Here is a 72,089-nt window from a genome sequence, read left to right as displayed (position 1 = left end):
AACATCAGTGAATCATCAATTACCCTATCTTGTTGTCTTCTTGCCCAGTCCACTAAGGCCAAATCTGTCCTCAATGTGGATGATGTAATTACCTTTTTGTAACTCCAGGACACCAATATGGGAATCCAGTTTCTTGTCTTTTAACTGAATTTGGAATTCTAGCACGCTATGATCATTCCTCACTAGAGGATCCTTTTATTATGAGATCATTAATTAACCCCACCTCATTACACAATGCCAAATCCAGAATGCCTGTTGTTTAGTTCCACAGCATATTGCTCCAAGAAACAATCTGTAAATTATTCATTGAAATCTCCCTTGGGGCTTTCCTTGCCAATTTGAGTAATCCAGTTTATATGTGTATTAAAATCACTTATAATTATTGTTTTACCTTTGCTGCAAACCCTCAGTAATTTCCTGGTTGATACTGTGCCCCACTGCAATACTACTGTCGGGGGACCTGTAGGCTAGTTCCACTAGGGATTTCTTTCAAATTCCCTACTTTTGTACAATTCCTTAGTGCATTTACACATTCTGCCCCTTCCTTTTATTTTCTAGTAACAATCAGCATCATCACTAACTTGCACTCCAGAATTCTTCTTTAACTTTTAATTTTCTAATTTTCCATGCAACTGAATATACCCTACCCACTTACCCATGAATAAAAAAAAATCTCAAGCAATCAGGACTCACGCCTATTATTTACCCACTCCACCTCACCTTCACACACCCACCAATGTTTTTCAGGTTGTACATGCTTGCAGGTGTTTAGCTTTCGTTTCATATTCTTAAGCTCATGGCAGCAATGATGTTAAATCTTATTGACACATCCATCACTGAGCCTGTGCCAACTGGCATAATAAAAGCCATCTAGAATAACAATATCTTCCCAATATGTGAACCTCCTTAAATCACCTTTGTTCCATTTTCTAATATGGTGTACAAATTCCATATTGTGTGAACCACAGATCTCATTCTTTACACCCAAATTCTCTTATTCGTGTTTGCTGTCAAATCCAAGAATTCCTGCTGGCCATCTGGGGAGAAAATAGAATTTGAATTGGTGCTGAGAGCCACCAGCTCAAATAATGGCATAAAAAACGCTGGAAAATGTTGAGAAACTCAGTGTGTCTAACGTCCTTGCGAAGAGCAGACTGCACTGTCCTTTATTTCCAAAGGTTCTGAAGAAATCATATTAAACTAAAAAGTTTATATCTGTTTCTCTGTTCACAGATGCCACCAGACCTGCTGAGTTTTCCCAGAACATTCTGTTTTCATTGCACATCCACAGTGCTTTGTTTTCATTTCAGACAATGACATCTTCTGTAACTTAGAATTCATTGTGGAGGTGGAATTTTTCATGGCTTCAGTCAAGCAAGGAATAAGAATGGTGCCAACTCCACTGGAGGGGAAAGATGTAGATGAGTTCTGCAATTGAAAACTCAGATGAGGAATTTCTGGTGGTGCACAGAAAGAAGCTGAAGTACTTACAAATTGAAATTCTTTATGCACTGGTAGGCGTGCTAGAAGGCATTAACAAGCAGCATAGGGGAATCCAGTTCTAATTTGGCATAGGATTTCTCACAGAGCTTGGAGTTCAAGCTTTGTGGAGTTAAAATGGTTGCCAACTCCATATAATAGAAGCCACTTGGTATCTGAGTGCTACAATGGTACCTTAGACAAAAGTAATGACATCTCAGCTTGCTGCCTGCAAGCTTAGCTTGTCACGTGGTCTCAGACTGCTTCCATCACAAATGGGGTTAGCGCTGTTCGAAAGAACTTGAATGGTTAACAGATTATGAAATTGTCCTCTAGCGAATTACTAGAATTGGTGAGGCATAGCTGTAAAGACTTTCTGAGTAGGCAGTGAATTCATGGTGCACAAAACTGCTCTCCTCTTTCAGTATTACAATATCACGATTCCATATTGTGGAATATGGAATCCAGCTAGCCTAGATTGCCACTGCCCATGCCTAGGTGGTACAATTCAAAGGCAAGTCCTCAAGACACAGTGTTGCTTGAGGTCCAGAAAGACATCTGCGATCTCCTAGATTGAAAGTCAGCAGCCATCTACCAGTAATTGCTATAGCCATTGGAATATCAATATTTAGGAATACGAGGCCAGTCAAAGCCACCTGCAAAACTGTACTGTGGGAAAATACAGGATGATTAGATGACTGATGTACAAATCTGCTGTAGTGTTGTTGAATAACATTGTTTTAAAAATTGTTATTGTTTTGGACAAAGCGGTCTGGCAGACTGGAACACAGGGATGGTAAGGTGAAAAGTTAAAAGCTGATACAAATTTAGCAGTGAATGAGACTAAGCTTTATTTAACAAAAGCTTTTGGGAGAAACTAGGCACCTAAACACGGTTCCACCAGGCTTCTCATCGGTACAGATTACAGTCGCCTTTTATACCCTTGATTGTATGTTATGTCACATTCGCCTTCCTCTGGAAAGAACACAGAGCATTCCGGACCATTGTCCATCACAAGATGTGTCCGTTGTTGCAGGTGTGTTGTTTCGTTAGGTAGCACACCACGATTATACTTTGCACAATAACACGAATAGCCTTTCTCCAGTTGCTTGCAGAATTTAGTTTTGCACAGTAACAGAAACATCTTTTCTGCAGTAGTTTGCAAAATCTCAAGGTCACTCTACAGTTAGCAAAGCATTTGTCCATTTAACGCTTTAATTTCATGCCTTCAGTCCCCCTTGTGGTCCAAGGTGTCCGTGAGCATGTGGATGAGACCACCTCCATGCAGTAGTCCTCAGTAGGACCACCATGGGGGCCAGCTCCCAGGTCACTGAATGTAGAGGCTAGCTCCCAGCATAATACACGAAGTTAAAGTCTTACAATAGGAATTAAAAACAGCCATTACAACGCAACAGGTGATAACAATCATAATAAAGTACAATCAAAGCGTACAAAAGGAATGAGCTCTAAAACCGCCTTGTAATCATTCAAACCAATTGTCCCCTTTCTTGGGGCCTTGCCTGAAGTCATCAAATTGCTTTCTTATATCAATAATGGCTTGGGTGATGTTATAAGATTCCTCCATAATGTGTGTTATACACTTGTCCCCTACTATTGTGCACACTCCGCCCTGCTAGGCTAACTGGTAATCGATGGTATAGCAGGTTTGCTGTGCATAGAGTCTTAACTCAGCAAGCTCTCAATTTATAGCATCTAACCCTTTTGCCGTGCTATTTCCCAGGATGGTCAGGCCACAGATAAAGTAGATCCTGTTCTTGGCACTAATTACTCCCGCCACTTTCCCCAGGGACAGGGACCCAAAGAACCCGTAGCCAAGTGAGGACCTGAGTATTATCAGATCCTTCTAGTCCTCACTGAATTCTTCGCTAATGGCTCAGACCACTGTCTTCCTACGGGTGTGTCCTTTCTGGGGGCATGGGATGGTAAGCGGCCCTATTGTCCCTACTGCAAAGAGGGCTGGTAGAGTTGGTGTGGCTCTTGTAAAGGTGTCATTAAGGAGGAACACAAAGCCATCTTTGGCTCCATAGCACTTGACTTTCCAGTTATTTTTTGCATGAACTGCTTATATTACCAATTCCTCAGCTGGCTGAAGTTCCTGCCTGACCCCACCTGGTTATTGTTTTGGACAAAGCAGTCTGGCAGACTGGAACACAGGGATGGTAAGGTGAAATGTTTAGAGCTGATACAAATTTAGCGGTGAATCAGACTAAGCTTTATTTACCAAAGGTTTTTGGGAGAAGCTAAGTGCCTAGCTCGTAAATATCAAATGGATATGTCCATTTGGCTGAACTAACATATGCCATTGCATTGTCCACAAACAACCTGTGTACCTGCAGTTACGTGTAGGCATCTTTGCTCATTACCAGTTCACAGATACAGGCTGTTATTCACTTGGCAATGCTGACAGGAGCACTGTGTCTGCACACAGGAGGCATTCTTGGGCACTAGAGAGTGTGTGCATCCCCATCCCTGTCCTGAGAAGCAAAGCAGGTAACTTAGCAAGTTTGAATACGCTGTGCCATTCTTTCCCTGAGTTTCTGTACAGTTGGGGCACTGTATCCTATTTGAGTTTATCAGCTGTACACATCTCTCTTGTATACCTCGTTAGTACGTACTAGTTCAGCCCACACAGCGTGCATCTAAAGTATCCACCATATATTGGTCTAAGGTGTTCCTCCTAGGTTTGGCTACAAACAATGCCTCAACTGACTGGGCAAGTGGGTAGCACATGGTCCAATTACAGCGTAGATGCGTGTGCGTCTTGTAAAACAAGTTATCCTCTAATTCTGACACCCCTGCAACCAAGACAATACACAACACCGTGATCACATACGGCATCTTAAACATGTTTACACTCAAGTGGCAAAAACTGTATCTTATTCTACGTTAGCAATGTTCCAAAGGCTATACTGCCCACTCGCAACTTCCTGCGCTCCTGGTCCACGCACCACAACCTGCGTGTATGCAAATGATGTCAGCAGGTTCCAAGAACAATCAATCTGAAAAGAAAGCAGAGGGTGGGGATCCTCAGTTGGTGCCCATATAATCATTAAGTTGAGACCAGTGTTTCCAGACCCCCTCCCTCGCATGTCAATACAAGCGCACGTGTCACTGCTAATGATAACCTCATCAGGACCTTTCCACTTTGGGGCAAAACCAGATTTACCAGGTAGAATTTTATCCATAACTTTCCTGAAGAAGGGCTTATGCCCGAAACGTCGATTCTCCTGTTCCTTGGATGCTACCTGACCTGCTGCGCTTTTCCAGCAACACATTTTCAGCTCTAACCACTGATGGGACCTGGGGACAATCCTCAACAAAGGTGATAAGCAAAGGATCTCGAGGGCTGACAGAGCAGCCTTGTCAGCAGCTTGGTTCCCCTTAAAAATGTGCCGGTCGGGATTCTGTTTGACTGGTTCCCTCTGGTGGGCCTTGACCTTCAACATCACAGCCTCTAATGGGAGCTCGCTGGCCTCCAGTAAGGTCTCTGTTATATGCCCATGTTTGACAGGGGTGCACCCCATGATGACAAATCCCTATCTTCCCCAAATGGCCATGTAATTGTGGACAATCCCAAAGACATATCAACTATCAGTGTAAATGTTAACCCACTTACCCGTCGCCTCTGTGAAGGCCTGGGTGAGGGCCACTAACTCTGCCATCTATGCCAACAGGCCTCCATCTGTTCAACCTGCTCAGACAATTCGTAGGTCCAGATTCACTACTGCCCATTCTGTTTGTGGCAAGCCATCTACATACTTCCGTAAGCTATCCACAAAAGGTGTCTCATGGAGTGCCTCCAAGGGCACACCCTTTATCCTACCTTCCTCTACCTCATCGTCTACCTTCCCACATTCATGTGGTTCACCATCGCCTAACATCCCTTCAGCTGGGTTTTATCTCATACAATGGTAATGAATTTGGTGGGTGGCAAAAGAACAGCCTTCCATTTTGCCCTTCTCATGTTAGAGAAAAGTGTAATTTCCCCATATTTAACATTTCTACAAGGGTGTGATTGATATGTAAAATAATATTTCATGTCATCACAACAGGCTCACTGACCCTCATAGCCCATGCGGCACAATCTAAGGTAATGCATCTGGGCAAGCCATTCACTATGGACCCCTCCTCAGTGGAGTCATACCCTATAGGTTGGTGTTTGTCATCATGGATCTACTGCTGAGTAGACCCCTCCCTCATTATTGCAGAAAATGTGGAAGTCTTTACTAGCGTCAGGTAGTTCCAGTCCTGTCGCTGACATTAACACCGCCTTTAGTTTTGTATAAGATTCATCTTGTTCTGGCCCCAAATCCATGGCATCGTTGGCTGGTTTCCCCCTTTTACCAATTGTTATATTGGTTCTACCAATTTAGTAAATTCAGGGATAAAATTCCTTCAATAATTAAACAGCCCAAACCTTTCTCACACCATGGACTGTCACGTGGAATTTGTTGTATCGTGATTTTCCTATCTCCTTGCATTTCTTTTGTTTTTTTGAGCGATCAGATGTCCCAGGTACAGGACCTTAGTATTCCCTATCTGGGGTTTCTTTGGACCCCCTTTCAGACTTCTGTCCTGCAGGTGTTTCAGGACTAGGTACAGTGCCTCTTGGTGGCCAGGTTTGAACTGCGAGGACAGTAAGATATCACGGTATATTGAAGTATCGTACTGTCATGGAGAAGATCGATTTCCCTGAGTATATCGCTCATTGCCCGGTGAAAGATGGCTGGGCTGTTTTGGAATCCTTGGAAGTGTCTAGACCATATATACTGTCTATCCCCAACGGTAAATGCAAACTTATCTTGGGAATCACAATGGAGTGGGACGGACCAGAATCCATTGGCAATATGCAACAAAGTAAAACTTTTGTGGGTCGGGTAGAGCCCATTTAAGATTGTGGATGGACTGGCTACAATGAGGTGTAGTTTAGAAGTGATCTTTATCAGGGCCATTTAATCAATCGTGAGACGGTAATTCTCATCAGGTTTACCGACTGACCAGGTCGGGGAATTAGAGGTACTCGTAGTCTCTTGGAAAATTTCCCTCTCCACCAGTCCTTCCACAATTTCCATAACCGCCCTTCTGGCTTCAGGTTTTATGGGGTATTGGCAGCACGGTTTGTGTTCCGGACCCTCTACGTCTATGGGGTTGATTTTAATTAGGCCTGTATCTAATTTTGTTTCTGCCCATACCCCCAGGATGGAGGCACAAGTGACACCGAAGCCATTGTCGTCTAGTTGCCAAATGCATCCTGTGGCAGATGCGACTTGGACAATGCCCAAGTGGTTCGCATACGTTCCCATTTTTTCTTTCCTCCCATCGGGATGGGGACAGACTAATTCACCCTTCCCACAATCTGTAAGGACTTCATATTCTTTCATTAAATCATTCCCCATAATAGTTCCTTCATCACTTTTACGCACACAAAATCGCATCGGTATATACAGATTATTGATTTCTACGAGAGTGATCTTGTTCAAGTATGCAGGTGTTCATTGTCCGATAATCCCCTTCATTTAGATCATTTTGTTGGTTGTGGGCAGGGGTAGGTCAGTAATGGATTTGGAGGCTCCTGTGTCCACTAGCATATCACGCTGTCTACACCCAACCAGTGCAGACATGTAATCCTACTCTCCTTATTACCTATATCCATGGGGGCTATCAACGTCAGTCCGACTTGTTCTAGGCTATTCTTGGTTTGCTGTGTTTCTCCCACACGTGTCTTCAGAGTGGCCTTTCTTGCCACGGTGTTGGCAAACCCACCCAGACCTCCCTTTGTTCTGTTTTGGGCACCTGGCAAAGTGAGCTGTCTTGCCACAGTTGTGACAAGTAGATTTTGGTTTTGGTTTTGTTACGGCACCTAAGTTTTCTTGTTTTATTTGGACAGAAATTTCTCTCCCATGCCCTCTTTCATTCCAGACTCCCATTCTCCCAAGGCATCATAATCTTGGGTGGCGATTACTCCCATTTTGAGGAGCGCCTGATGGGCAGGTGACATAATCTTTTAAAGGCTTGTATAAATGCCCTATCCAATCTTTTGTCATAGGCGTACCTGAAATTCCTGGTATATCTTAAACAGTCTTTCTTCGTATTCGATTCCCCTTCACTGTTTTGTTGTTTTGTGTTCGTGATATTTAACCAATTTGTAGGGATGTTTCACAGGACCCGTTGGACCTTGGCCATAAAGTGACCTGTTGGTTCTTGCTGGCCATCTATTTTGGTTCTCACACCAACACCTTGGGTCCACTGACCACCCCTGCAGTCATGCTTTGCCTGACTGCCAGGACCATCCTCATGAGAACTATTACCCATCCCCCACCACTTTTCTTGTGGGCAGGCTGCCTGGACAAGTTGGTGTATATCGGCCACAGAGGTGGCCCACCCAGACAGTGTCTAATTCTGCTCAAAATTTTGCATTCGAACTTTGGGTCGCCCCAGTGATGCCACAATTTGGTGGCGCTCACCCAGGGTAAAGGGTTTGTGATGGGCCATTGGGTTTTCCTAAGATCCCCTTCTTATTGGGGCGGCACTTACTTCCTCTGGGGAATTGTCTGGCGGTGGCGGAGGGGCCTTGGGGCCCTCCCTTGGATTATATGAGAGCAGCGGACCCCACTGAGAATCTTCTAATTCACTTAACTTTGTTCGGTATCCTCTCCCAGCGTCCATGCCATGGCCATGTTCCTGGACCCGTGGACAGGACCCTCTTCGCTACGCCAATTTGTTGGAGGTAAAAAAAACCAAAATATGAATTTGGCAGTAAATCAGACTAAGCTTTATTTAACAAAAGCTTTTGGGAGAAGCTAGGCACCTAAACATGGTTCCACCAGGCTTCTCGTTCGGTAGATTACAGTCGCCTTTTATACCCTTCATTGCATGTCGTGTCACGTTCGTCTTCCTCTGAAAGGACCACAGTGCATTCCAGGCTATTGTCCGTCGCAAGATGTTTCTGCTATTGCTGGCTGTATTGTTTTGTTAGGTAGCACATTATGATGATACTTTGCACAATAATAGGAACAGCCTTTACCATAACAGGAATAGCCTCTCTGCAGTTGCTTGCAGAATCTAGTTTTGCACAGAAACAAAAACAGCCCTTCTCCAGTCATTTGCAAAATCTAAAGGTCACTCTACAGTTAGCCCAGCATTTGTCCATTTAACCTTTTAATTTCACGCCTTCAAGAGCAATGGCTTGGAACTATGAGTCAAACTTCAAACAGCTGCTTTCTGTAAAAGAGAAGCAAACAAAAGAGGATATTATCTGTTGGGAACTGGCCTGGAATAATACAAGTTAGATAGAACATAAAAAAGTACAGCAGAGGATCGAGCCCTTTGGCCCATCATGTCTGTGCTAACCATGATGCCATTTTAAACTAATGCCATCTGCCTGCACAAGGTCCATATCCCTGTATCACTGCCTGTTCATGTGCCTGTCTAAATGCCTCTTTAACATTGCCATTGTCTCTGCTTCTACCACCTCCCTGCTCTTCCAGCTCTCAAATACCTATCTTCCCCTGGACCATGACCCGACCACAGGATACCAGGCCATTGTGTCCACAACGATCACTGGTCTTGTTTCATCCAGTGGTCTCCCCCCATTGCCTCCAAGTTCACAGTCCCCCAACCCAGCACAGCCTGCTTCTACCTCCTTCCCAAAATCCACAAACAGGACTGCTGGGCAGACCCATCGTCTTTGCCTACTCCTGTGCCTCAGTACTCATCGCTTCCTACCTTACCTCTACTTTCTCTCCTCCTGTCCAGTCCCTTCCCATTATATTCACGATTCTTCTGACGCTTTAAATCAGTTTCAGAATGTTCAGGTATAGACATGTACAGCACGGAAACAGACCCTTTGATCCAACTCATCCATGCCAACCAGATATCCTAACCTACTGTAGGCCTATTTGCCAGCACTTGACCCACATCCCTCTAAACCTTCCTATTCATATACCCATCCAGATACCTTTTAAAAGCTGTAATTCTACTAGTCTGCACCACTTCCTCTGGCAACTCATTCCATACATGCACCACCTTCTGCATAAAAATGTTGCCCCTCTCACCCTAAACCTATGCCCTCTAGTTCTGGATTCATCCTTTATAAATCCATTCCCCCATTAGGATGGTCTCAGGACTCTGTTCCTTCCTGGAAAATAGGCCTGAATCAGCCCCATCCACCACCATCCTTGTCCGCCTGGCCAAACTCATTCTCACTGAATAAATTCTCCTTCAAATCTTCTCACTATCTTCAGGTCAAAGGAGTTGTCATGGTAACCAGCATAGGCTCCAGTTATGCCTGTCCCTTTGAGGGATATGTGGAACATGTCTTGTTCCAGTCCTACTCTGGCCCATTTCCACAACTCCTTCTCCAGTACATCGATGACGCTGTCAATGCTGCTTCCCTCTCAGAGTCAAAATTGGAAAAATTCATCAGTTTTGCTTCCAATTTCCACCACACACTCACCTTTACTTGGTCCATCTCTGTCTCCTCCCTTCCCTACCTCAACATCTGTTTCCACTTCAGAGAATAGACTGGCCACCAATATCCACTTCCAACCCACTGACTCCCACAGTTATCTTGACTCTAAATCCTCACAGTGTACTTCCTGTAAAGGCTCTCCTCCATTCTCCCAGTTCCTCCATCTCTGTTGCATCTGTGCCAATGATGCCAGCTTCAACAAAGGGGCCTCTGAAAACTCCACCTTCTTCCTCAGCCAAAGATTCACCACCACCGTGGTTGACAGGGCCCTCAGACGTGTCCAACTATCTCTTGCACTTCAGCCCTCATCCCCTCCCTTTCCTCCAACAACTACATTAGGGTGCCCCTCATCCTCGCCTACCATCCCATTAGAAGCAACATCCAAAGGATCATTAGCTGCCATTTCTGTCACCTCCACCAATGCCACCACCAGAAACATAGTCTCCTCCCCTCCTTTGTCAGTCATAGCTAGGATGATTCCCTCTGGGACACCCTGGTCCACACCTCCTCCACTACACACCCTCTTGGCACTTGCTTACTCAATCACAGAAGGTATGATAGCTGCCGTTTATTTCCTCCCCCTTCACTATCCAAGGCTCCTGACACCTTCCAGTGAAGCAGCAACTTACCTGAACTTGGAATAAAAGACTATCAGAATAAAACCATTTTGCCAGTTCTGTGGTTTTTCTGCCTACATGAAAATTAAGAAAAGCAGATCTTTATGATAGGACATATCAGGATATTAGAACATGATATTTAGCTATCCCATGTGTTTCCCTCAGTCATTGTAATCTACCTAAACTACACATTGTACAGTCCAAGCATTGAATACTGTTTAGAAAGAGAAGTTACTTACACATGTCAGTGTAATTTTCAGATTCATAGGGAAGCAGCTTAATGTTTTGTATCAGACCAGAAAACATCCATGCGAAGTATGATTGTCCAGAATGGAAATAATGTCATTTACCATGGATTCCCATGAACAGTGATATGGAGGAGAGTTATTCCCCACTAAAAGATCCACCTTTTGTTTTAAGCCAAGCTTGATCTTCTGAATAGCAAGTCATCTTTTGTTCCTGCACCAATTCATAGGGCGGCATGGTGGCTCAGTGGTGAATACTGCTGCCTCACAGTGCTAGGGACCTGGGATCAATCCCAACCTTGAGCGACTGTCTGTGTGGAGTTTGCACATTTTCCCCATGTCTGTATGCAATTCCTTTGGGTGCTCCAGTTTCCTCCCATAGGCCAGGTGATTTGGTCATGCTAAATCACCCACGGTGGCACAGTGGTTAGCACTGCTGCCTCACAGCGCCAGGGACCCGGGTTCAATTCCCACCTCGGCCGATTGACTGTGTGGAGTTTGCACATTCTCCCCGTGTCTGCGTGGGTTTCCTCCGGGTGCTCTGGTTTCCTCCCACAGTCCAAAGATGTGCAGGTCAGGTGAATTGGCTATGCTAAATTGCCCGTAGTGTTAGGTGTAGGGGTCTGGGTGAGTTGCACTTCGTTGGGTCGGTGTGGACTTGTTGGGCCGAAGGGCCTGTTTCCACACTGTAGGTAATCTAATCTAATGTATAGTATTCAAGGATGTATAGACTAGGTGCATTAGTTGGGGGAAATGTAGAGTAAGAAGGTAGGAGAATGGGTCTGATTAGGGTACTCACCGGAGGATTGGTGTGGATTTGTTGGGCCAAGTGGCCTGTTTCCGCTCTGTGGCGATTCTATTATATCATTGAGTTAAGGGTCAACTTTTTAATAGTGGACAAGGTGCTTAAAGCAATGGAAGAGTTTGGATACCCTACACCTTCTTTAGAAATTAAGTCTGAAATCTGCAGGAGTGTCTGTGATGACCTCCCAACAGCACTTCATCAAAATGAATCAGGATTATGAGCAAAGAGACAATAGGATAAGGAATTAGGGGCAAAATGACACCAGGCAGTAGGTGTCTTGATCGGTAAATTGAATAAACAAGTTAATAACTCAAAACTTTCATTAATCAATAGAAATTATTAATTATTGAGTGATCAGTAAATGTACTTCACCCTTAAAGTCGAGAACCTTGTGGAAAAATCCTATCTTGCACTTTGTAGAGTTTGCTGTATTAGCACAGTAGGGAGTTCCCTAAGAATTCTGGGTGACTTTTAAAAGTGAGTCGTTAACACCAATTGCACTGACAAATCCACATGTTTAACTTAGAATTCCAAGAACCCAAACTCACAGTAAATAGTATTAAAATAGGTATACATACACATACATAAATCTCAGTTTCATCACACATCCTCCACCCCCCCCCCCTCCCAAAACATAATGAAATGTATCTGAAAGAGGACTGCAATGGTTCAAGAAACTAGCTCACTGTCACCTTCTCAGCGAAGGCAATAAATACTGGTCCAGCTCATTCCATTAGTGAACTAAAAAAAAATTATGTATCAAAATTATTTGTCATACTTACAATAATAATATATTAGCATTAAATATACAATGACTGGTGCAGCAAACATTTTCACGTGCACTCTCAACAATGCAATAACATTCTGTATTGCAGGAAAAATTTTCAAATTATATGGTTAGAGAATTAAACACTGATGAATAGCTTTAAGCTTCTGTCCTGAAATCTTTTCAAGAAAAGAGTGGCACGGTGGCTCAGTGGTTAGCACTGCGGCCTCATAGCACTAAGGACTCTGGTTTGATCCCAGCCTCGGGTGTGTGGAGTTTGCACATTCTCTCCATTTCTGTGTGGGTTTCCTCTCACAGTCCAAAGATATGCAGATTAGGTGAATTGGCCATGCTAAGTTGCGCATAGTATTCAGGGATGTGTAGGTTAGGTGCATTACTGGGGGTAAATTTCAGGGAATGGGTCTAGAGGAGTTATTCTTTAGAGGGTTGGTGTAGACTTGTTGGGCCGAAGGGCCTGTTTCCACACAGTAGGAATTCTGTGAAAATCAAAGGATTTTGTTCCTTATAAATGATAGTTCCTTCCATGTTATTACAGGTTATTCTGCTATAATGTGCATTTTGTTAATGCAAATTCGCTGTAACATGTTTGACAAATTGGAGACACTGCTTCCAAAGCACAAACGTTTAAAATGTGTGTTGGCTGTAATGCACTTATATCTCCAACACCTCAAGCACTATATAGAAAAATCATGCTTTGGAAAATGTGGGGTTGCACAAGAACGCAACCATCGCATTATATAAGAACTACCTGTACATGAAAATGTGAATATAAAAATGATGTGGAGTCAACACAAGTCCCAAAGTCTCTTTTTTTTTAAGTTGAATATTTCTTTTGGCAGTGTTGTTCCTTTGAAAAGTAACTGACAAGTCATTCCATTCTCAACTCATCATCTTGTGTAAAACAGTTTCCACACCAAGGTCATTGGTATCAAAAGTCAGTTTGAAAGGTTTTGCATCATTTGAAACATCTATGTCTGGTGTTAATATCAGTCTAGCTTTCTAATTCTTAAAGCCAATTCTTGTGTCCATTTAAATCTTTTACTTATTTTCAACATGTTTGTTAACTGTGCAACAACAGTACTTAAGTTTGAAACAAACTTTTGATAGAACATAAATTTTGGTCTTCAATATTGGATTGTCCAAAGTATCATGCATCATAACCCACAGAGTCTGTACCAACCCTCCAAAGAGCATCCCACCCTAACCCCATAACCCTACATTTACCATAGTTAACCCACCTAGCCTGCAAACTTCGGGACAATCTAGCCTGACCAATCTGCCTAACCTGCACATCTTTAGACTTTGGGAGGAAACTGGAGCACCTAGAGGAAATTCACACAGGTATGGGAAGAACGTGCAAATTCCACACAGACAGTCACCCGAGCTGGAATCAAATCCCGGACTCTGGCACTGTGAGGCAACAATGTTTGCCACTGTGCCACCCTAAAATTTTGTTTAACTTGATGCTACTTGGTCTTGTGCCACAGTATTGGCCAACTAAATCCTTTTGATGTTGGCAAATGTTACGAAACTTGGAAAGATTGTCCTCATCACGGTTTACAATGTGGAATTCCAAGAAAAGTTTGACAACTTGTTGGGGGTGGGGAGATAGGTGTCAGAGTAGGTTCAATGCAGTAAAGTATGAAGTGTAGGAGGAACATTGAAAGGTAACATAAATAGGGGTTTAATTCTAAAATGGCTGCAGGAGCAAAAGGACCTGAATGTATATGTGTACAGATCATTGAAAGTGGCAAGATAGATGGAAGGAGCAGTTAATAAAGTAAACAGTGTCCTTGGTGTAATTAATTGAATGCAAGAACAAGGAAGATGTTTGAATTTGGAAAAGACACAGTTTAGACCTCAATTGGTGTCTTGTGTACTGTTGATGGCATCAGATTATAGGAAAGATGTAAATGCAGTAGAGTGCAGAAGCAATTTACAAGAATGCTTCCAGTAATGGACAACTTATAGACTGAAGAAGTTGGCACTGTTTTCCTCGGAGAGAAGAAGGCTGAGAGGAGATTTTTCAAAATTGAGTGGCTGGATAGAGTAGATAGTGAGAAACAATTCCTAATTATATAAGGAACAAGAGTGAGAGTGCGTAGATTTAAAGTGATCTGCAAAAGAAGCAAGTGTGATCTGTGGAAAAAACTTTTTCATACAGGGAGTAGTCAGGGTGTAGAATATACTGCCTGGAAATATGGTGGACGCAGTTTCAGTTGAAGCATTCAAGAGAGAATTTGGTGATTATGTGGATAGAAATTGAGTCCAAGGCTAGGGTTAAAAAGCAGAAGATTGATGCTAGGTAATGATGCTCATTTCGAGAGTGGTGCTGGAAAAACACAGCACGTCAGGCAGCATCAGAGGAACAGAAGAATCATCGTTTTGGGCATAAGCCTTTCATCAGGAATGCGGCTGTGGACTAGTGGGGCTGAGATAAATGGGAGGATGGTGGGGCTGGGGGGGAAGGTAGCTGTGAATGTGATAGGTAGATGTGAAAGTGATAGGTCGGCAAGGAGGGTGGAATGGATAGGTGGGAAGGAAGATGGACAGGTCAAGAGGGCGGTGCCAAATTGGAGGCTTGGGACTGGGATAATGTGGGGTAGGGGAAATGAAATTGGTGCTCATTTGAAGAGTTGGTACTGTTGATGTCCTCCCTCTGTGCCATAACAATTCTATGATTTAGTGAGTTAATCTTTTGCAACATTAAGTGATTTGAATTGGTAATTCATAAATGACTATCTTAAGATAGGTTCAAGCTATCAGTGCCTGCCTGCTGAATCTTCGACTTATGTGCAGGGTCTCAGCTGACATGAAGAATAGTTACAGCAAGTTAGCAAAAGACTACTAGCCCAGAAGAATTAAACTTTAAGAAGACACAGCGATACTTGGTGTAGAGAAAAAGGGAAGAGAAATAGGATGACATAGTAAACACCTTTTGTGAAACTGGGGTCATATCAACTCTTCAGGAAATATGGAACCACAAATGATCTGGTCTTTGTCTACAGAGTAACAAAAATACACAGCTGACTCAGGACTAAGCTTTACATTAATGTGTATTAATAGAGAATTTGTCATAACTTTGGCTTTTTCCACATGAGCAAGTATAGCCTGTCCACCTGTTCCAATGCTCATCTATACTAATCTTTCATAGAAGATTAAGACTTTTATCATACAGAAACACAGAAATTAAGAGCAAGAGTAGGCCAGTCAGCCCATTAAACCCATTAATTATGAACAGGGCACTGATAATCAAGCCTATCTATTCCACAAGCCACTACTGATGTGTACTAATCTAACGAAACCACAAAAATCAGTTTATCTGACTGACTGACTGTAATTCGTAACCAGATGTAAAGGCACAATGGGTTTCATGATGATCAGGAAAAGTAACTATTATAAAGACTTTATGCTTTAACAGAAATGAAAAAAGAATCACTAGTTACTTCTGTCAAGATGTACCTTCGAACTCTGTGGGAAGCTAAGGGAAGTGATTGCTGGGCCTCTTACTGAGATATTTGTATAATCAATTGTCACAGGTGAGGTGCTGGAAGACTGGAGGTTGGCTTACATGGTGCCACTGTTTAAGAAAGGTGGTAAGGACAAGCCAGGGAACTATAGATCAGTGAGCCTGACGTCGGTGGTGGGCAAGTTGTTGGAGGGAATCCTGAGGGACAGGATGTGCGTGTATATGGAAAGGCAAGGACTGATTAGGGATAGTCAACATGGTTTTATGTGTGGGAAATCATGTCTCTCAAACTTCGAGTTTTTTGAAAAAGCAACAAAGAGGATCGATGAGGGCGGAGTGGGACTCAGTAAGGTGTTTGACAAGGTTCCCCATAGGAGACTGGTTAGCAAAGTTAGATTTCATGGAATACAGGGAGAATCTCCATTTGGATACAGAACTAGCTCAAAGGTAGGAGACAGAGGGTGGTGGTGGAGGGATGTTTTTCAGACTGAAGGCCTGTGACCAGTGGAGTGCCATGAGGATCGGTGCTGGGTCCACTACTCTTCATCATTGATATGAATGATTCGGATGTGAACATAAGAGGTACAGTTAGTAAGTTTGCAGATGACACCAAAATTGGAGGTGTAGTGGACAGCGAAGAAGGTTTCCTTCGATTAGAAAGGGATCTTGATCACATGAGCCACTGGGCTGAGAAGTGGCAGATGGAGTATAATTTAGATAAATTTGAGGTGCTACATTTTGGGAAAGTAAATCTTAGCAGGACATATACACTTAATTGTAAGGTCCTTCGGAGTGTTACTGAACAAAGAGACTTTGGAGTGCAGGTTCATAATTCCTTGAAAGTGGAGTTGCAGGTAAATAGAATAGTGAAGAAGGCATTTGGTATGCTTTCCTTTATTGGTCAGAGTATTGAGTACAGGAGTTGAGAGGTCATGTTGCAGCTGTACAGGACATTGGTTAGGCCACTGCTGGAATATTGCATGCAATTCTGGTCTCCTTCCTATCGGAAAGATGCTGCGAAACCTGAAAGGATTGAGAAAAGATTGACAAGGATGTTGCCAGCATTGGAGGATTTGAGCTATAGGGAGAGGTTGAATAGGCTAGGGCTGTTTCCCCCAGAGTGTTGACGGTTGAGGGGTGACCTTATAGAGGTTTATAAAATCGTGAGGGACATGGATAGGATAAATAGACAAAGTCTTTTCGGTGGGGTGGGGGAGTCCAGAACTAGAGGGCATATGTTTAGGGTGAGAGGGGAAAGATATAAGAGACCTAAGGGGCAACATTTTCACGCAGAAGGTGGTACGTATATGGAATGTGCTGCCAGAGGAAGCGGTGGAGGCTAGTACAATTAGCATTTAAAAGGCATCTGGATGGTTATATGAATAGAAAGGGTTTGGAGGGATATGGGCCAAGTTGGACTAGATTGTGTTGGGATATCTGGTCAGCATTGATGAGTTGAACCGAAGGGTCTTTTTCCATGCTGTACATCTCTATGACTCAATAACTTAAGCCATATCTACTTTACCCAAAATACTCACTCATTCATGAATGTCATAAAAAAAAAACCGCTTGATACAAATATTAAAAATAGAGACAACATAAAGTTATGGAAAACAATTCTATATCACATGTCCTGACCGCATATATAGGATCAGTTGTTTTCAAAGTCTTCATAATTTTTATTTATGATAACATAATATTTTCTTTTGTTTTTCATCATTCACAAAATGTGGGCATCACTAGCTAAGCCAGCATTTATTGCCCATCTCTATTTGCCTGGTAGGCAGTTAAGAGTCAACTACATTGCTGTGAATCAGGAGTCACATCTAGGCCAGACGAGATAAGGAAGGCAGATTTCCTTTCCTGAAGGACATTAGTGAACCTGATGGGTTTTTCCTGACAATCAGCACCAGTTTCATGGTCGTCACTGGACTCTTAATTCCAGGTTGTGAATTGAGTCCAAATTTCATCATATGCCATGATGGGATTCGAAACATGATGGTCAGTCTTTAATTTACTGATTGCTTGGTTGGACCCAGGGCCTTTCCTTTTCCTTTACTCTTTAGAATTCTTTCAGTGTTGCTGAATGTAGATTTTCCTACTCTTTGGACAGGGAGAGGGAGGCCCATGCAGCCAGAAAGAAAATTAGATGGCTATCTGGTTATGAGTTAGTTTTTAGTACTGCATTGACTTTTCTATCATCTATACAGAATTTAGTTGAACCATGTGGATTAGGAAATAATGCCAAGGATGAAGTTCGCCTGCTCGATTAAGTCAGGTATTCTTTATTGCATCTGTTTCCACTTGAATTTGATTTTATGGCTTAACTACGAAGGATGTTTTATTGACACCACTTCTCTTACTAGGCAAAAGTGAGGACTGCAGATGCTGGAGGTCAGAGTCGAGATTAGAGTGGTGCTGCCTGACCTGCTGTGATTTTCCAGCATCTACACACCAATTCTCTTATGTCCAAATCATGTCTAGCTAACATAGAGATGTACATCTGGATGTACTATGACTCTACACATAGAACATAGAATAATACAGCGCAGAACAGGCCCTTCGGCCCTTGATGTTGTGCCGACCTGTGAACTATTCTCAGCTCGTCACCCTACACTATCCCAAAATCATCCATGTGCTTATCTAAGGATTGTTTAAATCTCCCTAATGTGGCTGAGTTGACTACCTTCGCAGGTAGGGTTTTCCTGCCCTGACGACTCTTTGCGTAAAAAAACTTGCCTCTGAAATCTGTCTTAAATCTATCACCCCTCAATTTGTAGTTGTGCCCTCTCGTACAAGCTGACGTCATCATCCTAGGAAAAAGTCTTTCTCTGACTACCCTATCTAATACCCTATCTAATCCTCTGATCATCTTGTATGTCTCTATCAAATCCCCCTTAGCCTTCTTCTTCCCAGTGAGAACAGACCCAAGTCTCTCAGCCTTTCCTCATAAGACCTTCCCTCCAGACCAGGCAACATCCTGGTAAATCTCCTCTGCACCTTTTCCAATGTTTCCATATCCTTTCTGTAATGGGGTGACCAGAACTTACATAATATTCCAAGTGTGGCCGCACCAGTGTTTTGTATAGTTACAGTATAATATTGCAGTTCCGAACTCAATCCCTCTACCAATGAAACCTAACACACCGTATGCCTTCTTAACAGCACTATCCACCTGGGTGGCAACTTTCAGGGATCTATGCACATGGACTCCAAGATCCCTCTGCACCTCCACACTACCAAGAACCTTTCCATTGACCCAGTACTCTGCCATCCTGTTATTCTTCCCAAAGTACATCAGCTTACATTTAGCTGCATTGAACTCCATTTGCCACCTCTCAGCCCAATTCTGCAGTTTCTCCAAGTCCCCCTGCAACCTGTAACATTCTTCCAAACTGTCCGCTACTCCACCGACTTTAGTGTCGTCTGCAAATTTACTAATCCATCCACCTATGTCTGTGTCTAAGTCATTTATAAAAATGACAAACAGCAGTGGTCCCAAACAGATCCCTGTGGCACACTAGTAACTGGAGTCTAGGCTAAGTATTTTCCATCAACCACCACTCGCTGCCTTCTTCCAGAAAGCCAGTTTCTAATCCAAACTACTAAATCACCCTCAATTCCATGCCTCTGCATTTTCTCCATCAGCCTACACATGGAACCTTATCAAAGGCTTTACTGAAGTCCAAGTATACCACGTCAACTGCCCTACCCTCATCTACATGCTTGGTCACCTTCTCAAAAAATTCAATGAGGTTTATGAGACACGACCTGCCCTTGGCGAAACCATGTTGACTATCTGAAGTCAAATTGTTGCTTGCTAGATGATTATAAATGTTATCTCTCACAATCCCTTCCAAAACCTTTCCTACAACAGAAGTAACACTCACTGGTCTATAATTACCTGAGTCATCACTGCTGCCCTTTTTGAACAAGGGCACAATATTTGCAATTCTCCAGTCCTCAGGTACTCAACCTCAGTCCTCAGGTAGACAATGACGACTCAAATATCAAAGTCAAAGGCTCTGCTATCTCCTCCCTAGCTTCCTAGAGAATCCTCAGATAAATCCCATCCGGCCCAGAGGACTTGTCTACATTCCTTCCAGAATTGATAACACCTGTGCGTAACTAAAATCAATTCTCAGACATCTCTGTTGCCTTATTTAATTGTGACTTCTACTACCTGTCGTCTTTCCTCTAAGTATGAAAATACTTGTCTAACTATCCCAGTACATCCATACTGGCTTGTCCAATGGGCCTATGAACTGCCCACCTCTCCCATCTCATTCTTGCTGTCACTGTCATCCTCCATTATCCTACCATGTGATCCACTTTCTTTTCCTTTCTTCCTATGATGAGGGTCACCCTGCTAGAAGAAGGATGTTATTAAAGGAAAGGTTGCAAAAAATATTTTCAAGGATGTTACTGACATTGGAGGGTTTGAGTTATAAGGAAAATTTGAATAGACAAGGACTTTTTCTCCCTGGAGTGTGGGAGGCTGAGGGATGACCTTAGTGAGGTTTATAAAATGATGGGGGGGGGGGGGCATGGATCAGGTAAATAGTCGAGTTTTTGTTCCCCTAGGATAGAGGTTTCAGGTGAGAGGGGAAAGAGTTAAAAGGGACCTGAGGTGCATCTGTGGAGTTTGGGGCATTTCCTGCTATCTGTTGTTTATTCTGGCCACTTACCTCCTTTTACTCATTCACATCCTTTAAGAGTCATAGAGTCTTAGAGATGAACAGCATGGAAACAGACCCTTCAGTCCAACCCATCCATGCAGACCAGATATCCCAACCCAATCTAGTCCCACCTGCCAGCACCCGGCTCATATCCCTCCAAACCCTTTCTATTCATATACACATCCAAATGCCTCTTAAACGTTGTAATTGTACCAGCCTCCACCACTTCCTCTGGCAGTTCCTTCCATACACGTACCACCCTGTGTGTGAAAAAGTTGCCCCATAGGTCTCTTTTATATTTTTCCCCTCTCACCCTAAACCTATGCCCTCTACTTCTGGACTCCCCGACCCCAGGGAAAAGACTTTGCCTATTTACCCTATCCATGCCCTCATAATTTTGTAAACCTCTATAAGGTCACCCCTCAGCCTCCACCGCTCCAGGGAAAACAGCCCCAGTCTGTTCAGCCTTTCTCTATGGCTCAAATCCTCCAACCCTGGCAACATCCTTGTAAATCTTTTCTGAACCCTTTCAAGTTTCACAACATCTTTCCGATAGGAAGGAGACCAGAATTGCACATAATATTCCAACAGTGGCCTAACCAATGTCCTGTACAGCCGCAACATGACCTCCCAACTCCTGTACTCAATACTCTGACCAATAAAGGAAAGCGTACTAAACGCCGCCTTCACTATCCTATCTACCTGCGGCTCCACTTTCAAGGACTGCCACAAACGCTACTTAGGACAAACAGGAAGAAAGTTAGCCACCAGGATACACGAACACCAGCGAGCCACAAAAAGACACGACCCTCTCTCCCTCGTAGCCCTGCACACGGATGAAAAAAAAAACACCATTTCGACTGGGACAACACATCTATCCTGGGACAGGCTAAGCAAAGACATGCCAGAGAATTCTTAGAGGCCTGGCACTCCAACCACAATGCCATAAACAAACACATAGCTCCAGATGCCATCTATCAACCCCTCAGAAAGCGAACATGAAATGACATCACCACAAACCCCAGGAACCCCATCCAGGAGAAAGATATAAATAGAAAGCAGGAGACAACAGCTTCGCTTCACTTGGAGGTCGCCACTAATGATGTTACCTAATGAAATGTCTGGATATCAAACCTACAGCTCAACGAGCAAACCTACACCCTAAACCAGGTTATAGTCCAACAAATTTATTTGAAAGTACAATTGTTCACAGCGCTGGTCCTTTATCAGGTAGCTAGTGGGGCAAGATCATAGGACACAGAATTTAAAGATCATTGTGTCATACAACTTAGGTGATACATTGAACAAACCTAAGTTGCTGTTAAGTCTTTCCTCTTTTAGAATGGGTTGCAGGTTACAATTCATTAATATGTAAATCCCAGAACTTTTTTCATGCCACATTCATAGAACATTACAGCGCAGTACAGGCCCTTTGGCCCTCGATGTTGCACTGCCCTGTCATACTAATCTGAAGCCCATCCCACCTACACTATTCCATGTACGGCCATTTGCCTGTCCAATGATGACTTAAATGCCCTTAAACTTGGCAAATCTATTACTGATGCAGGCAAAGCATTCCATACCCTGACTACTCTCTGAGTAAAGAAACTACCTCTGACATCTGTCTGACACCTATCTCCCCTCACTTTAAAGTTGTGTCCCCTCATGTTTGCCATCTCCATACTTGGTGAAAGGCTTTCCCTGTCCACTCTATCTAACCCTCTGATTATCTTATATGTCTCTATTAAGTCACCTCTCAAGCTTCTTCTCTCTAATGAGAACAGCATCAAGGCCCTCAGCCTTTCCTCGTAAGGCATTCCTTCCATACCAGGCAACATCCTAGTACATCTCCTCTGCACCCTTTCCAAAGCTTCCACATCCTTCTGAGAATGCGGTGACCAGAACTATACACAATACTCCAAGTGTGGCCATACCAGAGCTTTGTACAGCTGCAGCATAACCTCCTGGTTCTGGAACTCAATCCCTCTATTAATAAAGGCCAAAACACTGTATGCCTTCTTCACAACCCTGTCAATCTGGGTGGCAACTTTCAGGGATCTGTGTACATGGACACCAGATCTCTCTGCTCATTTGCACTCGCAGGAATCCTACCATTAGCCCAGTACTTTGCATTCCGATTACTCCGGCTAAAGTGTATCACCTCACACTTGTCCACATTAAACTCCATTTGCCACCTCTCGGTCCAGCTCTGCATCCTATCTATGTCTCTCTGCAACCTACTACATCCTTCGTCACTATCCACAACTCCACCGACCTTAGTGTCGTCCGTAAATTTACTAACCCACCCTTCTAAGCCCTCATCCAGGTCACTTATTAAAATGACGAACAGCAGTGGACTCAACACCGACCCTTGTGGTACGCCGCTAGTAACTGGATACCAAGATGAACATGTTCCATCAACTACAACCCTCTTGTTTTCTTTCAGCAAGCCAATTACTGATCCAAACTGCTATGTCTCCCACAATCCCATTCCTCCGGATTTTGTATAATAGCCTACTGTGGGGAACCTTATCGAACGCCTTGCTGAAATCCATATACACCACATCAACTGGTTTACTCTCATCTACTTGTTTGGTCACTTTGTCAAAAAACTCAATAAGATTCGTTAGGCACTACCTACCCTTCACAAAACCGTGCTGACTGTCCCTGATCAGATTATTCTTTTCTAGATGGTTATAAATCCTATCTCTTATAATCTTTTCCAACACTTTTCCAACAACTGAAGTGAGACTCACTGATCTGTAATTACCAGGGTTGTCTCTACTACCCTTTTTGAACAAGGGAACCACATTTGCTATCCTCCAGTCCTCAGGCACTATTCCTGTAGACAATGATGATTTGAAGATCAATGCCAAAGGCTCGGCAATCTCTTCCCTTGCTTCCCAAGATAGATCCCATCTGGCCCAGGGGACCTGTCTATTTTCACACTCTGCAGTATTTCTAATACCTCTTCCTTGTGAATCTCAATCTCTTCTAGTCTAGATGCAAGTATCTCTGTGTCTTCCTCGCCAACATTTTCATTTTCTATAGCGAACACTGTCGAAAAATATTTATTTAGTGCTTCCCCTATCTCCTCTGACTCCACACACAACTTCCCACTATTATCCTTGATCGGCCCTAATTTAACCCTCATCATTCTTTTATTCCTGACATACCTATGGAAAGCCTTAGCGTTAACCCTGATCCTATCCGCCAACAACTTCTCATGTCCCCTCCTGGCTCTTCCGACTTCCTCGTAACCCTCAAGTGCCCTGAGTTTTCACATTTTGTCTTAACATAAGTCTTCTTCTTCTTCTTGACCAGGGATTCCACTTCCTTAGTAAACCACGGCTCACACATTCTATATCTTCCTCCCTGCCTGACAGGTACACACTTATCTAGGACACACAGGAGCTTTTCCTTGAATAAGCTCCACATTTTTAATGTGCTCATCCCCTGCAGTTTCCTTCCCCATTCTACGCTTCCTAAATCTTTCCTAATTGCATCATAATTTCCCTTCCCCCAGCTGTAATAACTCTTGCTTGGTAGAGTACACCTATCCTTTTCCATCACCTAAAGTAAACCTGACAGAATTGTGATCGCTGTCTCCAAAGTGCTCACCTACTTCCAAATCTAATCCCTGGCCAGGCTCGTTACCTAGTACTAAATCTAAAGTGGCTTCGCCCCTTGTAGGCTTGTCTACTTGGTGTGTGTCAGGAAGCCCTCCTGCACACACTGGACAAAAACCAACCCATCTATAGTACTCGTACTATAGTGATCCCAGTCAATATTTGTATAGTTGAAGTCCCCCATGACAACTACCCTGCCTCTCTCACTCCTATCGAGAATTATCTTTGCTATCCTTTCCTCTACATCTCTGGGACTATTCTGAGGCCTATAAAAAGAACTCCCAGCATGGTGACTTCTCCTTTTCCTGTTTCTAACCTCAGCCCATACGACCTCAGTTATCGAGTCCCCAAACATCCTTTCTACAACTGTAATATTGTCCCTGATCAACAATGCCACACCTCCCCCTCTTTTACCATCTTCTTTGTTCTTACTGAAACACCTGAATCCCGGAACCTGCAACAGTCATTCCTGTCCCTGCTCTATCCATGTCTCTGTAATGGCCATAACATCGAAGTCCCAGGTACCAAGCCACGCTGCCAGTTCACCCACTTTATTTCGGATGCTCCTCACGTTGAAGTACACACACTTCAAACCAGGTTCTCGCTTGCCAGTGTACGATACTTGATTTGGGAACTCCCTACTCTCATCCTCTTCCATACCTGTCCTACAATTTTGGTTCCCATCCCCCTGCTGTATTAGTTTAAATCCAGCTTAATAGCTTTAGTGAATTTCCCACCCAGGATATTGGTAGCCCTCTGGTTTAGATGAAGACCATCCTGTTTGTAGAGTTCCCACCTACTCCAGAAAGAGCTCCGAATTATCCAAAAACCCGAAACCCTCCCTCCTGCACCATCCCTGTAGCCACGTGTTCAACTCCTTTCTCTCCCTATTCCTCACCTCACTAGCACGTGGCACGGGCAGCAAATCAGAGAAAACAATTCTGTTTGTCCTAGCTCTAAGCTCCCATCCTAGCTCCCTGAATTTCTGCCTCAAGTCCCCATCTCTCTTCCAACCTATGTCGTTGGTGCCAACGTGGACCACGACTTGGGGCTGCTCTCCCTCCCCGCGAAGGATCCCAAAAACACGATCAGAGACATCACTGACCCTGGCACCCGGGAGGCAACACACCAACCATGAGTCTCTCTCGTCCCCACAGAACCTCCTATCTGTCCCCCTAACTATCGAGTCCCCAATGACGACTGCTCTGCTCCTCTTCCCCCTTCCCTTCTGAGCAGCAGGTGCCCCACTGCTTTCCCCTGGTAAGTCATCCCCCCCAACAGTATCCAAAATGGTATACTTATTGTTGAGGGGAATGGCCACAGGGGATCCCTGCACTGCCTGCTGGTTCCCTTTCTGTCCCCTAACTGTCACCCATCTGTCTTTTTCTTTTATCTGGGGAGTGACTACCTCTCTGTAAATCCTGTCATTAACCCCCTCTGCCTCTCGAATGATCCGTAATTCATCCAACTCCAGTTCCAGTTCCCTAATGCGGTTTTCGAGGAGCTGGTGTTGGGTGCACTTCCCACGGATATAGTCAGCAGGGATACTAGTGGTGACCCTTACTTCCCACATTTTGCAGGAGGAACATTCCACTGCCCTACACTCCATTCCTACTGTTCTAACTCCCGAAGTGACTACTAAGAAAAAAGGATTAGGAAATAAACTATTTACCTTACCTTGTCAATCTGGCTCCCACAACTACTTTTTAGGTTAGAGGAGGAGGATGGGTGGGAGACACTATCCGAGTAGTTATCCTGAGATAACTTAAGTTTTTTTTAAATAAAGGTGACATCTCAGCTCAGACAATGCATTAAAGGAGTGAGGTTAGAGTCTATCTGTATCCTAATCTTGAGTCAGACTGGTTCTGTTTCCAAAGTAGAATTTGTAAAATGTCACTTGGATTGACTGCCTGTAGATTGTGTGCCTTCTAAGCAAAATAGAATGAATCTGCAAATGTAAGTTCACCCCATAAACATTTATGTTTGTGTACATGCATGCGAAGGAGTGAGTGAGTGAGTGTGTGTGTGTGAGAGAAAAGGAGAGAGGGTGTGCGCTGTGTATGCTTGATAGAGTGCGTGAGTGTTACGGAGTATATGCCTGTGAGGGGGTCTGGGTGTGGTTGTGAGTGTGGGGTGGTGTATATGTGTCTGAGAGTGTGTGTATACGAGAGGATTGCGTGAGTGTTTAAGTGTGTGTGTGTGTGTGAGAATGTATAGTGTAGTGCAGTCACTTGTAGTGTGACATAAACTGTGACACTTCAGTGATCAGGGACATTCAGCCTCTGATCTTAAGGTGACCATCCTCCAAGGCAGACTTCAGGATATGCAACAATGCAGAATGACAAGCAGAGGCTGATAGCGGAGTTCGGTATCCATGAGGATGGCCTCAACTGGGACCTTGGGTTCATGTCACTACAGGTGACCCCATTACATTATATACTCTCTCTCACACACATACACACACACACACACACGAGAACACATACTCACACATTCACGCAGACCCTCTCTCAGACACACACGCCTCCCCACACTCTCACTACACTATACACTTACACATCCTCTCACAGGCATGTACTCCGTCACACTCGCGCACACTCTATCAAGCACACACGCACTCTCACATGCGCGCGCGCACACGCACACACACACACACACACACACACAGTCTTTCACTCTTTCCCCCCCTTATGCACAGACACACACAAGTAGGTCTATGGAGTGAATGTGTATTTGCAGATACATTATATTTTGTTCAAAAAGTTTACAATCTGTAGGCAATCTTACACTGACGCATTCAAAATATCCCAGCAAAAAGTACCTAAATGCTCTGATCTTAACGTGACCATGCTTACTGACAATCAAGTCCCACAATTCCACAGGCCGTGCCAGATATATGTATGAATCTAATTAAACCACAGAAATCAATTTACCAAACTGACTGCAATTCAGCATTCAAAAGCAGGACACACCAAAACTCATCATGAACATGAAAAGTAATTCTACTTCTTACAAAAAACATTTATCAACAGTTATGCTTGAACAAAAATGAGTAAAAGATGGATTTTTAATTACTGGCATGAATGTAAGCTATACCACCTTTACCCCCTTTTACATACATTTACAAATAACAAAAGACAGACATTTTGACTCATATACTAAGGACTAAAAAAGTAAAAGAAAACAGTGTGAATCCTCCCAACTCCTGAATGTTGGCATCAGGGGTAAAGTTGGGGAAATTGTATGAGATGGCCAGTGAGAAGCTCCTTGATGTCAAGAACAAAAAGTGTTATATTCCAATCAAGAACTGTGAGATGCGGTTCTCACGAGTGAGTGTCAAGAGGCCTATTTGCATGTATTATCAGATTATTATTATTATTAATGATATCACTAATTAATATACAGTTGCCCATTCTTCTATCTGCTGAATTGACACTGGACAGCAACAATTCCTGACATGAAATTCAGAGTGGTTACCTAGCAACTTTAGCTTACTGCTTGTCTTCTGGACACTGGACACCAAAACATACCAGACTCACCACATCAGGAGGGTACAAGTTACAGTACCCACATCTGACTTGTCATGATTGATGCAGCAGGACGTTCAGATTTATTTGCTATACTTTTACTGCAGAGTTATGCAGTCGCAATTTAAATAATATACTGCTTTGACCCATTTTGATTTAATTGAAAATAAACATTGACAACAAGAAAAATTAGTCTTAGCATCCAATTGAGTCACATCCACGGCCATTTTGAGACAAGGCCATTTGGTTATAGAGATGTACAGTACGGAAACAGACCCTTCGGTCCAACTCGTCCATAACGACCAGATATTCCAACCTAATCTAATTCCATCTGCCAGCACCCGACCCATATCCCTCCAAACCCTTCCTATTCATATATCTATCCAGATGCTTTTTAAAATGCAATTGTACTTGCCTCCACCACTTCCTCTGTCAACTCATTCCATACATGTACCACCCTCAGAGTAAAAAGTTGCCTCTTAGGTCTCTTTTATACCTTTCTCCTGTCACCCTAAAGCAATACTCTCTAGTTCTGGACTCCCCCACCCCAGAGAAAAGACTTTGTCTACTTATCCTATCCATGCCCCTCATGATTTTATAAACCTCTGTAAGGTTACCCCTCAGCCTCCAATGCTTCAGGGAAAACAGCCCTAGCCTATTCAACCTATTCAAATCCTCCAACCCTGGCAACATGCTTGTAAATCTTTTCTGAATCCTTTCAAGTTTCACAACATCTTTCCGATAGGAAGGAGGCCAGAATTGCATGCAATATTCCAACAGTGGCCTAACCAATGTCCTGTACAGCCGCAACATGACATCCCAACTCCTGTACTCAATACTCTGTCCAATAAAGGAAAGCATACCAAACGCCTTCTTCACGACACTCCCTAGGACCTTACCATTAAGTGTATAAGTCCAGCTAAGATTTGCTTTCCCAAAATGCAGCACCTTGCACTTATTTGAATTAAACTCGATCTGCCACTTCTCAGCCCGTTGGCCCATCTGGACCAGATCCTGTTGTAATCTGAGGTAACCCTCTTCGCTGTCCGCTACACCTCCAACTTTGGTGTCATCTGCAAACTTACTAACTGTACCTCTTATGCTCGCATCCAAATCATTTATGTAAATGACAAAAAGTAGAGGACCCAGCACCGATCCTTGTGGCACTCCACTGGTCACAGGCCTCCAGTCTGAAAAACAACCCTCCACCACCACCCTCTGTCTTCGACCTTTGAGCCAGTTCTGTATCCAAATGGCTAGTTCTCCCTGTATTCCATGAGATCTTACCTTGCTCATCAGTCTCCCATGGGGAACCTTGTTGAACGCCTTACTGAAATCCATATAGATCACATCTACTGCTCTGCCCTCATCATTCTTCTTTGTTATTTCTTCAAAAAACTCAACCAAGTTTGTGAGACATGATTTCCCACGCACAAAGCCATGTTGACTATCCCTAATCGGTCCTTGCCTTTCCAAATACATGTACATCCTGTCCCTCAGGATTACCTCCAAAAACTTGCCCACCACTGAGGTCAGGCTCACTGATCTATAGTTCCCTGGCTTGTCTTTACTGCCTTTCTTAAACAGTGGCACCACATTTGCCAACCTCCGGTCTTCTGGCACGTCACCTGTGACTATCGATGGTACAAATATCTCAGCAAGAGGCCCAGCAATCACTTCTCTAGCTTCCCACAGAGTTCTCTGGTACATCTGATCATGTCATGGGGATTTATCCACCTTTAACTGTTTCAAGACATCCAGCACTTCCTCCTCTGTAATCTGGACATTTTGCAAGATGTCACCATCTATTTCCCTACATTCTATATCTTCCATATCCTTTTCCACAGTAAATACTGATGCAAAATATTCATTTACTATCTCCCCCTATTTTCTGTGGCTCCACACAAAGACCACTTTGCTGATCTTTGAGGGGCCCTATTCTCTCCCTAGTTACCCTTTTGTCCTTAATATATTTGTAAAAACCCTTTGGATTCTCCTTAATTCTATTTACCAAAGCTATCTCATGTCCTCTTTTTGCCCTCCTGATTTCCCTCTTAAATATACTCCTACTTCCTTTATACTCTTCTGAGGACTCACTCGATCTTCCTGTCTATACCTGACATATGCTTCCTTTTTCTTAGCTAAACCCTCAATTTCTTTAGTCATCCAGCGTTCCCTATACCTACCAGCTTTCCCTCGCCCTGACAGGAACATACTTTGTCTGGATTCTTGTTATCTCATTTCTGAAGGCTTAGCATTTTCCAGTCGTCCCTTTATCTGCGAACATCTACCTCCAATCAGCTTTCAAAAGTTCTTGCCTAATACCGTCAAAGACAAGTCAATACCATAAAGATAGAATGTGTTGTTCTCGTGTTACAATGTTGACTGTAAATTGTGATCAGTCTTTAATTCATCGTTTAATCAATTGGATTGGGTCTTTCCTTTTCCTTTGTTTTAGATTATTTTCTTTCATCGTCTTTGAATGTAGTTTCACCTGTTCTAGAGAGAGAGAGAGATAGAGAGAGAGAGTGCGCGAGTGAGTGAGCGAGCGAGCGCAAGATATGTCAGTTTCTGGCGGTTTCTCCCATCCTCTCAACATATTTGAAGACTGTCTATTGTAAAGGCAAATCTGGGCAGCGTTCCTCTGAACAAACAAAAGGTGGTGCCAGTTTGTCTGGTCACAGTATTGAATCTGTTTCAAGAGAATACAATATTGTGTTATACACACACCACTCCTTGCCATTTCAAAAGAATAAAAGCAGCGTCCATTTTACCATTTATAGTCCACATTGCAAAGTGAAAAATTGTGATCATTTTCTCATAGCTGATCCTGTCTCAATGGCATGCTTCTGCTGTCATCCTATACACCCCAACAACTTTAGCTTCCAGCAATCTTTGACTTAAGTAAGTAATTGTCCTAGGATATTAGCAGGGGTTTCTGCTAAGAATTGAACATTTGTCTGGAGCTTGCTGATCATCTTGATATGTTTAATTCCAAATTTACCAAGGGTCTTTTTCCATGCTGTACATCTCTATGACACAAGTTCTATGTAAATGAAGCAGCACCTTATAATGTATCTGCAGCACAGCACCTGACTGAAGTGACATTGCAGTGAAAAAATGTCATTAATTTATCCAGATTGAGGGCAGAGGATGTATAAAAGACTGTCAGTCACAACAAGGGGCACAACATAGTAAGATAAAAAGAGGTGTCAAGAGCTTATAGTTTATTATTTATTCTTTATTGGTCTGATTGTTTAACACTTAAGGTTTGTTTCAGCAACATTTTAAAATAAAATTATTTTAAAAGTGTTTTAATACTTTAAGTTGCTTTTGACAGCATTTTAACACATGAAATTGTTAACCTAAAGTTCATTGTGCCTGGTCAAGCATCAGCAGTCCAGATTTGCTTTTCACCTTGCACTCCAAGGCAGCAATCTGATGCTGATAGAACCCACTTCATTTCACGTACAACTGAACATTCACACAGCTATCTATAGAATTCTGTACAGTTTGTTTACTGGGTGAATGGGCATAGAAGCGCTAGGAACTGGTGCGAGGTTCTGATGGGGTCACTGATGGAGGCATGCATAAGTGCTTTTGAAATTACTCAGAACACTGGTTCACAGCTCCTCTGAGGGGAACTATCTGCTCCGATGTTGCTTTGCAGAAGGGAACATTGTTAGGAAATACCGAACCCCACAGGTCAGGAATGTGAACCCGTCCTTTTCTCCCATACTAGTGTAAATTGGAAGGAGTCAGGAACTGGATGGGAATCCCAGAACTGGGTCCTTTCTGCCATTCAGAAAAGTCTGTGGAATCACCATAACTGTAGGCCAAAATGGTAAATCTTCCCAGATAACTGTTGGGGTTCTGAACATAGATTCTTGTCGTCTTCACATGAAGATATTACAGGATATTGTGTTACACCCTTTACATCTATTATATCTTTGCGAATTTGAAAATACTGAAGATTCAGTTAATATTCCTCATTGGCATGAATTTAATGATGTAACAAAACACAGTTTTACCCAAGCAATGCAGGGGGATATAAATACTAATTTAAAATTATGCGATTGCATGAATGCATGTTATCTTGACTGCTTATCATAGCTTTGGAAAGACCAGAGATTCCTAAGAACTCTTAACGTGATTTTTATGCTTAATTATATAGGACAGATAGGGTACCATATGTCATGTTCTGTCTGTATGCTATTGACACTTAAAACTAATTTAGTACTAAATTTGTTGTGCATCCTTTAGAAATCTGTTTATCACACTCTGGGCATTTCAGACAGGTGGACATTATTTCACCTCATCTATTCCCACTACGTCCATAGGCCTAATCACGTTCCATATTCTTGACAGATTTACTAGAACAAATTACCAGACTGATTCTTTGTATGGCCAGTCCTGCCATCTCAAGAAAGACTACACCCATTAGGACTAAATTAATTTAAAAGTTTAGAAGAATGAAGGGGACAGGTCATAGAAACCTTCAAAAATTTTAACGGGACTAACAGGATAAACTCGAGTGTTCCAGATGACCAGGGAGACCAAAACCAAGGTCACAGTCTAATGATATGGAGTAGGTCATTTAGGACTGAAATATAGAATAATTTCTTCACCCATAGATTGGTGAGCCTTTGGAATTCTCTGCCATATGAAGCCGTTAAGGCCAAAACTTTAAATGTTTAAAGGAGATATAGTTCTTGGAGCTAAAGGTGAAAGCAGGAACAGGGTACTGAGTAGAATGATCAGCAATCATATTGAATAGTGGAGCAGGCTTAATGGGCTGAATGGCCTAGTTTTGTACCTATTTTCTACATTTCTATATTCCTTAGCTCTTCTCATTAATGGTTAATCCTGTGTATACTTCCAGCCTGATACTGTATTATCCTTGCAGGAGTGAATACTTTTATGCCAGTATGTTTTTCAAAAGCTTCCCCTTGCTATTCTATTTCCTTTGTATATATACTGGCCTGTGCTGAGCTGCTACTTAATCACTTTGATTGGAAAGTGAAAGTGTTTAAATGTTGCTTAGGATCTAGTTCAGTGACATCTGCAATAGACAATCATAATTAAAAGCTGTGAGTCTCTGAAACTATACTATCATTATTCGTTCCTTTAGTGAAGATGGAGATAATGACTTTAGCAGTGACAGATCGGATATCTGTACTATTTACTTGCCAAGAACTTTGCAGTTATATTTCTTAGTCTTGACTTTGTAGTTAGTCTCCGAAGGCTAGCAAATTTCCTCAGTGCTGACCTAATTAATTATGGTTTCTACTGTATTTGCAGCAACATTCTGCTGGCAGACCTGGAATTCCTTGACCAAAGTGTAGTCATAAGGTAAAATTGAGTTAGAGAATGAGAGCTAATTTGGAATACAGATTCAAAGTGAAGACTTACATTTATATGGCTTTTTCACGACAGCAGGACCTCTCAAAGCACTTTATAGTCAACGGAGTACTTCAGGAAGTGTGGACATGAAACTCAGGAGTCGATACACACTCCATAAACTTCCACAATACATAATGTGATAATACCAGATAATTATTTTTTAAAGCACTGGCCAAGACATCAGGAATAATCTCTTCATCCCACTTCTTTAAAATAGCAGATGGGATCTTTATATGCAACAAAGTACATAGATGGTGCCTCAGCTTAATGTCTGATCTAAAAAATGGTACTTCCAACAGTGTAGCATCCCATTAGTAGTACATGAATGTGTTAGCCTGTTTTCAATTAAAAACTATTAATGTTTTCTTGTATTTGTATTTATCCACTTCTTCCCATTTATTTCTCTTGATGTATGAAATTTTATATTGTAAGCAATCAGTGTTTACTATTTCTGTAAACAAAAACATAGATGACACAAATACATTTTTTATTGAAAATATTAAAATAATGAGGAGAAAATGTGTTAATGTCCATATACTCATGATCTCCACTTAATACAACTAGAGAAATGCTGGCTGATGTGTGGTACACATATGCCAGTTTTCAAGTATAAACACATTCCACACCAAGCCTTTAAAAAAAAAATCAATTGTCTCAATAAAATTTGAAAATATCTCCTCTTGATTTGAAGAATTAATGAGTAAAAAAATGCTAGAAAAAAATATAATAGCAGTAGTGCTGAATAACTGATAACATTCTGGAAACTTAAGTACAGTCGAAACATTCATATTAAACACAATCCAAATTCAGCATGCAGTCACAGCTTTATACAAACTGCAAATAACAATGCAGTCACAGCTTTATACAAACTGCAAATAACAATGTGTGTGTAAAATATGTGTGTGTATATATATACACACACCCCTTTAATAAAGTCCCACAATATGCTTCACAGGAGCAAATGTCAAACATAATTTGACAAGCCACATAAATAGTTGAGTATGATTAATTACTGGGGCAGCATGGTAGCTCACTGGTTAGCACTGCTGCCTCACAGTGGCAGGGACTCTGGTTCAATTCCAGCCTCGGGCAACTGTCTATGTGGGGTTTGCACATTCTCCCCACGTCTGCGTTCCCTCTGGGTAGTCCAGTTTCCTCCCACAGTCCAAAGATGTGCAAGTCAGGTGAATTGGCTATGATAAATTGCCCATACTGTTAGATACAGGGGTAAATGTAGGGGAGTGAGTCGGTGTGGACCTGTTGGGCCGAATGGCCTGTTTCCATACAGTAGGGAATCTAATCTAATCTAATTACTTAATTATTAGTGAGAATAATTGACCAAAGAGATAGATTTTAGTGTCTTAAGTGATGAAAAATAAGATTGTGCAAGGATTGTGGCCAGAAGAGTATTGGAATAGTCGAGTTTCGGGGGTAACAAAAACAGAGACAAATGGTTCAACAACAAATGGTACAGGGAGAATCAAAGTTTCAAACAATTTTCAGACACAATCAGTGGCCAAAGAAAAGTTCATTTACTCACTGCCTGGAGAACAGGCAGGAATCAAAAAGAGAGTGAATGCTATTTTACACAGAGCTTACAAGCACGTGTCATATGACTAATTAGCAGTCTCCGTATACTGAAGGAGTGAAAATATGTAACATTTGGCTGTGAAATAGATACCCGAGTTGGTTGCTGTTTTGACAACAATTCAAAACTTAACCAGTTTAAAATTTCGCTTCAGGATACAAACACCCAGTCAAGCTTGAATTTATTGTTTTGCCAACCTCTAACCAATGAAACGATCTGATGCTAGGGGTATTAAAATAAACAGGCATTTTGAAAGTCAAACAGAGAGAAACTGCTATCAAGAAAGACTGTCATTCAAAACATTCTTTATCAAAAGGTACCTTTCTCATATGAAACATCTTTGCAGTAAAAGACAGATGTTGACCCAGCGAGATCTTCAACTGAAAGGTGGTGGACACCTGTGACAACAGCCACTGTGTGGTTTTAAAATTAAGTTGATATAATTTTAAAATAGGTTCTTATCGAAACAGTATATTGTTAAGAGTTGGAGGCAGATAACAAGCAGTTAAGACAAAGGGGGGCTTAGAGGTGTGAATATTTGTTAATGTTCACTTTTAGAGTTAAGAAATAAATTGATATTATTCTCTTTAAATAGTGGAATTTGGGAGTTCTGTCACTCAATATATTTTAACAGATTACAAGAGGTGAGCTGTGTGTCTGGTTTAGTTAACAGAAGGGTCACTGCCGTGTTGTGACAATCGTTAACAAATGTCTTGGGAGAAACAAAGTTTCTTTGAAAAATAAAATTGAATTTAATTTTTGCATTTATCATTGAGCAAAATAAAAATGTTAATGAATGGGCCACCAGTTATCTCTTTCACCCAATTATGAAAAAGAAAACTGAGCAAAGCATAAAATGGAGGCATTTATTATCCAGAGGGAAAGGAGAAAATTCACCTCAAATTGTTTGTAATTTTAATGTGTTAGCTGTATAGAATTCAAATTCCTTATCTTATGCCAGAAATCTTTTAGGAAATCTAATCACTTGTTAGATGAAGTAAATCTGGTGTCATTATTTCGGCTTCAGACATTGCCTGGTACTTGTGTGAATACAAGTCATTTCCAATGAAAGAATTTTTAGCTTATAGTCAAAAGTCTTACAATTAATGCACCCTCCTTATTAAAATCCTGGATGTCATTATCAACCAAAAAACTCACCTGGAATAGCTAGATAAACACTGTGGCCAAAAGAGCTCAGAAATCAGGAAGTACAATCCAATTGGAATATAGAGTACAGCACAAGAACGGGCCCATCAGTCCATGATGTTGTGCCAAACATGGTCCCAAATTAAGCTAATCACTTCTCCCTGCCTTTGGTCCAAATCCCTCCATTCCTTGTGTATTCATGTGCATATCTAAAAGTCCCTTAAATGCCCTATCATGTCTGCCTCCATCACCATCCCCTGCAGCACATTTCAGACTCTGAAAAACTTGCCCTTCATGTCTCCTTTTAACTTTGCCCCTCTCATCTTAAATACATGTCCCCCAGTATTAGATTTTCAACTCTGGTAAAAAGATTCTGACTGTCAACCCGATCTATGCATCTCGTAATTTTATAAACTTCTATCAAGTCTCTCCTCAGCCTTCACTGCTCTAAAGAAAACAAACTGAATTTTTCTAGCCTCTCCTTTAGCTTATACCCTGTAATCCAGGCAGCATCCTGATAAAACCTCTTTTGCACCCTGTCCAAAGCCTTCCTATCCTTCCTGTGATGTGACGACTAGAATTTAATGTAATACTCTTAAGTCGTGGCCTAACCAAAGCCATATAAAGCTGCAACGTGACATCCTGACTCTTTTACTCAATTCCCCGACCAATAAAGGTAAGCATGCCATACACCTTATTTACCACCGTATGTACTTGCGTTACCACTTCCAGGGATCTATGGACTTGATCCCTGTACATCAATGCTGTTCAGGGCCCTGCTATTGACTTTTGCATTTAATCATCCAAAGTGCAACATCTTACACTTACCCAGATTAAACCCTGTCTGCCATTTCTGCAACTAGAGCTACATCCTTTCAACTATCTACACTATCCACAATTCCACCAAACTTTGTATTGTCTGCAAACTTACTAATTCCCCAAAGCTTTTCTACCAGGAGAGCAAGGATATACTCTCTACTTGTAGCCCTGACAACTCAAGCCTGAACATCCAAGGCAAAACAAGCTTTTTTTAAAATAACTGCTTTTATCACTTATGCAACATGGCTACAATGTGAATTATTTCATACGTGATCTCTACTGGTGAGATAGACAAGGGCATCAAGCAAGGTTCCCTCCACGGTAATGCATTTTAGGTGGAATAACACGGACAGACAGGAGTACAATGCTCAAGAGCATGTAGGAGCTCAGGGAACTAGGTGTGTACATGCACATATGGTTGAACAGAATAGGTGGAGAGAGCAGTTAAAACAGCATACAGTATCCCAGGCTTTATTCTTAAAAGCATACAAGAGCAAGGAGACTTGTTCAACCTTATCTGGAGTATGGAGCGCCAGTGTGGGTGCCACATTATAAGAAGAATTTGAGTGTATTGGGCACAGTGTACAAGTGATTTACAAGAATAGTTCCAGGGAAGAGGATAGATTGGAGAGAAAATAAAGAGATCTGTAAGAAGTTTGCAAAATCATGAGGGGGCTGGACAAAAAGATAAGCTATTCCTGCTCAAAATAAAACATCATTTGACAAAAAAAGGGCACAGATTTGAAATGATTCACAAAAGTTGAAAATGTGATGAGAAAAAAAAATTCACAAGAACTTTATTCCGACTGGAAAGCACTGCATGGAAATATGGTGGAGGCAGGTTCAAGTGAAGCATTAGAGAGGACATTAGATGATTATTTAACTAGAAATGACATGTATGGTATGGAGAGCAAGACAGGATAATGACACTAAATCATTATGCTTATTGAGAGAGCTGGTGCAGATACAGTGGGCTAAATGGCCTCCTGCTATGCCATAATACTTCAGTGAAGTCCCACACCATCCAAACTTCAATCCATATTTAAAAATCACAACACCCACACACCCCCTCACTACTCACACACATCCCCCACCCCAGACAGACAGACACACACAGACAAAGACCCACATGCACACATATTTTGTGTGGTGAATTTGTACTTACAGAGTTACATTGCACTTTTCTACATGAGTGTATGCAGTTTTTGAGCTCAAACACTGCATGAATTTATGTAAAACTCTGTTATCTCACTTTTTAGATTAGAAATCAATCTAAACATCAGGTCATAGACAGAGAACACAGGGCTAACACCTTCAACATATTGTCTAGCTATTGTTAACAGCTGACCAGAGAATGCAACTTTAAAAAAAAGGGTTTTGTGATTTACACATGAGTGAAACTATCACTGTATTCTAACAGATAAAAGGCTTAACAGACAATCAATTTTTCAATGTATACTTTCAGTTACATCGAACTGCAAATTTTTGCTATAAATTCTGTGTTACGATCAAGCCCTCCACAATCACCTGATGAAGGAGCTTCGCTCCGAAAGCTAGAGTGCTTCCAATTAAACATGTTGGACTATAACCTGGTGTTGTGTGATTTTTAACCTTGTACACCCCAGTCCAACACCTGCATCTCCAAATCAATCCATATTGACATTCTTTCACCATTGCTTTTCAAAACTCTTCATCTTCTCCCAACATTATGGGAGGACTATCCAAAATATGAACTGCAGTGGTTTACAACCAGCTTCTTAGGCAATGAGGAATTAACAGTGTTGAACATCTACACAGCATAACTAAAAACAAATAACTTTGAGCACAAGTGAAACACTGTCTCTTTTCGGGAAGGAAAATAAGTTGATGAGCCACATTCTGTGATCTACTATATTATGGATATAATGAGCCAAACAGCTACAAAAGTACTTCAAGACATATGCTTGTAAATTAAAAGACAAACCAGATTCAAGTGTATAAATTGTCGATGTCATTGCTCATGGCAGGTTAGAGAATATTCTGCTTTACAACGTGACAATGGGCCTTCTGTTATATACAATACATATCAGAACTACCAGACTGTTCAGCAATATTATTAGTAGCAATGATGTTACAGTCTTGGCTATATTCATGGATGGACTGACCCAGCATGGATAATAATAAAGGCCAGCACTTGAGTTTGTAAATGCTGAGAGGCATGTGGAATTATTAAAAGTGGAACTTAGAGAGAATTGTAAGGGGTAGGATTTATGAACAGCTGGAGAGGAATAATGTGATCAAGGATAGTCAGCATGGTTTTGTGAAGGGCAGGTCGTGCCTTACAAACCTTATTGAGTTCTTTGAGGTGACCAAGGAAGTGGATGAGGGTAAAGCAGTAGATGTGGTGTATATGGATTTTAGCAAGGCATTCGATAAAGTACCCCATGGAAGGCTACTGCAAAGATTACGGAGGTATGGCATTGAGGGTGCATTAGAGGTTTGGATTAGGAATTGGCTGGCTGAAAGGAGACAGAGGGTAGTAGTTGATGGTAAAGGTTCATCTTGGAGTGCAGTTACCAGCAGTGTTCCACAAGGATCTGTTTTGGGACCATTGCTGTTTGTCAGTTTTATAAATGACCTGGAGGAGGGGCTTGAATGCTGGGTGAGCAAGTTTGTGGATGATACGAAAGTCGGTGGAGTGGTGGACAGCGAAGAAGGATGTGGCAGGTTACAGTGGGATATAGATAAGTTGCAGAGCTGGGCAGAAAGGTGGCAAATGGAGTTCAATGTAGCGAAGTGTGAAGTCATTCACTTTGGTAGGAGTAACAAGAAGATGGATTACTGGGCTAATGGTAGGCTACTTGGTAGTGTGGATGAGCAGAGGGATCTTGGTGTCCATGTACACAGATCTCTGAAGGTTGCCACCCAGGTAAATAGTGCTGTGAAGAAGGCATATGGCATGCTGGGCTTTATTGGTAGAGGAATTGAGTTCCGGAGTCCTGAGGTCATGTTGCAGTTGTAGAAGACTCTGGTGCGGCCTTATCTGGAGTATTGTGTACAGTTTTGGTCGCCATACTATAGGAAGGATGTGGAGGCACTGGAACGGGTGCAGAGGAGGTTTACCAGGATGTTGTCTGGCATGGTAGGAAGATCGTATGAGGAAAGGCTGAGGCACTTGGGGCTGTTCTCATTGGAGAAAAGAAGGTTTAGGGGAGATTTGATAGAGGTGTACAAGATGATTAGGGGTTTAGATAGGGTTGACATTGAGAACCTTTTTCCGCGTATGGAGTCAGCTGTTACTAGGGGACACAGCTTTAAATTAAGGGGAGGTTGGTATAGGACAGGTGTTAGGGGTAGATTCTTTACTCAGCAGGTTGTGAGTTCATGGAATGCCCTGCCAGTATCAGTGGTGGACTCTCCCTCTTTATGGTCATTCAAGCGGGCATTGGATAAGCATATGGAGGTTATTGGGCTAGTGTAGGTTAGGTAGGCTTCGGTTGGCACAACAGTGAGGGCCGAAGGGCCTGTACTGCACTGTATTTTTCTATGTTCTATTAATCTTTTGCATGGACAATAGTGGCTGCTACTGGATTAATAAGCTTCAGACTAAGTGAGAGCGATACAATAGCTCAGTGATTAGCACAACAGCCTCAGTGTCAGGGACCCAGGTTTGATTCTCGCCTCAGGTGACTATGTGGACTTTTCACATTCTCCCAGTGTCTGTGTGGGTTTCTTCCCGGTGCTCTGGTTCCCTCCCAATATCCAAAAACATGTAGGTTACATGGATTGACTATGCTAAATTGCCCCATAGTGTGCAGGGTCAGTGGATTAGCCATGGGAAACGCAGGGTTAAAAGGGATAGCATAGAGGAGTGGGGGTGAGATGCTCTTCAAAGGTCGGTGGGGACTCAGTAGGCTGAATGATCTACTTCCACACTGTAAAGATTCTATGGATCCCATCAGGAGTTAAACTTTCAATTGTGGCACAGTGGTTAGCACTGCTGCCTCACAGCGCCAGAGACCCGGGTTCAATTCCCGCCTCAGGCGACTGACTGTGTGGAGTTTGCACGTTCTCCCCGTGTCTGCGTGGGTTTCCTCCGGGTGCTCCGATTTCCTCCCACAGTCCAAAGATGTGCAGGTCAGGTGAATTGGCCATGCTAAATTGCCCATAGTGTGAGTTAAGGGGTAACTGTAGATGTAGAAGTAGGGGTATGGGTGGGTTACGCTTCGGCGGGGCGGTGTGGACTTGTTGGGCCGAAGGACCTGTTTCCACACTGTAAGTAATCTAATCTAATCTAATCTTATACAGAAAAAAAACCTACAAAAATCATGGGACAGTTGTGCAAAAACCTAGTGGTTCTCCAGTGTTTGGACCAGTCCTATACCAATATGTGATTCTTAACTGCTTTTCAAAGTGGCCTAATAAAATCACAGCTGCAGCACATGGGCCTCTTAATGCTCTCTGGGCTACAAAATAGATAATAAAGGAAAAGGGATTTACATTAGAGGACAAGATGCATTGTTTGGCTGATTTGGCAGATCCCCATGGACTGTCATCAGTGGAAAGTTGTAAAAAGGTAAATGTGTAATATTATGGGATGGTGATATCTTTGCTGACGAAAACAAGTTTTTTTTAAAAAAAAACTATCTTTGCAAATGTTGATTGAAATATGCAGTTATGTACTCAAGTAATTGCCTGACTTTCCAGAGTAACAAACATATCTACTTCATTGAATATCTTTCTGAAACAGATGAGAATTTAATGACTACTGAAAATTCTGCCTAACTGAAAAATCATCAAATCTGATTTTTTTTTTGAAAGTTTGAAACTAGTGGTTAAGTCTTGATTGTCACACAGTGGTAGCATGCTTAACTCTGAACCTGGAGGCTCAGGTTCAAGTAATACCTGCTACAGAGGTATATCATAACATCCCCAACAAGTTGATATAAAAATATATGTTTTCAAACTTGCAGAGGTAACTAACGAATTCATTTTAAATCTCATTCACTTTGGTCTCCGTTCCAATGGTCGCCAATGGTCCCTTTAAAGAACGATTTCATTTATCATTTTCATAGCCAGATGTCATAAGCAATTAGCAGACAAAGAAGATTTCTAAAATGTGCAGTTATTAAAATTGAGAATGACGTTCAGGAAAAAGTCTAGGCAATTGTAAGGCACTGCCAATTGTTAGATTCAGTGAATTCAAAGGTAAGAGGACTGTTGACACAAATACAACCATATCCCTAACATTAGTAAATGCTTTAAAACAAAATAGGTTTCACCATCGATATGAAAAATACTTGAACATTCTACTCAAAACTCAGTATTCTAATCAGATATCAAAAATCAGGATAAATTCAATTCAAAAGTACAAACACAGCACATGTACATTCAGATTTAAGTGAACTGTAAGATTAAACTCCAGACCATTGTCTGTGGACCCTGCTGCAAAATTTACAAAGTAATCAAATTGGAAGATTTACCACTAAAAATATCAAAAGCCATCTATTGCTTTTGTATTATACGAACATTAAATCCATCACTCACAATATGGTCTCCTCTATGCTGGGGAGATGGAAGTGCAGACAAAGCAGAGACTGGGCAAACACTTTGCACAACACCCATGTTCTGTCCACAAAAATACCCCTCAGCTTCCCATTGCCTGCCATTTCAACATTGCATGTTGCCCAGCCAGCATCAGTGTCTCAGGCTTGCTAGTGTTCTACTGAAGTTCAATGCAAGCTGGAAAAACCTCGTTTTCCACTTGAGAACTCTGCAACCTTCTGGACTCAGTATTGAATTCAATAATTTTAGGACTTAAGCACCTTCTCCCATGTCTTTACTCCAACCACTACATATCACACCCTATTATTACATTGGCTGCTACCACACACAACCCATTGCCAGCCACTAATGTTTTCCATTAGCAACTATTCATTCTCCCAGGCTGACCTTTGCTCATTCCTTTGTCTGCCCAAACTGTTTTTTCTCTCTTGCTCTGGGCTCCATCTCCACCTACTCCTGTCTCTATCATCAACTTTTTCCTGGCTACAATCTAGGCTGAAGGGTCACTGGACCCAAAACGTTAGCTCTTCCTTCTCTCCATGGATGCTGACAGACCTGAGTTTTTCCAGCAATTTCTGATTTTGTTCCATCATTAAATCTTGAAGATTTCACAACACAACTTGTACCAAAACGTACTAGACAGATGTTGGAATTTGCATGTCGTTATCACCATAAGTTGGAAAGTTACGTTCTTCTGATCTCAGATAGCACAAAAGTAAGAAGTTTATTTTAGCCAAGCAGAAGTATCCTTCCTACATGACTAATATTCTTTGCAGAATCCAAACTTTCAATCAGATATTTACGTACTTATTCCCTCAGGTTAAACTTTGCCCTCCCACTATAAGCATTCTCCATTAATCCTAGCTCATTCAAAACTGTTCTTGAACCCAACTTGACACTAAGTCCTATTCATTCATCACCCACACTTCTGGCATACATTGACTCCCAATTAAAAATATTTTGATTTAAAAATCCTCAGTGTTCAAATGCACTTATGGACATGTCCCTTACCAACTCTGTAACATAGGCTTATAGAATGATGTACCCTTTCCATTGTACAGATTCCAATTACCCTCAGAGTTTAGAGGGATGCTGGAAAAGCACAGCAGGTCAGGAAGCATCCGAGGAGCATGAAGAATCGAAGTTTCGGGCCTTCATCAGGAATAGAGGTAGGAAGCCTTCAGAGTGGAGAGATAAATGGCGGGGGCAGCTGGGGAGAAGGTACCAAAGAGTACAATAGATGAATGGGGGTGGGGATGGAGGTGATAGGTCAGAGAGGAGAGTGGAGCAGATAGGTGGGAAGGGAGATTGGCAAGTAGATCAGGTCATGAGGACAGTACTGAGCTGGAAGAATTGAACTGGGGTAAGTTGGGGGGGGGGGGGGGGGGGAAGAGAAAGAGATTGGAGGGGAAGTGAGGAAACTGGTGAAGTCCACATTGATGCCCTGGGGTTGAAGTGTTCAGAGGTGGCTTTTGCCCGAAACATCAATTTTCCTGCTCCTCGGATGCTGCCTGACCTGCTGTGCTTTTCCAGCACCACTCTAATCTAAACTCTGGTTTCCAGCATTTGCAGTCCTCACTTTTGTCCAATTACCTTCACCCTATCTGAACAGCTATGCCTCCAGCAAGCCAAGCCCTGAACTATCCAGTTTCTTCCTCCAATCAAATCTCCTCCATCCTCTTCTAAGAATCATTTTCAAACTTACCTCTTTGACTAAATTTTGGGTCAACTGTCTCAATATTTCTTCATGTAGTTCAGTGGCAAACATTCCCTGACAAAGTTCAAGGTGCCTTGGAATTGTTTTAATCACTTTAATGATACATTGTTCCAAGAAGGCTTTGTGAATAATTATTTTTCTTAAAAATTAATGTTTCTCAACACCATTTTTTTCCAAAAAAAATCAGCCCATTTCTATGACCTAAAAATCCACAAAGTCCACACTTAAGCCATGTATTTTATTGATTTTTTTTAAATTCACCATTACACAGATACAGCTATGAACAGTCTGTACAATCCTACACAGAACCTGTACCGAAATAGGAAGAAATGTTTCAAAATACTTGTAGTTAAAAATGTTAATACCATAATTCCAAAGTTTCAGTGACCTTTCAGCATGATGTTTTGAAAACTTAAGTAACTATGGGAACATTGACCAAATATGTATTACATTGGTTATGCACGCATGGCAGTCAGAACTTTCTGAAGGTAATTAACCTATTCATACTGCTGACATATCACACTATAAACCCCCAAAGCTATCTTACTGAACCCATTCACAGCAGTTTCACAGAAGAAAAAAGGAAGTCCAAGAAATACTATCACAGATATTGTCCAGACAATATTGCCACACAGTCTATGAGGGAAATCCATGACTAAAGCAGATTTGGAGGCAAAAGTTATCTATTAAAATTTCAAACAATGGGCATACAAGTTACCTAACCTTTGTTGTTTAACATACAAATAAGCCTAAAATATTTTGAGAAAAGCCAGTTTTTTTTCAGTTCTTTTAAAATGTCCACGACAGTCAGGATAATAAACTGTCCCACCCTTGGCCATGGAATGTTACATTATATCTGGATTAAAAACTGACTTTCAAACTCACTAACATCTCTCACCAGTGTGTTTGTGGATTTCATGGCAAAATTCCTGTAACATCCAAGTACACAATTATTTTATCTTTAATATAAAAAAAATTAACATTTACACACATTAGCTTCTTTAGATGGAAAACAGGTGGCAGGGAAGAAAGAACGGTATAATTGTGTTGGGATTCCCTCCTATTTCAAAATGGCGTTGCCCATTTTTTAACTACTAAAACCTTGCATTTACAAAATAGTTGATAAAAATATTCCTCTGAATTGTACAAGAGGTACATCGACCAATGATAAGGGGCAAGACAGATGTTATTCTGACTTGGCTTCATTCTCTCCAGCAATGGGTGCCTGAAAAATATGAATCTGCATTAATATCCAAAGTAAACAAAAATTCATATGATCATTTTGATTAATCTATTTACCTCATTGTTTTTCCGTTCACCATTTTCTGCAGGTACAGAATCATCAGTGGCTTCTTGATTAGCTTGTGGTGGATTTGCTTTGGCTGCTCTGGCCTTGGTTTTTTTCTGCAGAAGAAAGGCAGTTCTAGGGAATATTTCAGGGGAAAAAAAAATTCAGAATTGATAACGAACTGAAACTCACTTGAGGAGTCGCTTTCTTTTTTGGGTTTTCTTTGGGTGGTTTTATACTTCTCTGAGAAGGTAGAAGGTTAAAAAGTCAATCATATTTTACAAAAGTATTTCACTTGAATAAAAATTAAAAATTAGTTTTATGCCTTACCTTCCTCAATTGCATATAACCTGGTGCTGGTAGTGACTAAAAGAGAACAAATAATTAGTCAGTTTATACAATAAAAATGCAGACCTTCTCCACACATTGACATCTTGCATTCAACTCCTATATGTTGCAGACATACTTCAACATAAATATCTCTGTAATGAAGCTCAGCTTCTTAAAATTCAAAGAAAAAGAGGTTGCCAAAAAATTATTCTGATAACTTGAGAGCAAGGCAGCATAACTTGGCTTCACTAGAAACAAATCTAGTCATCAATTTGCATTTTCAGTAGTGTAGTGCGATATAGAGAGGAACAATGACACATTGCTTCGAGATAAAACAGAATTTCAAACTACGTTTATAATATTTAGACAATTTCAATAATCTTAATAGTGATTCATAATCAGCAATTAGTGTGCACTTTTCCAAATAATGTTTTAACATCTTTTGTAAAATTTGCGATTTAAATCAGATTTGTAACTCTAGACTATAGTCGTAAACAAAGTTGACAGCAATATTAATGAAAATGCATCTTACTTTGTCTATTACTGTATCAGCGGCCTGTTAATTAAAAAAAAATACAGCAGTTACAAAAATAACTAATTTAATAGCGCAAGCAACAACGTCATGGAGAAAAAAAAAGCCTTGAACCAGGACGATACTGCCGAAATGTTTGCAAACATAGTAATCCGGAAGATCGAGGAAACATGCGTAAGGGGGATGATGCAGAGCGCAATAAGGGACGTAATGCAAATCCTTCCCGCCTATTTGTAACCTGCTGGACAAACTTCAGAACTCCGTACTGCATTCTCACCCCTCCAAAGGGTTACAGAATATTCCAGATTCTGAATGGAGCTGCCCAGTTTGCAGAATGAACAACAGCAACCTAAATCAACATGGCTCTTTACCATTTCGCGCCCACCCCCACACACCTTTGTCTCCTGGAAAAGCCCGTTTGTAAAGATAAATGTTTGTAAAGATAAATACGCGAAGAAGGAAACATTTTCAACACTTTTATGCACGTGCGGTTGTGTGTGGAACAATGTACTATACTTTAATTTACCGACAAGATTTTGACCTTTCACAGAATTAGTGGAAGCGCAATTTTCCAGTCTGCTTTTGGAAAGGGTTTGCTCCAGTTTTAGAAACATTCTGGTACACTTCGTCGCAACAGAATTTTTAAAAGGGTATTTTTTAAAGCCAAACGTTGCAGAATTCTGAATACAATTCCATTAAAAAGTCAAACATTTAATACACTCGCAATATCTTTCGCCACCCTTTTTACAAATCCATTTGTTCCTCCTCGAAAAAAAATCAAAATTAAAAACTACTCACCGCCTTCTTAGGCATGTTTGGAGGATTTGTATAAAATATTTTTCTGCGTAATGGAAAAAAAATTGAGATGCAAGATAACAAATACACAAGCAGATTGCACTCCTACAACATCAAGTTGCGCTGCCAAACCCCGGATCCTATACAACTACCTTGTTACAATACAAGTATGGAACGTTAATACATCCAAACCAACTAGTTCGAACCAGATTCGTTCCTTCACTCAATATCACCGAACATGATGGCAAGTCCCGGGCGCCGATTGGCTGTCGTATCGTATTAACATGTATTCAAAACATAGACAGCGAGCTGATTGGTGCAGCATGGCTGTCAATCACACAGCCCCGCGCTGTACGGCCTGTTTGATGTTTGGTTTGTTTGGTTTGTTTGGGGGGGGGGCGCGCGGGAAGCGTGTAGAGCAGCAATGCTGATTGGAAGCTGTCTCGCTCTCTGGTTTCTACACGTTTTGCTGTTTTCAACAAAGGCGTAGTGAAACCCATCTGTGATTGCAAATTTCAAATCCAAGCGATTATTTCCAACGTGCATGCATTAAATCATTTATAACCCTCCCCTGTAGCTTTTTAAAAAAATTGTTGTGCTTCACTCAAATTGCCTTACTGATGAAATTCGTTATTAGTGGAGGGTACCATTTGCGAGGAATGACTGGAGTTTAACTGCATTTGCGGCTGTAACCGTGAGCTTTTTTTTGGGTGGGGTTAAATGATAGCAACATGGCGGAGAGCTGTGCGTGGTTGTTAGTGCTTGGCTCAGTTTTGTTATGTAGTCTGTTCAAGATGTTACTGCCAACCCTTTCCTCACTTGTAAGTATTTGTTTGTAAGTCTAGACTAACAATGATAGTTGAGTACTTTTGTAAAAAAATGCAGTATATATATTTCACACTTTAATGTTTTTTTCTGTACAGATATTGCAAGGAGGAAAAATGTTTAATTAGGTGTGTAAAACGCAGTAAAATTTTGTAAGGTATCTTGTATAATTTAGATACGTTGCTGTCCTTATATGAACATAAAACGCATTTAAAGCAAACGTTCTCAGTAGCGGTTCCTTTTCAACAATGTTAAGTCTCTTGTACTTTATACTGTATTTACAAATGGAGCCAGAGTTATTTAAATCTGTGGATTAAATTGTGTCATAAACTGCAATGAATGATGCTTGTGTCTTATTAAATTAAGATCACTGGACCTGACGCTAAACTCTGATTTCTCTCCATAGATGCTGCCGGACCTGCTGAGTTTTTTTCCAGCAGTTTCTTGTTTCTGATTTATATCAACCGCAGTTCTTATCTAAATGGTGGGGGGTCTCGCTTGTAATTGCCAACAGCTTGGGGAAATATGTACAGTACGTTTATGGAAGCCTGTGGTTTTTATTTGCCTTTTTGTAGACTGAAACTTTCTGATCTGTGACTTTATTATGTGTTTTAAAGAAAATGAATAAAGCTGATCATAAACAAAATTTACAATGATTTATTTTTAAAAATCCAGATTGTGATTACAAAAAAAACAGTAAATTGGGTATTATGTTAAACATAGCTACTAATACCTTCAGAAACTAAGACTTTAAATGGTGGTTATAGGCAATGTTACAACAAAAATGTTTTCATAGTTTAATTTTATTGTCTATGGGTTCAGTGTTCGTGAAATTAATATGTTCAATATTTGTCATGTGAAAGCACATTGAATGAGTTGACGGTTCAGAAATTAATTTCTTCAAATTTGAAATGTTTCTGGCAACTTGATGCTTAATTAAAATTGACATTGCTGAATTAAATATTGCTAATTGAAGAGCAAGTTCAGTAGATCAATGTTTAAAAATAAATAAGTTTCTTTTTGACTTTAACCATTTTTGAGATTGAAATGGAAGGGCAAACTACCAATTTTTCCTCTGTATCCTCTCCCAGAAATATTTCCAGGATGAAATGAAGGCTCACAACGTGCTGTATATTTTTTATTTGAAACTGTGTCAAACTATTTATTACCAATTCTGTTGGGTACAATCATCAGATCCAAAAGAGATGAAGTGGGCTAATTTTTTTGGCTAAGGATTATTCATAATTTAAAATATACTAGCAAAATGGATAACAAAAATTGCATGGTGGCATGCTTCCTTTTTCTCAGAGCATGCTGACCGATTTATACTGCTATGATTTGTTCCTTCACTTTGTTTTTGCCACGACTTGAACTTCATTGAGAAAGTGTGAGGACACAAAATTGCAGTTCACAGTCACTGAAATGCAGAAGTTGCACTTTGGGATCAAAACGTTAGTGTGTGTGTGCGTGTGTGTTAACTTCATTCGGAGACCTTTTTGAACCCTTTTTACATTTTTGAAATTAATTGCTGTATTATACAATACAGCACAAGAACAGGCCTTTCGGCCCACCAAGTCTGCGACAAAAACTAATAGTGCAAGTGGCAATGGTGGGATAAGAATCCATGCCTCCATTTAGACTGGAGCCTAAATCCTAAATAGTACTGAAATATGAAATCTCTAATCAGAATTGAGATTTGAGATTCTTTTTAAGGAAATCATGTTGTCAGAGAAAATGTAGATTCTGAGGAGGAAAGCAAATTAGTTACAACAGTTTTCTCTATTGGCACATAGGAAGGAATGGGGTAAGTCACACCATACGTATGGTCACGTTAGTGGGGATACATAGCTTGCAATCATCTGTTGTAATATGTCGGGATCTCCAATGGCCATTGCTTTGGACTTGACTAAATGTTTATTTAGTGAGGTGAGCATTTTAGTATTTGTTGGAGGGTGTAGTCTGAAAAATCGTTAAATTATTTGTGAAGAATGTAAATTTATTAAAGATGTTGTGCTTGAGCCTTAACATTGTTTTAAGGTTTGCACATTCTAAATGAAAATGCTCAGGAATAGTTTAGTGGTTTTAATTTTTGACCAATGCATCAATGTGACAGGTGTAATTGTGAGTCAACTGCATTCCTTCAGAGTTCCATGTACAGTACTACCTGGTTTGCAGCATTATTTTACAGTCATGCCCTTGCATTTAGTTGTTTAAAGGAGCAATGTTACAAATGCTGACTTAACAGGGCAACAGGAATGTAAATCTACTGGGGTTTTTAAGTTGAACAGTCATTTTCATTCTATTGAAAAATGTGCAATATTGATTCTGCTTTCAAAATTCTTTTTCTTTGATACCTGGACAATTATTTTCATATTCTGGACCAGGAAAACATGACATAATATTTAGTTTCTTATGAAATTCAACTGGTTGAAGCAAGCACACTTAAATTCTAATCAGAATTGCGCTGATTAAAATGTAACTAAATCAACTGTGGATGCTACCAGTTTTAAACTTGCTGAGATCTAATAAGAGATCTTGCTTTTTTTTAATCAGAAAATCAAATTCTGATCATTATATTACTAGTTCAACACGCACATCTGATCATATCTAAAGCTTGATATATTTAACCTGCCTAAAGCAATAAATTAGCAGACAACTGTCATTTATATTAAGTTAAAAATGGGCAAAATCTAAATTCTGAGGAAGGGTCACCAAACCCAAAACGTTAACTTTGTCTATTCGCAGATGCTGCCAGACCTGCTGAGCTGTTCCAGCAACTTCTTATGTCATTTATATTGTCTGTGTTTATGATTCCATAATACCTTTTGAAGCTTTATGTGCTGACCCCATCCTTTTGGCTTATTTCATACCTGTGGAACAACCAGTCATTCATTTAATGATCTCTTGAGAAGCAAAGGTTAGAGACCTAAGCAGCTAACACAAATCATAGAGATGTACAGCACGGAAGCAGACCCTTCAGTTCAACTTGTCCATGCTGACAAGATATCCCAAGCCAAATCTAGTCCCACCTGCCACCACCCAGCGCATATCACTCCAAACCCTTCCTATGCATATACCCATCCAGATGCCTTTTAAATGTTGCAATTGTACTCTACTCCACCACTGCCATCCTGTGGCAGCTCGTTCCATACACGTACCACCTTCTGTGTGAAAAAGTTGCCCTTTTAGGTCTCTTTTATATCTTTCCCCTGTCACCCTAAAACCTATGTCCTCTAGTTCTGGACTCCCCGACCCCAAGGACAAGACTTTGCCTATTTACCCTATTCATGTCCCACCAGGATGAACGGCTTCTGCCTGAAACATCGATTCTCTTGCTCCTCAAATGCTGCATGACCTGCTGTGATTTTCCAGCACCGCACACTCTCTCAACTCTGATCTCCGGCATCTGCAGTCTTCACTTTCTCCCAGGTTAGGCCGTGATAGAACCTACCAAATCAGTGCTGGCTTTTTCTTTTGAAATGCAGTCTTTTTTTTTTATTATCTAGTCGGGTCTGGCATGGATGCATGAGGCCCAGTGGAATTGGGTAAAAACAAGGACTGCAGATGCTGGAAACCAGATTCTAAATTAGTGGTGCTGGAAAAGCACAGCAGTTCAGGCAGCATCCGAGGAGCAGGAAAATCGATGTTTCAGGCAAAAGCCCTGTGGAATTGGGGTATAGGTAATGGCTACATGCTAATTAAGTGATACCTTGTCTCTCTGTGTGTGTGTGTGTGTGTGGGTGTGTATATATTGTTGTTATAAACTGTAAATGATATGGGAATTGTCATCAGTGAGGTTGGAGTTGTGGTGAGTGTTGGATAATCTGAAAAGTACTTGCCTGCATTCCTTCTAAACATTTTGTAATCTTCGGTGTTTAGCAGTCCAGTTAGTCACACTGTATCTGTTTTCTCAAAACAATGCAATATTTTTCTCTTTCAAATATTTATGTATTAAGTAGTTTCCATGACTCATAAGGTAGTGCATTGAAAATCCGAAAAAAAAAGTCTGTCATCTTTTTGTTACCTTTACCAAATGCATCAAATTTGTACTGTCCTCTATCTTTCTGCAGTTTGAAACAATTTAGTCTCGGATTCTCTCCGGTAAACTTGCAGGTTGAGCCACCAGTTCGGAAGGCAGTGATGGCATTTATTTTAAGAGGATTTTGAATGTAAAAGCAGGGATGTGAGGCTCTGGTCAGACCACCTTTGGAGCAATGTGTGCAGTTTTGGGCCCATTTCTCAGGAAGGATGAACTGGCCCTCGAGGTGCATGAGAATGGTCCCAGGGAAAGCTGAACATATGAGGAATGTTTGAGGACTCTGGGTTTATACTCAATGGAGTTTAGAAGGATATGGGGGGGATCTAATTGAAACATAGAGAAATCTGAATGGCCTGGACAGAGTAGATGTTGGGAAGATGTTTCCATTGGTAGGAGAGACTAGGACCCGAGGGCACAGCCTTGCAGTAAAGGGAAGACCTTTTGAGGATGGCGATAAGGGGAAACCTCTTCAGCCAGAGAATGGTGAATCTACAGAATTCGTTGCCACAGAAGGCTGTGGAGGACAAGTCATTGAGTATATTTAAGACTGAGATAGAGAAGTTCTTGAGTATCAAAGGTTATGGGGACAAAGTGGGGGAATGGGGTTAACAAACATATCAGTCATGATTGAATGACTGGCCTAATTTCAGCTCCTAGTCTTATGGTTTTATATTGATGTAAACTGTGAAGTATATTAAAATCAGTTATTGTATGTTTAATTTTTTTTGTGTCAAAGTTAATAACTATGTACTTCTGACTCATGGTGATTTAAGAATAGATTTTGAAGCTTAACTTTAGAATTAAGAGTTAAGGAGAATCCAAAGAACTAGGGAGAGAAGAAATCAGAGTGGCTATCTACATGAGGAACCAAAGGAGACTGGTGAGGTACTAAACAAATATTTTGTCAGTATTTACTGTGGAGAAGGACTTGGAAGCTAGGGAACTTAGGGAAATGTCTTGAAAAGATTTCATATTAGTGAAGAAATGCTGAAGGTCTTAAAAGGCATAATGATAGATAAATCCCTGAGACTTGATCAGGTGTTTCCCAGAGCTTTGTGGGAAGCTAGGGAAGGGAATATACGACCCCTTGCTGAAATATTTGTATCATTGATAGTCACGCTGAGGTGCTAAGGAAAAGCAAGGGAAATGTAGACTGGTAAGCCTGACGTTGGTGGTGGGCAAGCTGTTGGAGGGGATTCTAAGGGACAGGATTTATATGCATTTGGAAAGACAAGGATTGAATTAGGGATAATCAGCATGGCTTTGTGCATGGGAAATTGTCTGTCTAACTTGATTGAGTTTGTTGAAGCGCCAACAGAGAAGCGTGATGTAGGCAGAGTAGTAGATGTTATCTATGTGGACTTCAGCAAAGCATTCAACAAGATTCTGCATGGTAGACTGATTAGTGAGATTAGATCACGTGGAAACAGGGGGATCTAGCCAATTGGATACAAAATTGACTTGAAGGTAGAAGACAGAGGGTGGTGATTGTAGAGGGTTGCTTTTTGGCCTGGAGGACTGATCAGCAATGTGCCACAATGATTGGTGCCGTGTCTACTGCTTTTCATCATTCTTTTTTATTATAAATTATTTGGATGTCAATATAGAAGGTATGGTTAGTAAGTTTGCAGATGATGCCAAAATTGGAGGTGTAGTGGCCAGTAAAGAAGATTATCTCAAAACACAACAGGATCATAGTTGGATGAGCCAATGGGCTGAGTGGCAGATGGAGTTTAATTTAGGTAAATGTAAGGTGTTGCATTTTGGGTACGGCAAACCAGGGCAGGACTTGTACAGTTAACAATGGGGCCCTGGGGAGTGTTGCTGAACAGAGGCCTCGTAGTGCAGATGCGTAGGTCCTTGAAAGTGGATTCATAGGTTGACAAGGTGATGAAGAAGGCACACTTACCTTCAAAACAGAGTGTAGAAGTGGGGATGTCATGTTATGGCTGTTCAGGACATGGATGAGGCCACATTTGGAATACTGTACAAAATTGTGGTCATCCTCCTGTAGGAAGGATGTTGTTAAACTTGAGAGGGTGGTGAAAAGATTTTGAAGGATCCTGCTGGGATTTGAGCTATGGAGAGAGGCTGAATGGGCTGGGACTTTTTTCCCTGGAGCGTCAGAAGCTGAGGAGTGACCTTCTAGAGGTTTGTAAAATCGTGAGGGGCATGGATCGGGTGAATAGAAAGGTCTTTCTCCAGGTTAGATGAGTCCAAAACTCGGGGGCATGGGTTTAAGGTGAGAGGGAACTAGCTGCTACAGGAGGTGGTGGAGATGGGTTCAATTACAACACTTTTTTTAAAAAAAGTATCTGGATGGGTACATGAATAGGAAGGGATTAGAGGGATATGGGCCAATTGCTGGCAAATGGGGCTAAGTCTGATTGCAAGGCTACATCTGACATCACCAGTATCCTCTTTGTTCTAAATGCCCACATGTCACCTTATGTTTCTGTAACTGGTGTGCTCTGTAGAATCAACTGTCTTATCAAAATTGATGTTTGACTTGATACTGATCCAATTTAGACTAGCTGTCTGTTTATCCTTGCATGATACAGTCCTCCAAGCATAGACTCTTGTAGATGCAGTGCAAAAACGGTCAATTGTCTTGTGTTTGTGACTTGGGAGATTGCAATAGTTTCATACTTGTATTTAAAATTGGGTAATGTTCTTGTGGAGAATGGGATGTGATTTGTATACAGTAATTGTCAGATCTGACAAGGGAATTTGTGTGCTTTTTTGAAATTTTATTCTTTATTTCATAACTACTAAATCTAACTGATCACTACCGCTAATGTTTTTCCATTGATACTCCTTCCACCTCCAAGTTAAATTCCTAGTACCAAATCCAAACTGTTCTTTGCTGGATTTGCTGTATACAGGCTGCAAGATTTTTTCTGAATGTATTTTAAGAATTCAGCACCCTCTACTATCTTTAACAGTAATTTTAAAGGATGCTTAAAATCTCCTATCATGTCCTATGTTTTGCATTTTCTTTGCAATTTCCCAACCATAAACTCTGTTTCCTTCTAAGTGCTGGAAGCAAATGATGTGACTCCTGAACAATGTGACCATGAGTCCTCATCCCTTTTCTTTCAGTTTTCCTGTTTTCAAACTTGGCCCCCACCCCAATCTATCAGAATATCTATAGCATTTATAATTCTGGAAATTTTAAAAAATTCTGATTTATTTAAGTTCTTCCAGAAAGTATTGATAAATATGTATTCAGAAGAGCTGCTGTACTGTTGTATTCATGTTCAGTCTGCTTCATGTCCAGCAATGCATTGTTTAGCCAGATTAACATTTTGGGCTATGTATTAATCTTTACTATTCACTAAACCCCTTCCGTTCCACCAGCTGTCATTATCCCAAAAAAATTATCTGCACATAAAACTCACAAAGGAATCTATGCACAATACTTGCTTTGAAATCCTAAATACTGTTGGTTAGTATATTACAAATATAATCCAAATCATGATGAAAGTGGGTTACCCATCCTTCTTTACTTCACATTTAGGGTTCCAGGGTTGTTGTCAAAATGTCTGCTTTTTATTTTGTTTTTAACTTTTTAGTTTGAATCTCATTATTTTCTTGAACTCAGCTTGCTTTCATGCAATTGGTATAGAATTATGAGCATCCACTTGGTTATGACCAATTAGTCCTCCACTTAACATTTTCTAAAATCACTCCTTTTATGATTAGATTAGATTAGATTCCCTACAGTGTGGAAACAAGCCCATCGGCCCAATTAATCCACAATGACCCTCCAAAGAGTAACCCACCCAGATCCATTTCCCTCTGACTGATGCACCTAACACTACGGGCAATTTAGCATGGCCAATTCACCTGGCCTGCATGTCTTTGTGACTGGGAGGATGTGCAAACTCCACAAAGACGGTTGTCCAAGGCTGGAATCGAACCTCGGACCTGGTGCTGTGAGACAGCAGTGCTAAACACTGAGCCACCATACTGCCCAAATACAATATTGCATCAGATTTCTCTCATTAATCTGATCACCACTGTGCATATGAAAAGTAAAACATTGAGTCAAAGATGTCCAATATAGTACCATTCGTTTTTGTCTTTGAGATGCGTCTCTGATACCACATCCTCTCTGTTGCCAAGACTGCCGACATCCTTCTCTCATATTACTCAACTTTATACTGCTCGGGCCTATTGCTAAAATCTCTATCCTTATCTTGTATCTCCTGTAAAGTTTATCTAATTGAAAACGCTGCTCATATCCTAACTTGCACAACATCTCACTCATCAACCCTGTTTTAATTGACCTACATTGCCTTTCAGTCTGAAAACCCCTTGATTTTCAAGTTTACTGTCTAGACTTTTTTTTTAATCTGTACCTTGGAATATTGTATTATGGGAAATTACAAATGTAACCAGTTGTTCATGTTCCCTCCACTTTTAAGTCAATCATTAATTAGTATCTTCCTCTTCACCCCACTACTGCTTTACTAGTGTGTGCTGCATTGGCGATTGTGTGTTTTTTTTGCCAATTTTGATGTCAATTTTCTGTAAAGCGTTGACTCTGAGGAGCAAAATGGAAAGAAAAGTTTCTCAAAATATAATTGATCTGGAACCAATACTTTCTTCAGTTGCTGAGTCCATTCATTTAATCAGGTCTCATTAATTCAATTGATTAATTTGGTTCCATTATGTACTGAAACAGTTTAGTGATTAGAAAGGCTACAGATCTACTAGATGTAATTTTAATGTGGAGAAAGCATCACCGTTAATGTCTGGTAGTAACATTGAGTTCCTTCAAGTTTTTGTATCTTAATAAGATTGTGGACTGGAACTAAAGTACTGTTGACCTTTCCAGAATGATTGTGTTTGCATCTTTTCCTGATGCAGGATGGTGTAAGTCTGGTCCACGTGTGGAATTAATCTTGTGTGCGTAAATTGGATTGGGAGTGATTTAACTTTCAAATCCAGCTCTAGGCAACAAGGTCTTTTCCCGTTTGCTGTTGGAACCCAATCCTAAGATTTGTTTTTCGACTGACACTAGTTCCTTTTTAAAAAGACTGTATAATATATGATGACCTTGTATTCAGACCTTGTACACTTTTTTTGTAAAATCAGCTTGAATCTTTGCCTATTTCTAGTTTTAATTCCTTTCTGAAGTGATTATATTTTGCAACTTCACATAAAGATTATGACTTATGAAAATGAGGATTCAATTTAAAGTGAACTCTTTTGTCACTTGGGGCTTTTTTCCTATTAATTTTTTTTTTAATCCAGTGACAGTTTCCCCTCACTTCTCAGTGCTGTCTTCAACTATCCATTGCAAAGTGTTCAACAAAGAACAGCTTTGCCAACCATGGAATGGCAAGGAATGCTGTGCTACTCTAGTCAGGTACTAAGTTGTAAAACAGTACTGTTGGTTTACCCTGTGATATTTGCTTTCTCAACAAAATCAGAGTCATAGATGTACAGCACGGAAACAGACCCTTCGGTTCAACACGTCCATGCTGACCAGATATCCCATCATAATCTAGTCCCATTTGTCAGCATTTGACCTGTATCCCTGTAAACCCTTCCTATTCATTCACCCATTCAGATGTCTTTTAAATGTTGCAATTGTACTAGCCTCCACCACTTCCTCTGGCAGTGCATTCCATACACAATAGACAATACGTGCAGGAGTAGGCCATTTGGCCCTTTCAGCCAGCACCACCATTCATTATGATCATGACTGGTCAGCCACAATCTGTATCCTGTTCCTGCCTTATCCCCATAACTGTTGATTCCACTATCTTTAAGAGCTCTATCCATTTCTTTCTTGAAAGTATCCAGAGACTTTGCAGAGCATTCTATATATCCACTACTTAGTGAGTTTTGAGAAGATTTGTAGCTCAGGTTGAGGTTTTGGATGTAGGTTTGCTCGCTGAGCTAGAAGGTTCATTTCCAGACATTTCGTTACCTTACTAAGTAACATCTTCAGTGGGCCTCAGGCAAAGCAATGCTGAAAGTTCCTGCTTTCTATTTATACGTTTGGTTTTCTTTGGGTTGGTGATGTCATTGCCTGTGGTGATGGAAATAACACAGGAAATGACATCATCAACCCAAAGAAAACCAAATGTATAAATAAAAATCAGGGATTTGCAGCATTGCTTTGCCTGAGGCCCACTGAAGATGTTACCTAGTAGGGTAACCAAACATCTGGAAATGATCCTTTCAGCGAGCAAACCTACATCCAAAATATCCACTACTCTCTGGGTGAAGAAGTTTCTCCTCAACTCTGTTCTAAATGGCCTACCCTTTATTTTTAAACTGTGTTCTCTGGTTCTGGACTCCCCACATCAGTGCAAACATGCTTCCTGCCTCCAGGATGTCCAATCCTTTGAGACGTATAAGATTATTAATCAGATCCGCTCTCATCCTTCTAAGTTCAAGTGTGTACAAGGCTCAGTCACTCCAATCTTTCAACATATGATCGTCCCGCCATTCTGGGAATTGACCTTGTGAACCTACGTTGCACACTCTCAATAGCCAGAATGTCCTTCCTCAAATTTGGAGACCAAAACTGCACACAATACTCCAGGTGCGGTCTCGGCAGGGCCCTGTACAGCTTCAGGAGGACTTCATCGTTCCAGTATCAGTTCCTCTTGTTATGAAGGCCAGCATGCCATTAGCTTTCTTCACGGCCTGCTGTACCTGCATGCTTGCTTTCATTGACTGGTGTACAAGAACACCTAGATCTCGTTGTACTTCTCCTTTACCTAACTTGACTCCATTTAGGTAGTAATCTGCCTTCCTGTTCTTGCCACCAAGGTGGATAACTGCACATTTATCCGCATTAAATGGTATCTGACACGCAATTGTCCACTCACCTAACCTGTCCGAGTCACCCTGTATTCACATAACATCCTCCTCACATTTCATCCTGCCACCCAGCTTTGTGTCATCAGCAAATTTGCTAATATTACTTTTAATGCCTTTTATCTAATTGTTGATGTATATTGTAAACAGCTGTGGTCCCAGCACCCTTTGCATGAAAATATTGCCCCTTAAGTCTCTTTTATATCTTTCTCCTCTCACCCTAAACCTATGCCCTCTAGTTCTGGAAAAGACTTTGTCTGTTTATCCTATCCATGCCCCTCATGATTTTATAAACCTCTATATGGCCACCCCTCAGCCTCCGCTCCAGGGAAAACCACCCCAGCCTCCACCTATAGCTCAAATCCTCCAATCCTGGCAACATCCTTAAATCTTTTTTGAACCTTTCAAGTTTCACAACATTCTTTTGGATAGGATGGAGACCAGAATTGCATGCAATATTCCAAAAGTAGCCTAACCATTGTCCTGTACAGCCGCAACATGACCTCCCAACTCCTGTACTCCATACACTGACCAATAAAGGAAAGCATACCAAACACCACCTTCACTATCCTACCTACCTGTGACTCTACTTTAAAGGAGCTATGTACCTGCACTCCAAGGTCTTTGTTTAGCAACACTCCCTAGGACCTTACCATTAAGTGTGTACATCCTGCAAAGATTTGCTTTCCCAAAATGCAGTACCTCTCAATTATCTAAATTAAACTCCATCTGCCACTCCTCAGCCCATTGACTCGTCTGGTCAAGATCCCATTGTAATCTGAGGTAACCTTCACTGACCACTACACCTCCAACTTTGGTGTTATCTGCAAACTTCACTTACTATATTTCTTATGCTCACATCCAAATAATTTATATAAATGATGAAAAGTAGTGGACCCAGCACTGAACCTTGTGACACTCCACAGGTCACAGGCCTACAGTCTGAAAAACAACTCTCCACCATCATCCTCTGTCTTCTACCTTTTGAGCCAGTTCTGTATCTAAATGGCTAGTTCTCCCTGTATTCCATCAGATCTAATCTTGCTAACCAGTCTCCCATGGGAAACCTTGTCAAATGCCTTACTGAAGTCCATAGATCATGTCCTCCCCTCTGCATGTCATCAATTCTTTTTGTTAGTTCTTCCAAAATAAACCCTAATCAAGTTAGTGAGACATGATTTCCCACACATAAGACCATGCTGACTATCCTTAATTGGTCCTTGCCTTTTCCAAATACATGTAAATCCTGTCTCTCAAGGAGTTTGTTGGAGAAAATCCTGAGTTGTGAGGAACAGTGGGAAAGTGCATCCTATATCTGAAGATTTGGGCACTTCATTAAGTCAATTCAAGTTAGTCTTTTGTTGCCGTTTTTGAAATTTATACCTGAAGTTGGTGATTTAATGTTTTAGTACGATATCAAAGGGAGATTCAAGTTTTGTTCTGTTTGTACTTGGGTTGTGAACAAGGTAGCACTAATTTGTTTCTCTAGTTGCTCTAATAAATCCCACAGAGGGATTGGACAATAAAGACCAGGACTCTTATCCAGGGGCAATAGAAGATGTTAATGTGTATCCAAGTTAGGCTTCTTAACTTGAAGGTGATGATTCTGTATGTTATGCTTGGTAGTTGAGACTATGGGGTGAGTTTCAACAATGCACCAAGTAGATTATCTGTATAACAGTCAAAATTGAATGGACATCCAGTTGGTAGGGGCCCAATAAATCAGCTATCCTGTCCTGAATGATATTGAACCTCTTGAAGTTATGCACACGTCCAGGATGAGATGTATTTTTCTCTTTTGTCTGGATAGGACTACTTCAGCAATTTTCCACTGTCGAGTAAATTACACGTAGTGCACAGATCTTCAAGACTACCAGTAAGCTGTCAGGGTCTGTCACTTAATGTATGAACTGAACGGAATTCTGCTGAAGGCAGACAGATGGTGGGGAGCTCAGGCTGAGTAGGATTATCCACTCAGCACTTTGAAGATGCTTGTAAGTGTTTTAACCCTGCCCAAGTGGTTACACTCTACATAAGCCTAAACAGGGAGAGCTAGCAGAGGGTGAGCTTTCAATCAAATTCCAACCTTAACAAATAAATGCCTATTTCCATTTCACTAAATTCTGTTTCTGCCTCTGCTGTTAAAATCCTTATCCTTTTTTTTTTGTAAAACATAAGACTATTCTCACCCACTCCTAGCAAGCCTCCTGCATTCTCAAAGTGTGGTGTTGGATGTTTTGATGTGTACATAAACTTTCAGAAGACATTCTATACAGTGCCATGCAGAGATTTATGCAAAAAACATTCTAATTCATGTCGCAAGATAATAATAAAATAATCAGAAACAAAGTTCTGAAGAGTCATCTAGACATTAGCTTCCTCTCTTTCCATGGATGCTGCCTGAACCACTGATTTCTAGAATTTTTTTTTTTGTTTTCAGTACAGATTCCAGCATCGCCAGTAATTTGCTCCTTCAGGAAATCCAGTATTGGTCATTGGTTATTATTCAGGCGAGAGGAAGGTTTGTAGTGGAGTTCTCCCATACTTTTCCTGATAGAATCAAATTATCTTGATCATGATGAGCAGGGTCAAGAGTGTGGTACTTGAAAAGCACAACAGTTCAGGCAGCATCTGAGGAGCATGAGAATTGATGTTTTGGACATAAGCTCCTCGGATGCTGCCTGACCTGTGCATTTCCAGCACCACAGTCTCCACTCTGATCTCCAGCATCTGCAGTCCTCATTTTCTCCATGGTATGCAGGGTATCACTTCAAACTTTATGGATTTTTCTGAAGCTTGGAAGAACTAAATTGAAAAGAGGTGAAGTAAACTGTAAATGTGTAGAACCCCAAAAGGGCATGCATAGATTAGTGCAGTGAATGGATAAGTGACAGTTGAACTCCATACAGAAACATCTGGGGTGCTGCATTTTGGTAGGAAGAACACAAACAGACAAAATAACGGAGAGGATGCATTTCTAAGGAGGTGCAGGAGCGTAGGGACCTTGGTGTACATGCACACAGATCATTGAAGGTGGAAGGATGGGTAGTGAGAACAGTCAGTGAAGCATGCAGTATCCTCATTCTTGTTAGTAGGAGCATACAGTACAAAAGCACTGAGATTATGACTAATTTGTATAAGACAGTTGTTGGATCTCAGCTAGAGTGTTGTGAACTGAGCACCACGCCATAAGGAGAATGTGAATGTAGTGGAGAGAGTGCAAGACATTTACAAGAAAATCTCCAGTTATGAGAAACTTCAGTGATGATGATAGATTGAACAGTCTGAGTGAAGGGGCAATCCTTGAGAACTGAATTGAGGAGGAGGGTAATAGAACCTGTGGAATTCATTGCCACAGAAGGCTGGGGGGGCCAAGTTATTGTATATTTTTAAGACAGCTAAATAGATTCTTGAAAGGTAAGATCAAGGGGTAGGTGGAGAAGATAGGAGACTGGGATTGAGAAATATATTAGCCATGCTCAAATGATGGTGCAGACCAGATGGGCCAGTTGGTCTAATTCTGCTCCTGTATCCTATTGTCAAATGTTGGTACTGTTCTTGAATAGAAGAAGCTGAGAGGAGATGTGATATATTTCCTCAAAATTATGAGGATGCTGGATGGAAGAAAGAGGAGAGAAACCTCCCACTCAAAATGCTCAAGAATAAGGGGGCACATAAGTGATTTGCAAAGGAAGTGAATGCAAGGTGAGGGGGGAAAAAAGTCTTTTTCCTATAATGAGTGGTTCAAGTCGAAAATGCAGTGCCTGAAAGTGTGGTGGAGGCAGGTTCAATTAAGGCATTCAAGATGACACAAGATGATTGTTTAAATAGAAACAATATGTAAGAGTATGGGAAACCAGCAGGAGGTTGGCACCAAGTCATGCTTATTTAAAGAGCTGGTGCAGATGGCAATTTACCATAATGGCCGCCTTTTACACTGTAACACTTGTGATTTTGTGCTGAAGAGGCATAAAGAGTGTCTAATTGAATACCCAGGTATTCAAGTAGTACTTTACTAAACACACTTTTTTTATTCTGGTGTCTTTTTCAGGTGGCCAAACTTTTGCAAAAAGATGGAGAGACTGAGCTCCAAATGAGATATGAAATTGGAAACATGAAGCAAGAGTTAGCAACAATCAGCATGATGGATGAGTTTGCCAGATATGCACGGCTGGAGCGCAAGATAAACAAAATGACTGATAAACTGAAAACTCACGGTACTGAGAAACCTGTTTCCCTTTGTAAGAGTGCAGCAGGCAAAAGTTTAAACAAAACAACTCACTAGCTAAAGAACTGAAAGATTCAAGAACCAAAAATTATTGTAGCTTCCCCCCACACTCTCCCTATCATGACATTTTGACACTGAATGGAAGAGGATTTGGAGGATTATGTTTTGAATTTAGATTTGTCTGAATTTCTTTTGGTTTTCTTTCTATTCCTTTTTCCCTTTCATCAACTCCGCCTTGGGGGATCTTTAAATACAATATTATTCAGCACTATTTTTACCCATTTTTCTGAAGTCATCAACTCTCTCAGCGATGTAGTTCTGCAGCCACGCCCTCATGCTTTGTTCATGTGGGAGCCGTAAAGTTTATTGCGAACAGGGTGTGGTGACACGCAGATCCAATCCATCTCGTCTTTCCATGTTCACACCTAACACTCAGCATGTCTCTATAGGTTCCAGTTACGAACATTTCCACTGCTCTTCCTGCCCCACACGCCTTCATTTGTTCATGTGACCAGTACCATTTCCCTTGCTGAAATTAATTAACTCCGCTTCAGGTCAAGTCTCTGCTTCTTGCCTTGAGCTTTTCCTTTCAAGCTATCAAGATGGTACTTTTTTATTTTCCAAAACACAAATAAACCAATTTATTTAAGCAAAAGCAAACCATTGCAGTTGGTGGAAATCTGGAATAAGAATAGAAAATGACGTACTCAGCAGGTGTGGCAGCATCTGAGGCATGACAGATTTAACACATGAGGTCGATGACTTTTTCTCAGAGTTACAAGAAGTTGAAGATTAATAGATACTTCTCCCATACACCATTTGGTGTCGTGGCCAAAGCAGTATTTAACAAGTTTTAAACAAGTTGAGGCTGGGAAAGTGAGAAAAGAACAAAAGGGAAGGTCTGTGATAAAAGTGAAGGTCAGTAGTGATTAAACAGCTTTTGAAGTGGTGGTGTAAGGCAAAAGGACATCGTAATATGACAAGAAACAAATAAAGGCTCCAGAACAGTAAATAGCAATAATGGAATCACTACTAACAACTATTATCTGAAAGAAATGGGGACAGATTGATCTAAAACCTGTGAAAATAGCATCATCCTTGATTGATGTTTTATGGACAGTTGAGTGGCGAACTTGTTTTTTTTTCATTTTGTTTTCACACTTTTTCTCTCTTTTCTAATTGATTCTCTTGTATTATTGACTTGGTCTTTCTAATTTACTGTGATTCTGCAATCCATAGCAACATAGCATATTGCAGCAGAAAAGGCTACAGTTTGGCCCATTGAGCCAAATACTGGCCCTTTTGGAAGAAAAATCTAATTAATGTTAGTCTTTTTCCATCATCTTGCAGTATTTTCCCTTTCTGAGTTTGTCAAATTCAGATTTGAAAGTGATTATTCAACCTGCTGCCATCACACTTTGAGGGAGTGCATTGTGCTCAATGGAAATTGGTCAGTTTTGCTGATGGTATCCACTTATCAGGATTAGTTAATTCTAATTATGATGTGGACATGCCAGTGTTGGACTGGGCTGACAAAGTCAGAAGTCACATGACACTGGGTTATAGTCCAACAGGTTATTTAAAATCACAAGCTTTCGAAGCGCTGCTCCTTCGTCAGGTGAATGCCTTCCTTTATTGAGAGCAGCTCAAAGACATGCATTTCTTTTTTGATCTTATAAAGTGATGAATTCTGGTTTGCAGTAGTTAGGATCTTACTGTTTCTAAATGGATTATCTTCTCTCAATTGTCTAAAACACTACTGAGCAGAAATTTTTCCTTTGTAGTCAAAACAAGAACGGCGCAGTTAGCAAAAATCAAGTGGGTGGTGAATATTGTGTTTTATATTGTGCAGGTGAGTATGCATTTTTTTAAAAATAGATGTAGAATTTGAATTTTGACCTGTTCATCAAAAGTAGTCATCCTGTTGCTGTTAGTGAGCTCTTTCAGAAAGTGGCTGGCAAGTTATAATCTTGAAAATAATAACTTAAAGTTTCTGTGACATAAAGGTTGCTATAAATAAAAGTGTGAAAGATTTGCTCATTTTGGGTAGGCAATATGTCATGAAGCTTTATGATTTTATATTATTATTATTTGGGAACTTTGTACTAAAGTGGAAGTAAATAGGTTTTTGGTTTTAGTTTTGTGAAAGTGACCTTTTTTGTTTTACAAATCAAAGTCCATTTTAAGAGAAAGTTCAAAACAGTATTTCTAGAAAAGCAAGTGACTTGAGATAATTAACAGGATCTGCTACTTCATGAAATTATTGAAGTGTTTATGAAATTGACCTTCTTTTATGACCAGAAAGACAAGTCAGAAGCTATAACTAGGTTCAGTTCAGAATATGGAAAAGATTTATAACTGCAAAAGGCAGTTCAGTTTTTGCAATCTCCAGGCTATCTGAGCCTGAAGAACTGTTTTAGTAGTTCAAATAGACAATGTGCAAAAAAAAGCCAAAAGGAAATGCTTGTGATTAAGATATTTTAAAATGAAGATAGGACTGGTACTTTTTTACAGACACTAATTCCATATGAATATTGCTTGGGTAGGGGTGGGGGGAGGGAGGGAAGAAGGGTTAAATTGTTGTTTGCGCTGTTAATAAAATCTTCTAAAAATTGTCATGTATTGTCTTTTGTGTAATGAACTTACTGTTCTTTTTTGTTAAAAGTACATCGTCATCCCAAATGAATATGTTTAATGACTGACCACCTTGATAACCAAATTGCAAAATTAAAATTTGCAGTCCATTGCAACAGGTTTCACTCTGGATTCTGCCTTGTTCGGTAATGCTATTGAGTGGTTAAACTTTTTTTTTGACTATGCCAGCGTTAAGCTATCCCACATGCAGAACCAAGTATGTCATTGAATATCATTGAATCCCTTCTGTGTGGAAACCGGCCCTTCAGCCCTCAGAACAGTAGCCCATCCAAACCCATTGCCCCTACCCTATATTTACCCCTGACTATTGCACCTAACCTGAATATCCCTGAATACTATGGGCAATTTAGCACAAGCAATTCACCTAACGTGTGCATCTTTGTACTGTAGAAGGAAACCGGAGCACCTGGGGGAAACTACACAGACATTTGGGGAATGTGCAAACTCCACACAGACAGTCGCCCGAAGCTAGAATCGAACCTATGTCCTTGGTGCTGTGAGGCAGCAGTGCTAACCACTGATCCACTCTGCCAACCATGTAGCTTCCTTATCTTAACAATGTGCCTCCATCCCAAACTTTTTAAAAAAGAGTCTTGTTGCATTTGTGTGATATCTGCTTACTTTGTCAGTGTGTGCTACTTTGATTTGCAGTCTAAAATCCCGACTCCAGTCCTGTTCAGATTGTACACAAGATGTATATTACTGGCAAAGAATTTAAACAAAGAGGGAAAACTTTCATATCATTCAGATTTAGATTTTAGCCCAATGAATCAGCCATTTTTTAACTTGTGCTGTTCATGTAGTGTATTGTGAGATTCTGAAAGAGGATAGAATCGAAGTTGAGCTTATTTGCTGACAGCACAGAAATTGGTGTGAACTTTACAGCAGGTTGTCTGCATAATTGGGGGGAAAATGATGAATTTCCTGTTTGTGATAAGAGCCTAACTCAAGAATAACAAATAGTTTTTGGTAGATAATGTGTTCTAACCCAGATAATAAGAAAGTCCAATTTTTTCCATTTTTGGAGATGGAAAATTGGAAGGTAAATCAATTGATAATATATCTAAAGTTTTGTGCACTGCACATACTTCCTGCAGTGATCACATTTACTTTCAGTAGTACTGCCCCCTAATTTAGTAGTACCAATGTTGTTAGAACAGCAAATGCTGTGATTTGAATCACCAAATATATGCTGTTATGACTGGTTGTTGATAAAGGTATATTCCAAAAGGATACCTTTTGGAAAAGTGCTCAAGTTGGAGTAATTATCTTGATATTTGGTGAATTCACCACTGTGTAAATTATTAAATGATGATTATTCTCTTCCAGGCAGTTTTAATGATTTCCCTGATATTGAAATATTATTCAGAACCTGTTGCTGTGCTTCCACGAAAATGGATGGCACCTTTGGAGCGGATGGTAGCTTTCCCAACTGGAGTAGAAGGTGCAGTATGTTTTAAGAACAGTTTCATTTTAAATTGATCTGACCATTTCCAACCAGCCCAGGCGTACAAAAATTAGAAACGCAATTACGCGATTGGACATCATTTACTAAATAATCCTGTGTATGTTGAACATTACACTTCCAAGCATTTAAGGCAGTCTGGTGCACACTGTGGTGTGTTTGCATGTGGCAGAAGCGACATAGATTAATAAATTAGGTTCTGTTCTTTGTAGATAGAAATAACGTAAGTACTTTAGTGCCTTTTTCAACTTGACAAAATAGGTGACAGCTATTCTCTGGTTCATTTCTTGGGAATGCTGTGACTAGTAGTCAACTGCCTTGTTCAAATTTAAATTAAACTGAGCAGTTAACTGTTGGTCATCACGATACAAATTAGCTCACTTGCCAATCAATTAACACACTTCACAAATTGTATAAGAAAGGTTATTTTCCCTTTTACATTAGTATTTCATGTGAATTATACTGGAGTGCAAGACAAAAATATTTGAAGAAAAAAATTTTGTCAATGCTAAATCATCCCTGAATACAACATCATTTCCAGGTGAGCTAGTGTCATAACGGATTTTTTTCATTATTTCCTCATAACTAAATCCTTCACACTGCCCCTTTTGTGTCACAATTGCTACTTCTCATAAATGGAAAATTATTGAAGGTTAGAAATCTTGATGTCAAATGAACTTTGTTTTTTGTTTAATTGGTTTGAAGACTTGCAACCATGGGGTAGGACTCTTAAACATGAGATGTCCAAAGCAAAATCTTTGCAACAAATTCAATAGAAATTCACCAACAAGTTAATTCCCATCAAATTCCAACAGTTACCAGCAGAAGTGATTGGTAAACATGTGGATCGTCACAATTTCTAAATCATCACTTGTACTCAACTCATTTGGAGCAGCTAATTGTTTATATCTTGCAGAGAATCAATTTTGTCCTGTACATCATTCTCGTCAGGGGAGGGATGGATGAGCAGAAAGATTTTGGTTTTCCTAGCTAACTTTGCTTGCATGAATATTTTACCTCTGGTTTACAGAGGACAACACAGATTATGCTTCTTAATTTGGTGATTCCACAGTAATTGGTGGACTCTTGTCATAAATACATAGGACTTTGTATCAGGGTGTGCATCGGACGTGTCTTTGTTTTTGCAGGTGGAGTTGGAATCACATGCTGGCTCTTGGTCTGCAATAAAGTTGTGGCTGTAGCGTTACAGCCATTCACCTGAACTGTGATGCTGGGAATTCAAGACCTGTATTTATTATTTTGCCAGCTCCCCTTCTGGAATCAAATTTTTTTTTTAAATTGTTGTGGTTTCTAAATTATTTGCAATATCATTTTGTGAAGTTTTTTTTTTAACTGCTTTGATTTAAATTGGGGATATGAACGAATGTCCAGAAACAAACTTTGTTAAGCGTATCAATTTTGGGGACCAATATAATAGGATTGATAAGTTTTAAAATTCATTTCAAATTAGAAAAGGGTATTTGGGGATAGTTCTGAATGATTGTTTATAGTTTTTAATGTCTGAGAAAACAATTATAAGTTGTGATACCAAACTGTTTTTGGTGGTCTGGACGTACTAATTCATATCCTGATGTTGAGTTTATTGGTTTTGTACAGGTGTTGCAATCGAGGAGATTGCCATATATTTATTGGATCATTGTTTTGCATCGCATAGCAATTTGTTTAAAATGATAACTCTTTACATTTCAAGACTTAAAAATAGTGCTGACAGAAACTAAGTAATTGAAGGAAGATAAAGATAGTTTTTTCTAGCAGTGTCTAACAGGTTAGGCAGCATCTATATAGAGCAATTGAGTCAATGTTTCAGGTCAGGTTTTCCTTCTTTTGAAGAAGGAACCTCCATGGAGGGTTAAACCGGTAACATTGGCATTGACAGTAGAGAGGCAGGAGAAGAATCTGTCCTATGGCATTGGGCTAAAGATCCACATATCCAATGATTAGTGGCCTTTTTACAGTTTAAAATTAAATGCATTCTGTCCTGGATCCCAAGAAAGACTTCAAACTAAAACTGTCAATTGCATTATTTTTAGTAAAAAGGAGAGAGGTATTTATTAATTTAATTTATATATTGTTACTAGAAACCTAAATTTGAACAATCTGTAGTGTTTTAACAATATGTTGCAGACTAATTGTTGACTTTACTAAGAACTTGGGTATTTTGTGCTAATGATATTTATCAGCATTGAAATGTTGAATCTTGCCATGTGTAAGTATCATTGTCAGTACAATTTTCCAATGAGAGTCAAACCCTGTGTGAAGATGAGTTGCAAAGTTCACAAACAAACTAGGAAATTACTGGTCCTTGAATGTAGTTTCCTTGGCTATGTGCTACAGAATCTATGTCTGAGAAATAGGGAGTCCTCATTTGTATGCAGGTTGTTTAATCTGCTTTTTAGAATAAAACTTTAGATTTTCTGATAGTTGTTTGAACATAGTGTTTTAGATCTACTTTGCTTTATGGTTCAAAATATTGTTGTGTCAAAGCTCCACTGAGACATTTGGAGAAAATGTACAGAATGATGTGCTGTTAAACTGTTTAGATGCAGCTCTTTTGGAAGACTTATTTGTTACCTTTTTGTTGTATGGACAAAGAGGTCTCCCACCTCTTCGCCATCTCTGACGTAGCAAAACTCAGGCTGTTTTCCATTTGACAGCTATCAGGATACAAATGAGAGGTATTGGATGAGAATGGGATGAAGCAAGCTATTCCAGCCTCCCTTTCATGATTTAAAAATAAGTTGCTGAATATCTCTATCATGTTATAAGCTTGCGAACATTGTCCTTGGATATTCACTATTCATTCTTTGAAGGGAAGCATTCAGACTTGAGTCAGCCTAGCAGTGAGCAGCTGTACACAGTAAATCTTGTTTGTGAACGTACATAAGGGACATTGTGTGCTTCAGTTGGAATTCACAATGACACTTAAACGGATGTTTTTAAAAACATAAAACAACGACAAAGATGCTGATAAGTGAGATCATAGAGGCAAGAGTTCTTGAACTCAAAAAATCCTTGCAAGAAAATTAATTGATTTGACTAAACTTTTATAAACTTGGCTTAAATCAGCAGTTGATAAGCAGACAAATTGTTTTTCAAAAAATTGAATGGATTTCCTATCTGCAGCATCTCACCGATTACTGACAAGTATCACTATTTTCTCGGCTGTAGTTCAGTACTTCAGGAACATCAATTTAGTGTCCATTGCAGTTTGACGAAATTGAAAGATTTCTAGCCCCTCAACACTGCTCTCATCTTGTGGCTTGATGCTGTTTGGTCAGCAGCTGGGGAATTACCTTTCGCTCTGTTCTCCTAATCCTTGTGTTATCGACCATTAGGAATACTTTCCTTTGTGTCTATAAATATCACCAGGATTTTGTTTTTGAAATTGTTGTCAGTCTTTAAACCAAGAAAAAATGTGATTTAAAGAATATGCTGGTGTTAATGTTTTGTTAATTTTATTATTGTCTAAGCATGACCATTACTATTTACATATGAATTGTCTTAGTTTTTCTAATAGAATAATTCTTTTAAGTATAACATTTGCTTTAATGGTGACTTAAAATTGAATGTAGGACACATTTGATGTATTTTTTTGTCTCCTTCAGTATTCGTTTAAATCACATGGTTGAAAAGGGGACTGTCAAAAGATTGTTGCTCAACCAGCCAATTGATGTTTTTTAAAAATGTCTTAGGGCTATTTTCTCCCCTCTTGAAGTCCACTTCATGATGAGGTGCACTATTTATGGACACTGCGTAGACTATGGTACCTTGTCCAATTGGCAATCCCAATCTGTTGTTTTCAAATTATTTATTGGCTGAAAGAGAATGTCCTTAGTCAATCCTCAATCTGTTTTGTTCCACAGAAATGAATAAACATAGAATTTCACTTTCAGTTGTTTCAGCAGCATATTCGAATAATGCCTCCGATGAGGAGGGTACCAGTTTAATTCCTTCCTGCATTCCCGATGTTTAATGTCTGGTCAAAGGCCTAAATTGGAAGGAAGATTATCTTTCTGTCCCTTCCCCACAGTGCTAGGTGATATCATCATGGTATAATGTCAGAGTCATTGAGGACTGAGTGGGAAAAACATTTTTTATTTAAAATAAATTAATTTTATTTGGGAGACAAATTCTCAGTTAAAGATGGCCACACCATACTCTTAGCAGAGCTATTAAAAACAAATCTGTAACAATATTTTGTTATATTGTGCCTGATTGCCTGTTAATAAACACTTGATACCTATGTCGTGATTTTGTGTGAACTGTTTATAATGTCCAGACTGAACATATAGTAGTGATGTTGGTTTGTTTCTTAATCTGAAGTTCAAAAGAGAATTTGAAATACTTCATGTCCTACTTGAGGCGACCTTAAAAATTAGTTTGTAAATTGTCACACATTTTGTATCTACATTTTCAAACAAGGTCTTTTCTCATAGAGGGAGTCTATGGAAGAATTGTGTTAATGATCGAGAGCTTTCATTGCATTTGTGTGCAGATTGCAACCATGGGAATAATATGTACAGATTGCGCAATTGTGGAAGAGGCCATACTATATTTATTTCAGTTACTAGTACCATCCCTCTCGTTGATGATAAAGGTGAATTCTACACAGGAATTATTTATCTCTTGGACCATTCATCATGTCTTGAGGTATTTCATATACTTGTCAATGAATGCTTGTGCTTAAAAAGCAGTGTTCCTTTGTACATGGATCAAGATAATTGGGTTAGAGTTTGATTTGTGATGTGGCTTTCAGTTGCTCAGATGTATCAAAATCAGTGAGAAGTGAAAAAGTAGCAACAATGGAAATATGGGTTGTCCATTGGAATGACCTCTGTTATAGGTGTTTTCTACCCATGAACAAAAGAAATTGGTAAATGTTTTCTCAACCCTAACCCTAGCTCATTATGGTTTGAAGGTGAAACAGTTGCTAAATAATTAGCTTTATGGACCAGGCCAGAACCCCTCAAAACATTTCAAGAAAGTAGCCCAGACCCTAACTTTGCTCGTTGTTTTAAGCAGGTGTAATGCAGATATTCAGGAGCGATGCATTTATTTTTAAACAAAACAATTTATTTACAAGATTACCAAATGAAACACAAACAAAAAAGAACAGAATAACA

The 72,089-nt window shown here is 40.5% G+C and overlaps 1 protein-coding gene across 1 annotated transcript; it reads left to right on the top strand.

The window, feature by feature from the left end:
- Positions 1-47,312: 47,312 nt before the first annotated feature.
- get1 (guided entry of tail-anchored proteins factor 1) lies at positions 47,313-71,209 on the top strand. Its single transcript, XM_072585653.1, has 5 exons — positions 47,313-47,711; positions 62,649-62,814; positions 64,610-64,677; positions 66,810-66,924; positions 68,094-71,209. The coding sequence occupies exons 1-5, from the start codon at positions 47,622-47,624 to the stop codon at positions 68,165-68,167; spliced, it is 513 nt and encodes a 170-aa protein (XP_072441754.1). The 5' UTR covers positions 47,313-47,621; the 3' UTR covers positions 68,168-71,209.
- Positions 71,210-72,089: the final 880 nt, after the last annotated feature.

The sequence above is a fragment of the Chiloscyllium punctatum genome, chromosome 15, assembly GCF_047496795.1.
Source record: "Chiloscyllium punctatum isolate Juve2018m chromosome 15, sChiPun1.3, whole genome shotgun sequence".
Lineage (NCBI taxonomy): Eukaryota > Metazoa > Chordata > Chondrichthyes > Orectolobiformes > Hemiscylliidae > Chiloscyllium > Chiloscyllium punctatum.
The sequence above is the reverse complement of the archived record's forward strand: the minus strand, read 5'-3'. Positions and strand labels throughout refer to the sequence as shown.

Bases quoted from the DNA above. Each gene is read 5' to 3' on its own strand.
- get1 (XM_072585653.1), top strand. From the start codon at position 47,622: ATGGCGGAGAGCTGTGCGTGGTTGTTAGTGCTTGGCTCAGTTTTGTTA. The intron at 64,678-66,809 runs GTGAGTATGCAT...ATTCTCTTCCAG, and splicing joins TTGTGTTTTATATTGTGCAG to GCAGTTTTAATGATTTCCCT. The intron at 66,925-68,093 runs GTGCAGTATGTT...TTGTTTTTGCAG, and splicing joins TTTCCCAACTGGAGTAGAAG to GTGGAGTTGGAATCACATGC.